General features: G+C 42.2%; 2 protein-coding genes and 2 non-coding genes across 6 annotated transcripts; all 4 read left to right on the top strand.

Annotated features, from left to right (window-relative positions):
• Positions 1-32,865: 32,865 nt before the first annotated feature.
• On the top strand, positions 32,866-41,985 carry ATG101 (autophagy related 101). Of its 3 annotated transcripts, XM_067463918.1 has the most exons (4): positions 32,866-32,901; positions 34,750-35,139; positions 39,155-39,445; positions 40,784-41,985. In XM_067463918.1, exons 3-4 carry the CDS (start codon positions 39,194-39,196, stop codon positions 41,186-41,188), a joined length of 657 nt encoding a protein of 218 aa, XP_067320019.1. In that variant the 5' UTR covers positions 32,866-32,901; positions 34,750-35,139; positions 39,155-39,193; the 3' UTR covers positions 41,189-41,985. The 3 variants fall into 3 exon arrangements, with proteins under 3 accessions (XP_067320019.1, XP_060620043.1, XP_067320020.1); XM_060764060.2 differs by lacking the exon at positions 34,750-35,139 and having other exon boundaries at positions 32,880-32,901; XM_067463919.1 differs by lacking the exons at positions 32,866-32,901; positions 34,750-35,139 and adding an exon at positions 35,148-35,172.
• A 3,151-nt stretch (positions 41,986-45,136) lies between these two features.
• ATP5F1B (ATP synthase F1 subunit beta) lies at positions 45,137-55,187 on the top strand. The gene is made up of 10 exons (XM_060764061.2): positions 45,137-45,328; positions 48,552-48,734; positions 49,309-49,483; positions 50,470-50,591; positions 50,843-51,027; positions 51,322-51,480; positions 52,453-52,575; positions 52,820-53,032; positions 53,284-53,485; positions 54,958-55,187. Exons 1-10 carry the CDS (start codon positions 45,196-45,198, stop codon positions 55,053-55,055), a joined length of 1,593 nt encoding a protein of 530 aa, XP_060620044.1. The 5' UTR covers positions 45,137-45,195; the 3' UTR covers positions 55,056-55,187.
• On the top strand, positions 48,783-48,857 carry LOC132769552 (small nucleolar RNA SNORD59). Its single transcript, XR_009630877.2, has one exon. It is a non-coding gene; the product is annotated as a small nucleolar RNA SNORD59 (small nucleolar RNA).
• LOC132769553 (small nucleolar RNA SNORD59) lies at positions 50,702-50,773 on the top strand. Its single transcript, XR_009630878.1, has one exon. It is a non-coding gene; the product is annotated as a small nucleolar RNA SNORD59 (small nucleolar RNA).
• Positions 55,188-72,089: the final 16,902 nt, after the last annotated feature.

Genomic DNA, 72,089 nt, shown 5'->3' with positions numbered 1-72,089 from the left:
ATGAAGCGGACACTGTTCTGCTCTGGAAAAAGCACTTCCATGCCTTGGAGCAGAAATTGCCATATCAGCAGTCTGCGTCATTTTCTATAGAATTGCTACAGAATTCTAGAAAAAGGAGTGTTCACATCCTTGCCTCTTCCACCACTGCGTATGGGGTAGTGGCCAAAACACAGCAGTGGGAGAGAAAGGTTGCCCTCCATTGGTTGGAAAAGCACATAGTCCTAGGGCATCTATTGAAGGAGTTAGATTCGGATATTATGAAATTCATCAGCCTTTTACATGTCGGATAGGGTCAAGGGTAGCATGTGAAGAAACAAACCATCTCTCTCATACCTAAGTCTTCTCCTGCTCCTAGCAGCCTCTGGGCACAGTACATTATAAATAGCCACCACAATTTACCTAGCACTGAAACCTAGCTTTCAGACATGTGCCAAAGGGATAGCTTTCACTTACTCAGTGCCAAAGAGGAAGAAAAATGTGACCAGGGATTGTGTCTCCTCCTCTGGGGAGAACTAGGGCAGTATTAGGGAGACCTCTGAGTCAGGTGAGAAGGCTGGCGAATGATGGCAAGGCCCTGTTACAGGATGTCACCAGAGTTTGAGCACTTCTGCCCCAGCCCTGTGAGGAAGACAGGCACCAGCCCCACTCACATGTTTCTCACTCTTTGAGTTTTTGGCACAGAGCAAGTGAAAACCCATCCCCTTGGCACATGTCTGAAATCTAGATTTCACACCCAGTCCTGCCATGGCTATTTATAGTGTGGCATGCCTCACAGGGAGTATCAGTCTAGCTTCTTCCACTTTCAGACCTCTCTTTCCATCCATCTCTGCACTCTTCCACCAATTAATCAAATACATTTTATATATGTTTTTGAGACTGTAGCAAACTATGACCTTGAGTGGAAGTTCTATTGCATGCATCTGTAGGAAGTTATTATACATTGGTCCTGGAGAATCTAGCCAATTTCTAGGGGGGGGGGGGGGGGTTATGCAATTCACTTCTGGTGTGAATTGGCCATCTGCAAGGACAGTGCCCAGGGGACGCCAGGAAGTTTTGATGTTTTAACATCCTTGTGGAAGGTTTCTCTCATGTCCCCACATGGGGAGCTGGAGCTGACAGAGGGAGCTCATCCGTGCTCTCCCCAGATTTGAACCTCCGACCTGTCGGTCTTCAGTTCTGAGGGCACAAGAGATTAATTCATTGTGCCACCGGAGGCTCCTATATTTCTAGAGATGATACCGATGGTAACTTCCAGCAGAAACTGTCCATTTCAGTAGGGTTCCATAAGATTCACTTTTACCCATGGATATTCCCCTGGGCAGCATCCTTGCAGACAGCCAATTCTCTCACATCAGAAGTGATGAGCAGTTTCTCAAGTTTCTTCTGACACAAAAACCCCCTCATGGTTTCCTGTTTCCCTGGTAAGTCAGGAATATATCCCTCACAGATATGGGGACTGTACTTTGTTCCTTCAAATATTGCAAGCATTGTTAGATCTTCTATCCATTGGATCACAGGTAGAAAAAAGTTTATTCAGTATTAAAGCAGGAATCTTATAGCAGTCAAAAAGATTTTTAAAATATACTTCTATTGGCCTTTATTTTCCAAAAAAAAAGGAAAATAATTCAAAATATGTATGGTCCTGAATATCAAGAAACTTTTTTAAACCAGATTTCTCCATGTGATTACTTTTTCCCAAAAAGTATTATCGAAGGCTTTCATGGCCAGAATCCCTGGGTTACTGTAGGTTTTTCAGGCTGTATGGCCATGTTTTAGAAGCATTGCCCTCCCCCTCCCGATGTGCGATGGGAAGTTGCTACCAATTGCAAGAGAAATAAGGTTGAACACTGTGAAAGCTACCCAGTGCATGGCTATCATCCTCCCAGTAGACTTAAATGAAGTGAAAGTTTCATGAGAACCACCACTCCCCTTAATGTTCCTCCAGCAACAGCAAGAGTATCCCTCTGGGCAGCAAAATCAGGCAGTTCCGATGGATGGCCCCTCATGAGGGTCTTCCTCCAGGTACAAACCAGGAATGGGCAATTTGGAAGTCCCTGAACAGACTCAGAAGTGGTGCTGGGAGATCAAAAGACAACCTGGCTAAATGGCACCACCGAGAAGAATCCTCCACCTTGCTCGACTGTAAAGCAGAACAAACAACTCCACATCTGTATGCTTGCTCACAATGCCCTGCCTCATGCACAGAGAAAGAACTGTTTAAAGCTGCAGACAGTGCAGTCACTGTTGCCCATTTTTGGTCTAAAATTATGTGTGTTCCCTCTATTTCATCAGTTTTATACTTGTTTATTTATGCAATGCTTTTGACACAAAATAAATCAATAAAGCCAATTTGGCATGAGTTCATGGGTCAAACTGCAATTGACGAGACATTATTTTGCCACACAGTTTGAACAGCTAAACTTGTTGGCCAAACATTTACCACTGGCATAAAATGAGAAACAAATACTGTCAATTTAAATAGAGATGCCAAAAATGAAGATTCCAAGGCTGACCTCTACTTACTTTCAGAGGATATTTCCAAAAATTAATATAAGTTAACAGATACATCTAATGCTATGTTAGAAGATTTGGAAGGACATATTTTTGCCCCCGTTTGATTGGAATTTGCAGAGTTTTCCATTAATTTTAGATGAGTTCTTAAAAAGACTCATCAATGACTTCATTTACCCACTTTCTGGTTTCCCAAGCCTCACTCTTTGTGAAGAGATCATTCCAAGCTTCCAAAGTCCATAGTGCCAAATATCCATTACTTCTAGTGCGGACAAGAACCCACACCCCTCAGAGGCAGGCACAGCAATGGACCTTTAATTTCAAACTCTACCAATACCAGTTGTTCTCTCTTCCTCACCACAAGATGATCTCCCTTGGTCTGTGATGTCAGGAAGGAGCCTCAGCCAATGAGAAGGCAGATCCTAGGAGGCGGGTCTCCTGACCAACCAGGGGAGGGAGCGGGAGGTTTGAATATCTGTCAAAATGCATGAACTGTGCTGCAGTTCTCTGTATGGGTTATGTTGGTTCTTTAAGTGTTTACACTGTTCTGACATCCTTTTGGCCAGTTGAATAAATTTCTTTTTCTTGATCCAGACTTCAAAGTAGCGGTGCACACCAGGGACTCCTCACTAAATACAGCACTTTATCTATCTACCTCACCCATGGGTTTTACAATTTTCACTCCTCGCACTTGGCCCAGCTTGTCTTTGTTTAAATTTTTGTACTGTTTTAATGCTTTGTTTTATTATGTTATTGTTATTATTTTATTGTCTTATTATGTTACTAGCTGTCCCCTGCCACGCATTGCTGTGGCCCAATCTGGTGATCTGGAAAATAAAGGAATGAGAAAGTGTTGGTTTCTAATATATGTAATTTCTTTATGCTTGTGGGTAAACAGTATTTCTTGTTGTTTCTTTGTCAGTGTTGATGTGGAGATTGTCTGGTTTGCCTACTCTGGAACATGCAACATATAATTGTCCTTCTTTAGGGGTCCCTTTCAAATCTATGATGCTATATCTCTCTCTGTGTGTGAACCATATATCTATCTATCTATATATCTGGCTGAATGGCTCTTTGTCAGGAGGGCTTTGATTATATTTTCTTGCCCTGATGAAAGGAGTTGGACTGGATGGCCTTTGGTATTTTCTGTTGGTAATGGGGGTTCTGTGTGGGAAGTTTGCCCCAATTCTGTTGTTTGTGGGGTTCAGAATGCTCTTTGGTTGTAGGTGAACTATAAATCCCAGTAACTACAACTCCCAAATGTCAAGGTCCATTTCCCCCAAACTCCATCTGTGTTCATATTTGGGTATATGGAATATTCGTGCCAAGTTTGGTTCAGATCCATCATTGCTTGAGTCCACAGTGCTCTCTGGATGTAGGTAAATTACAACTCCCAAACTCAAGGTCAATGCCCACCAAACCCTTCTAGTGTTTTCTGTTGGTCATGGGAGTCCTGCATGCCACGTTGGGTTCGATTCCATCATTGGTGGGGTTCAGAATGCTCTTTAATTGTAGGTGAACTATAAATCCTAGCAACTACAACTCCCAAATGACAAAATCAGGTTTTTTTAGCCCGAAAAAACCTACAACAACCCAGTAGTGAGGTCTGTTGGAACTAGGAAAATGGGTTTATATATCTTTGGAATGACCAGGGTGGGACAAAGAACTCTTGTCTGCTGGAGTTAGGTGTGAATGTTTCAACTGATCACCTTGATTAGCATTATTATTATTTATTATTATCCTCACCTGGCACTTGGGGCAGCTAGCCAATTTCCGCAACAGTGTCAAACCGCATTTATTTGATAATGTAAGTGCACTCTGAGAGGGAAGGATGGAGATTGCAATTTGAAGCTGTAGCCCATTAAAGATTTTTTTTCTGAGCACTGCAGCATGCATGCATCTTCACACACTTGTGCACATACCTGAAGAACCCTGAAACCGATCAATTGATACCGCTCCTTGATATCTTGGATCACAATAAACCAGTCAAGAGAAGGTTGTGTTCTTTTCAACTGCTAACAGAAAACAGGAAGAACCAACCTGAGCCATTGATGCTGTTTCATAAGCTGTCCAACTGACTCACTGCAGGGCTGGTGGCTAGTGATCTCAAATAAATGCCGCCACCCCACCTCCTGCTGCAAGCTGGCAAAGCAAAACACCACCATCCTGCATTGCAAGTCTCCCTAAAATAGGTGGACCTGGAGGATGTAATCGGATGAGAGTGATAACTTCAGAGGCAGTTCTTCCCTGCTTGGCAACAGCTGGGAACTCATGCCAGAAGCCTGAACTGCGGGCTCCCCCTGGGGGCCCATGCTGGCCACAATGACCTCCGTCTTCCCAGTCAAAAGGAGGCACACAGAGCATGAAATTGTCCCATTGTAGATGTGCGCGGCCTGAGTGACCAGATACAAAAGAGGACAAGACTCCTGTGTATTTAACACTTGTGAAGAACAGGGGATTCAAGCAAGAGCAAGCTAATCCTGTCAGAATCAGGCAAGAGAACAAAAGGCTGCCCCTGTTATCAAAATGCCTCTTTCTCTTTGCAAGCTTAACAAGCAATGGGGTAGAAATTTAATTTAGATATAAAATAAATGCTTTAATTTTTTGCAACAGCGTTCCAGATGTTGCTCCCCTTTTGAACTCCATTGATTTGTTGGCTCCTGTTAGGCAGTAGAGCCATCCAAAAGCTAGATTCATTGACCGAAATGACATTAATTTCACTTTTGGATTTGCTCTGTTATCTATTTCTTTTTTAAAGGCTCTGCCTTTCTTTTAATAAGGGACCCAAGGCACCTCACAATGTAGAAAGTTTCAATTGATTACAATTTTAAAAAAAATTGAGGGGGAGGTATTTATTTATTTATTATTTATTTATTTCAAACATTTGTACCCCACCCCTCTAAAACCCGGGGGGGGGGGGGGGACTCAGGTCAGCTTACATCTGGCACAATTCGATGCCATTATATATAAATAATACATACTGTATTATATATAAAAAACACAGTAAATTGATTTCAAAATTAGTTTTAAAATAAAAAGTGCAGTAATAAAAAGTACAATAGTACTGGCTGTCTAGCCTTATGTAAAAACAAATTCAGCAAGTACAACATTTCAAAGTAATAAATTAATCTAATAAAACCAAAAATGGGCAACTTGGAAGTCCCTGAACAGACTTGGAAGTGCAGTTGACAGATCAAAAGACAACCTGGCAAAATGGAACTAGCTAGAAGAATCCTCCACCTTGTGTGACTGTGAAGCAGAACAAATAACTCCACACCTGTATGCTTGCCCACTATGCCCTGCCTCATGCACAGAGGAAGAACAGTTTAAAGCTACAGACAATGCGGTCGCTATTGCCCATTTTCGGTCAAAAAATTTAGCCACTTGTGCTCCTTCTATTTTTATCAGTTTTATACTTATTTATGCAATGCTTTTGATATTAAATAAATAAATATAAATCTAACAAAATAGCACTAAAGGCGTTTAAAACACAAGGAGAATAAAAGTACAGCAATGCATCTTGTTGACAAAATTATAATCATAGAACACAGCAATAACATTCACAAACCTTAACAAAACATACACGTGTCAATGATAACATTTGAGAGGCCACTTTCTTTCTAAATAAGTTGTTGGAGCCACTTTTTAAAAGACCTGATATGAGACCGTTAGATTTTACAAAATCACTATCTCAAACATAATTTCACACTTGTAAATTTCATCCAAGAACACTGGAAACATGTTGATCACTTTTATCATCCGTGTCTTTTCATTTAATATTCATTGATGCTGGAGGATTGGATTGATTCATTGAGGTTCCTTCTACATTGTCATATTATCCAGATTATAGAAGCAGATAATCCACATTATCTGCTACGAACTGGATTATATGAGTCTACACTGCCATATAATCCGGTTCAAAACAGATAATCTGGATTTTATATGGCCAAATAGAATGGGCCTGTGTTTCTCTCTCTTTTTAAGGCTGAATCTAGTAAAGTAAAGTAAAGGTTTCTCCTGACATTAAGTCTAGTCATGTCCGACTCTAGGGTGATGTTCATCTCCATTTCTAAGACGAAGAGCCAGACTTGTCCATAGCAACCTCCAAGGTTGTGTGGCAGACATGACTACATGGAGTACTGTTACCTTCCTGCAGAAGCAAAATTAAAATAAAGCAGATAATGTCTTCCAATTCTCCCAATCCACAACAGCATAAAAAAAATAGGCAGGATTATTATAATGCTCAAATTTAACTGCTATGTCTATTGTTTGCAGACGGAAAGCACAAAAGGCTCTTCAAAGGTTGATGGACTTCAAAACTGGATCATTTAAAAAGGAGTGGAGTGTTTTGGGGTGCTGCCGAGTACTTTCTTTGTTTGCTTGGCACTCAGCTTTGTCAAACGAGATTTCAAAACTGCCTTGGCTTTCAATAAGCTGTGACAAAACTGGAATTCTTTAGGAGGCTTTAGATCTGTGCAAACTGGAAAGATTTAATAAGCGAAGTCACACAACAAGGAAATGGGATCCAGATAATTGCTCTCTCAGAAAAATTGGCACAGGAAGCACAAAGGTGACTTTTATGAAACGTGGCACCAGTTTACATCTCACATCAAGCCCCACACATTGGAAAACAAGGACAGGATTTCTTGGGAGGAATGATAACCACTAAAGATGGTCTTGTGAAGCCCTGGACTAGCATCAACAAGACAATAGGATATCAGTTGTAACTTGCTGATTTTCCATATTTGAAATGTTTGATTGTGTTTTTATTTTTTATGATCTAAGCATGAACCATGCTTTTCATAAAATCCATTTTAAAGAAACCCTTTAGCCAGGGGTATAGCCACGGGACACAACGAGGGCATTGAACCTCAAATAATAATTTCACCCACCAAATGAAAATTTTCCTCCAGTCTCCAAATTTCTAACATTGCAGTCATGCAAAACTGAATCTGAACCTTTAGAAATAAAGACAGTGGGAGAAAAGGGGCAGGTAAAGTTACCAAGGCAATGCCTATTCACCAAATAGAAAAGTTCTAGTTGTGAGCAGTTTTCAATAATTCACTTCCTGCAATCACAGAAATTTGGAGACTGATAGAAAATTTAATAGGGAGAAAACAGAAGTCATATTTGGGAGGAAATGTCATAATTTTGCAAACATATACCACCTCTAGGCCTCCCTGGTGATGCAGGAGGTTAAACCACTGAACTGCTGAACTTGCTGACCAAATCTGGGGAGTGGGGTCAGCTCCTGCTGTTAGGCCCAGCTTCAGCCAACCTAGCCGTTCAAAAACATGCAAATATGAGTAGATCAATAGGTACCATTTCTGTGGAAGGTAACGGCACTCCATGCAGTCATGCCAGCCACATGACCTTGGAGATGTCTACGCACAACGGCGGCTCTTTGGCTTAAAAATGGAGACGAGCACCAAGCCCCAGAGTTGGACACGACTAGACTTAATGTCAAGAGGAAACTTTTGTTTTTTATACCACATCCATAGTGATTCCTCTAGCTGAGAGTTCCCTGAAAAGCTCAAAACCATTTTGTTACAGAGTCCTAACTTTTCTCTTGCATTTCCTTCATTTCCTTAGGAAATGAATGAGCACAAAACCAATAATAGTTATAATAGTGTCTGCAGTGCTAGAAATCTGGGGACTGGAGAAAAGCGTCATGGTGGTACAGACTTCTTATTTTGGGGGCAGCAATGCTCTTGCTTTGCACACTCCAGCCCTTTCAACTACCCTGCTTTTAGCAAAACTTATCCCTCGGAAAAGCAGGCTTATAAAAACTGCAACCCTGTATACATTTTTCTGAAATGTACATCCCACTGAACATCATAGGAATAACTTATGGATAGATTTGCCCCGGACTTGCAACACATGTGAGCAATTTTGAATGACTTGGTAGTTTTAAATCAAATGAATTTTCAATATACAATCATGAACTCAAACTTCATTTAGGTAAAAGAGAAAATATTCCCCTAATCAGCAGAGTGCATCCCAAAGCAGCCTGGGTGGTAGCTAAGCAACATCCTGGTCTCCTAGGTGAGAATGGAAATCCGGCAGTGCACTGGAGGTAATTTATGTCACATTCATAGCAGATCCCTTTCTCAGGAAACACAGGGGCTCAGCAACCAATGAAGACATAACAGCTGTCACTAAGTTGCCTGTGGAGCAGCCATGCGGGAACCGGATGCCCACCGCCCTGCCATTTAGGTGCCATTTCATGGGTCTTTAGAACTAAGCCATGTAGGTGACTTAAGAAATCAAAAGAGCTGTGCTGGATCAGAGCAAATCTATCTCACCGAGCATTGTGTTTCTACCTTACTTACTTACTTAGGCGATGCCTCGTTGGCCGAGTAGGATAGTCTTCCAGGATCAGTATTCTGATGGGTCCGTAGGTGACTGTGGAGCCCTATTCTTGACCTGCATCTTCTCCCACAGTGAGGGCATTGGTTTCCAGGTGGAAGGTGGCCTTGGTCGGGGTTGGCTTGATGCGCCTTCCTCTTGGCACGTTTCTTTCACCCTCCATTCGTGCCTCTTCAAATTCTGCAGCACTGCTGGTCACAGCTGACCTCCAGCCGGAGCACTCAAGGGCCAGGGCTTCCTAGTTCTCAGTGTCTATGCCAGAGTTTTTAAGGTTGGCTTTGAGCCCATCTTTAAATCTCTTTTCCTGTCCACTAACATTCCGTTTTCCATTCTTAAGTTCAGAGTAGAGTAACTGCTTTGGGAGACAGTGGTTGGGCAACCAGGCAACGTGGCGGGTCCAGCAGAGTTGATGACAGAGGACCATCGCTTCAATGCTGGTGGTCTTTGCTTCTTCCAGCACACTGATGTTTTGTCCGCCTGTCTTCCCAAGAGATTTGCAGGGTTTTCTGGAGGGAACGCTGATGGAATCATTCCAGCAGTTGCATGTGATGTCTGTAAACAGTCCACGTTTTGCAGGCATATAGCAGGGTTGGGAGGACAACAGTTTTCTACCAGAGCCAACCAATTGCCTAAATTCACAAGGATATGTGTGTTCGTCCACTCCCACACGCTCATGTTACCCCTGGCACTTTAAGCACAGTTCTAGGACCTACAAAAACAGAACCTACAAAAACAGGATCAACAAAAAAGTGTCAGGAATTGGGAAGAAAAACAAAGTTATTTGAGACTTCTAGTTTGTAGCAGAGATCCAGAGAGACAGATAGGGGCCGTTTTTGGAACGATGTCTGTCGGTCCCTAGTGGTCCATCAGGGCACGTCAAATACAAGAGTGTCTAAGGGTCTATAGTAGCTAGCACACAAATGCCTGTGGCCTCTGAGTGTCTAATCTCTCTCTATAAAAGTCAATGGATGCACATATGTATGTATGTATGTTGGATTGTATCACAAAGGTTCCCACACATGGCTTGATGGATCTGGATTTGAAAGCAACTACAGGTATCTGTGGTGACAAAAAGACCCATATTTTGCTGATGCCATTAAAAAGTTGATATGATGCTGGGAAAAATAAATTGCAGAGGAAGATAGCTATATAGAAAAGTGATGTGATTTTTTAAAATTCTTAATAAATAAAGTTTTTAAAGATATGAAAACTTTTTAAAGACCCCTCATAATTTCCCCACTCCGTGCAGAATTTTACTCACAGTATTTAACATCTGTAATCAGCTGAAGTTAAACACTGTGAGGAAAATTCTGCCACTTCAGATTACAGAAGAAGAGCTAAATAGATGGCAACAAATGATAAATAAATATTGTAATGTTAGTAAAAGAAAACAATTAAACAAATGGTTATGGTACAGATCACAAAAAGAGGGAGGATTCGCACTCCACAAAAAAAAAAAATTATGAACCAAGCAGACTGAGATTGGTTATAGAAGGAATGATAAAAAAGGAAAGTGTAGATTGGCTAAGAAAAGATTCAGAAAAAGTAGAAGAAGAAATCTGGAATATATTTTTAAAGACCTTACGAGAAAAGAAACTAGGGAAATTAGAAACCCAATGTTGAGCAATATATTATAAGTATGAAACAAATATAGGAGACAGTTAATAGCAAATAGTTCAATAATAACCCTAATTGTAATGGAAAAGAAATTTCCATTTTTTTAAAAAAAGTAATGGATAAAAAGATAAGGGGGAAAATTTAAACAAAATAGGGGATTGGATAAAGGTTGGAATGAAGAAGGAAATGATTATGGAAGAATTTAGAAAAATGAAATTGACATGGTTCCATTGTATACAATTAGAACAACTGGGTAAAAAATGGAAGTAAGCTTAACAAATTTGAACAAATAATACAAAATGGAAGGGCTATAGAGGGGCAAAAAAATTTGAAAGGCATAACTAGTAAATTATATAAAATAATAATTGAAATAAAGGAAGGAAAAACAAAAAACAACACCCTTAAGGAGGTCTGGGAAGGAGATTTAGGGATAAAAATAAATGAAACAGAGTGGCAACAATTATGGAGACAAAGACATCTAAAAATTTATCAATATGGGTTAAAGAAAATTACTATAAGTTAATATGGAAATGGTACATAACACCAGTAAGAATAGCAAATATAAATAAAAACTACTCAAAAAATTGCTGGAGAGGATGCCAAAAATCAGGAACACATATACATATGTGGTGGCAATGTAAATAAGTAAATAATTTTGGGGGGAAAGTATTTCGAAAAATAGAAGATATAATGAATATTAAAATAGAAAGAAGTCCTAGTATAGCTTTATTATCATTATATAATAATAAACAATTGAAAAAAAGAGGATAAAGATGGAATAACAAACTTATTAACAATAGCAAGACTGCTTATAGCAAGGAATTGGAAAAGAGAAATAAATATAAAAATAGAGGAGTGGCACAAGGAATTATGGAAAATGGCAATAAATGATAAGCTGACACGTATATTAAAAGTTAAAAGAGGTATATGGAAACAAAGTGATTTTGATGATGTATGGAGAAAATTTATTGAAAAAGGATTAAAAAAGAAAGAAGGAAAGTTACTTCCACAAGAAGAATTGAAATTTTGGACAGATTATATGTAAAAGCTGTGGCTTGGGAGCGGGGAGCAGGGATGGGAGCACAGTGGTGAGGGATAGATAATATGTATAAGCAGAAAAATAATACTAGATGCCAAAAGTTAAAGTATGGTAGGTTGTATTGAATAATATGTATCTGCTGTAAAATAAACAATGTATAACAAATGTATTAAACTATGATAAAATAATAAAAAAATATTTTTTAAACTTCAGCTGACAGATGATCACCATCCACCTGCCTTCCCCCGTCACCGCTCAGAAGTACCACTGTGAGCTGCTCTACGAGGGACCCCCTGACGATGAGGCTGCCATGGGCATCAAGAACAGCTTGAAAGTATTTCACCACAATACTTGAAAGTATTTCACCACAATAGTTTTATTACTGAAGAACGCATTCGGTGAATGATAGAAACATGTAAATATGGAAGTAGTTAAATATATCCTCAGGATTGTGCAAGGCCTAAATGTTTTATGTATTGCGTGTGACTGTTGTTTAATAGTTTAATAGTTTTAATGGTTTTAATCTCTTGTCATTGTTGTTGTTTGATATGTGTTGTTTTGTACATGTAAGGCATTGAATTTTCCATTGATTATGTTGGGTTCTCCTAGGGGTGAGAAAAGCAGTATAGAAGTGAAATAAATAAATAAATAAATATCTTCTGGGTTTTTTTAGTACAGCTCTTCTTGACAACTCTTACTGGGGCTGCTAAACCCACCCCCCACCATCAGTCAAACAGTCTCCACAAGATGGTTATTAAAGGTGCAGGAGGTATTCAGAGACTCCCTTGCAACCTAGGACCCTTCCACACAGCCATATAATTCAAAATATCAAGGCAGATAATCCACTTTATCCACTTTAATTAAACTGGGTTATCTGAGTACACACTGCCATATGATCCAGTTCAATGTGGATCTAATACAGCTGTGTGGAAAGGGCCTTAGTGGAGAAACGACGCTTGAAGATTCCAAGGAAAATCAGAGGGACATGAAAAGCAGGTAAGCTCCACTTCTTCCCAACAAAAGACAGACATTCAAGGTCCACCAGAGAAACAAGTTGCCTTAAATACAAACAGCCACAGCTTGCCTTTGGGACACATTTATTCGCCTGTTTCCTGGTGCCACAAAAGTGACAAATGTTATGCTACTTTTAAACAGGCTTACATTAAACTAGCGAAGATGTGGCCACAAATATTGGGATATTAGTGAATGTGCAGGCTGAAAAAAAGAAGCCCAAGATCCCTGCCACTGGACATCCAAGAATGAGAAGTTGGCACTGGATATCCAAGGATGCAATCACAAGGGTGATGCCAGTTCATCCAAAAGTTAAACTCAGTTTAAAATGACAGCAGGAATTATACCCTGCTGAAACAAAAGCAGAACCCATTACATACTTATTGAAATGTAACACTGATTTTTTTTCTTATTTGTGGTGAAAATGTGTAGATAACTAATTATCATTATAACCCAACGGAACATGGTCCTGCAAATATTGTCATACCCTGATGCCCATCAGCCCCAGCAGGTTGGTCAGGTGTGATAGAAGTAGTTCAATATTTGCCAGGTCCCTCATGTAATGGCTGGAAGCCCTATCATACTCAATATTTGGGAGGATTTGTTTGTGGTATCTACCAAAGTATACAGGATGGGGGAGAAAGTGTAGTTTTGCTACCAATTTTTCATATTTATATGAGCATAAATATTTTCTATTACACTGATGAATTTCAAAAGAGACCAAAGGCAAGAAGGATATGGTGCCAAATGAACGCAGTTAAGAGAAGAAAGATAGTGCCAAAATCTGAATCAGTAGAACTTGAAAGAATACTATTTCTCCACCTTGCTGCATGCTGCACTTGCTTCACCATCCTAGTTTCCTATTCCCTGTCTTTGGAATAACGCTGAGTAACCATCTGTTGCAACTTGTTTATTTGCTCCTTTCTGGGATGGAGGGCAGAGCACAAATCCTGCTCCTTCTTTATAAATGGGAATATAGAGCAACTCTGAAGCCCCCTTATCGGGCACCCGTATCCCTGACCTCCCTCTGACCTTAAAATACTGTTTTGCAATCAAGGCCAATTTAGGAGCTCAAGCTGGAGCAATCCCAGGGCGGACTGCCACATGTGAGACTAGCAGTCACATCCTGCTCAGGAGACGTACACATACACCCCCCCCCCTCCCTGGCAACGGACCTATATTTATCAGTAATTACATGTTACCTGAGCTGGGGAGCCCAAGGCGATTTCTGAGCGCGTGAGACAGGGCCGTTCCTTGTGTGCTGCTCTGGCCACAAGCCCATCTGCATGGAAACATTGGAACAGACACAGCTATGCTGTCATGGTTATTGGCATGGCACCCCGGTGTCACTGAAGCCCAGCCCCTGGGGCAGGAGGGGCTGCCACTGGTCTTGCACTACCACTTCTCTACTCAGGTTGAGATACAGGACATCTAGCTTTCCCTCACAACATAACTAAGAATCATAGACTAGGGCCTTCTCCGTTGTGGCATTTCGGCTTTGGAACTTGCTACCCAGTGAGGTTAGGCAAGCCCCTACCTGGCAGCATTTAAGAAAGGCCTAAAAAACTTGGCTCTTTCGGTGTGCCTTTGATGAATGAACACATATCTTCATACCATGTCCGTCCCAGTACAGAGCTGTCCTCTTGATGCACTTTCTCTCATCCCTTAGAGCAACCACATTGCTCGCCCTTCTGAGTTCTTCCCCAGATACACATTACTCCATTTACCTACCTCACCCAGGGTTTTATCAATTTTATCCTATGCATTTCGCCCGCCCACTTTCTTCCATTATTTTATTTTGTGTTTGTTTGTTGTGTCTTTGCTATTGCTTGCATTTTACTTTGTTATTATTATTTGCCGTTGTATTTTACTTTGCTGTATTGTAATTCTTGGGACTAGCCTCATGTTATCTGCCCCAAGTCCCTTTGGGGAGATGGTGGTGGGGTATAAATAAAGATGATGATGATGATGATGATGATGATGATTATTATTATTATTATTATTATTATTATTGACTACCCAGATGATAGATGTCCAGCCACTTTCTGAAGACACCCAGAGAAAAAGGTCCTGCTACTTTAGGCAGTTAGTCCCACTATAGAGCAGCTTTTACTATCAAGAAGTTCCTTCTAATGTCGATTCAAAAACTATCCTTCTGTCACTTAAACCTACTAGTCCTGGTCCTGTCTTCTGGGGCAAGGGAGAAAAAACCTACACCCTCCTGACTGTGACAGCCCTTTAGATATTCAAGGAATGCAACCTTGAGCCTTCTCTTTCCCAAACTGAACATGACCGACTCCTTCAACTTTTCATCATATTTTGGTTCTCCCTCTTATCCTTGTTGCCTTTCTACAACTTGTCTATATTCCTCTGAAAATGAGACTCTTTGCACTACATTAATGTGTGTGTCTATGCTGCTGCTGAAGGAACAGAGTTGAGGCACTTGACAGTAATAGCTATAAGGCAGTCCAAAGGAAAGGAGGTCACTGGGTCCTGCTGGAACTTTTGGAAAAGGAAAAAAGCGGGTACCAAAGGTAATATTGAGATGGAAAAGAATGAATACTTTATTCCAACTCCAATAGGTTGTCCTGTGCAGTCCCACAAGAGGAGTGTGTGGTTGTTGAAGTAGATGGCACTGAGTAGAGCTGTGCAAATGCTTGGAGAACCTCAAACAAAGAAAGTCATGAGTACAGGTGAAATACTAACACAGCAGTTTAAAAAAAAGTATGAGATTTCAAACAAAACAATTCAACTCTAAACAGGTTCCTGTCATAAAGGGGTGCTCATTTTTTCAATGGCAGACTGTGGGGCACCTGGAAGGAGCATAAAATTATCCCCCCAGGTTTAATCCACATGAAGGCTATATCCCAGCTCCAGTATGCAGCATCCTGCCTGGGTTTGACCCTGTTAATGTCACATACACCCATTTGATCCAAACTCACATTGGTCTTGAAACCTTACCCACGGTCATATTGATACAGGGGGGAGTTTCTACCAATGTCCACTGGTCACACAATCACATGACCAGAGTGGTTGTGGGGTTTTTTCCCTTCCTAATATAAATGCAAATATAGGGATATCTGCATGTCCTTATCAATCAGTAGCCTTTCTGTATTGTCGAAGGCTTTCATGGCCGGAATCACTGGGTTGTTGTAGGTTTTTCTACAGGTTGTTGTAGGTTTTTCTAGAACAAGGCCATATAACCCGGAAAAACCTACAAGAACCCAGTAGCCTTTCTGATTTTCCTGTCAGTCTGACCACTCACTTGCATTTCCATTGAATGGTATAGATTTGGCTCCCCCACCTGCTTTCTGTCTCTTTTCCTTCTGCAATCCCACCATGACCTCTCCATCCCATGTGTATGTGTAAAAATGCATGTGTATAAATGTGTGTGTGTCCATTTGTTTGTCAGGGGAATTAAATGTCTTCTTGTGTAGTTTAGAAAATGGCGTTATAAAGTTCCCTTGTCTTTTTGCTCATTCAGGTGGGAGGCAGTTAAAAGGATGGGATGCAGGATTTGCAGAGGAAGGAGGGTAGACCCTGCCACCCTGCCAGTTTGATTTCTTCCAAGCAACCAAAACTGTGAGTATTGACTAAAGACAATCCCTAACCCCTGGAAATGCGAACTGTGCTCAATAAAATATAATAAAATAAATAAAATTGAACAAAATTAATAATATATCACACACACCCTAGCAAGCTGATCATCTTGGACCTTCGAATATTCAAATATGCAGATATCCACATACATCCACCCAACGTTAAAAAAATTGGCAACACCATGCCAATTACTCATCAACCTGTCCCTTCTCTAACCACTACATACTCCTGATTCCACCCCAAACCCAATCGAGTGCAGGACACATTGGAGAAAACTGCTGTTTTCTAGAAACTATGGAGTAAACCGTTTTTTAAAAAAAGAAATCACATTAAAGCCCTCAGTGTCAGAAATCACATTAAGGCCCTCAGATATCCTAAGGGAAACTTTAAACCAGAAGTACATTGTGTGTTCAGATAGGATTGAGGTGAGGATGAATTATTTTTCATGCCCCAGTACCACTAAAATTGCCAATCCTCATCAAAATAAATCTTCTGGTATTCAGAGACAAGTTGGTGCAGACAATAGAAACAGAATATTTTAGATTACAGCTAAAGGAAGGGCCACATCTTCACGTAACCATGGTGCAGGTTAGTCCTTTTTACCACTACTACATCATCCCAATGCTGGTGCCTAGTCCTGGAAATTCTGTAGAGTGGTTCTCTACTCCCATCTAAATAATAGCACTTATCAGCATAATCTGATAGGGGACCTCAGAGCCCCCTGGGCAACATCCTTGCAGACAGCCAATTCTCTCACCCCAGAAGCAACTTGCAGTTTCTCAAGTCACTCCTGACACACACAAAAAGCATAATCTGGTATATATTTTGGTGTAGTCCTGCCTTGATCACTGTATTTTACAGAAGGTTCACACATCTTTCTCCTCCTCCAAACACATCCTTCCTGTGTCACAAGCTGCAATCTCTTATCTTTGTTTTTATCATGGAAAATATGTGGGGAAAGCTAAAATAGCAGAATTCTGACTAGTAGTATTTGGGAATTCTTGACCCTGTGACCCAGAAGGTACATTCTCAAATTAGCACATACAGGATTGTATTCTTAGTAGCACATACTGGGATTACACAAAGGTGGCCATCCAGAGCAGACAGTATCCAGAAAAACAAAACTCAAACAGGGGAACTCCAGAGAAGAAACAATCAGGAATAGCTAATCACCTTTCAACAAAGAATTCCCCCAGGTAGTAACAGGGCACACCTAAATACTGTCAGGCCATCAAATGCTAATCAAGGTGGCCAACTGAAACTTTCACACTTAGCTCCAACAGACAAGAGTTCTTTCTCCCACCCTGAACTTTCCATAGATATATAAACCCAATTTTCCTTGTTTACAACAGACCTCACAACCTCTGGGGATGCCTGCCATAGATGAAGGTGAAACGTCAGGAGAGAATGCTTCTAGAACATGGCCATATAGCCTGAAAAACCTACAACAACCCAATATTCAGAAAAGCTTAGAACTTCCATTGTTTTCTTCTAAGTTTTCCTATACTTCTTGCAAGTTGCATCTCCAGAATACGTTTAGCTCCATCTCCTTTCTCCCTGCCACTCTTTTGTAGCATAGTTTCCCCAAAAGTATTTTCCACTGATTGAAATCCCTTAAGGTGTCCTTCTGGAGCTGAGCATAGACACATGAAGCCTTCCACCAGCAAAGCTAATAAGAAAAAGAGGAAACGCAACAGAAGCACACATTTGGAGTCATGCCATCTCAAATCAATTTACATTAAGGTTTTTTTTAAATTCTTCATCCTTAGCAGCTATCCGCACATGGGGAAGTCATCTGCTTAGAGGAAGGTCAGCTCAATGGAAAAGCCCCATCTAGAAAGAGCCTGGTGTAATGGGAAAGGCATTCAGAGAGAGAGATGACACTTCTCTGTGCTGGGGGTTTCTTGGGGAAGGACTTGGCAGACACACCAAGCCAGTGGAATAATAACTAGCTCTGCATTTAGCAGTGCCCTTGACTGTAAAAAGAACAGGCAAGTAACCCATACCATAAATGTCCAGACACAAAGTCATTTTGGACCACAGACAAGACACATGAGATGCAGTCAGCCTGCTCAAACTTAAGTGCACCACTCTCTGAACCCTGGTTAGGTTCAGACTATAATCAACCAGGAGCAGGCACGTGCCTTGGCATCATCAGGATTGGGAGCGGCAATTGGTAGCACATGACCCATCATTTCACTTGCGGGGGGGGGGGGCACAGCAAAACTTTGCCAGCTGATACCACTGAGATATCTTTAGCAGAGCAAACCTATGTCTACAAGGAAGTAAGCCCTGCTTCATTCAGTGGTATAGTTGGCTCTCCGTATTGGCAGATTCTGCATCCACAATCATCTGCAGCTTGGAAATATTCCAAAAATCATTAAAATTTAAAAAAGCAAACCTTGATTTTCCAATCTGATATAAGGGGAACTATTGTATTTTTAAACCTTTTTTATTGTATTTTTAAAAGGGTTTCCCTTGATATTAAGTCTAGTCATGTCCGACTCTGGGGGGGGGGGGGGACGGAACGCGGTACTCACCTCCATTTCTAAGCTAAAGAGCTGGCATTGTGCATAGACACCTCCAAGGTCATGTGGCCAGCATGACTGCTTGGAGCACCGTTACTTTCGCGCCGGAGCAGTACCTATTGATTTATTCACATTTGCATATTTTCAAACTGCTATGCTGGAAGAAGCTGGGCTAACAGTGGGAGCTCACCCTGCTCCCTGGATTTGAACCGCTGACCTTTCGACCAGCAAGTTCAGCAGCTCGGCTGTTTATAAGCATTCATGGATTTTGTTATTTCCAAATGTGTAATTGAACCAAATTCTAGTGGTTACTAAGAGTCTACTGTACTAATCTTCATATATATTCAAACAGGATCACAGTCTCAGAAGGTAAAGTTATTTCTGAACCTCGACAGAGTGTAATCAGCTCTCTTATGTAATGGGACAGAGCAAGAGACTCTGTGGCTTATTTTAAGGCAGAGAAATAGAGGAGGAAATTAGCCTCCTCTTACCAGAAAACATTTGCCCGGATGGAAAAAGGAGGATGAGGTAAGATGGGTTTGTAGTCCAGTAAAAGAGGACCAGAATTACAAGCCTGTATTCTTTTACTTGACAGAGAAGCATATCCATAATATCTGCTGGTCACAATGGGAGCTGTAGTTTTTGTTTTTTGAGTGGGGGCAGGAACAATGACTGTCTCCAAGATAATTCTAGATAAAGTGAAACAGTTAAAGCTGTCTAAAAAGCAGTATGCACCCATGGTGCACGAAATAGGCATAAATGTCTGAGGCTACATGCATTTTCCTTTCCCCCTTCCCTTTGAAGGGTACCCCTTTTGTTAGGCACCCCAAGGCTGGCGACAGAAGGCAAGCAGTCTCCGTAGGTGAAGCAAAAATCTCTTTATTTCAAGTGTGGCCACACAGGGAGAAACAGCCAAGACAGACCAGTGTCTTCAAAGAGAGCTGTCTCTGCCATTTGGATCTTTCAGTCTCCTTATATACATGTCTTTGCACTGTGTCATGGGCACACACCCCTCTTATCGGATCAACCATTCAATAAACATGTTTTTCTCATATTTTGCCACTTCAGTGTCTTTAACTGATAACCCTCTACAAACTACGTAAACACACACATTATTGTTACAGATAAGTATTTTGGGTGTTAACCCACCCTGGGTACTCCCCTGGGTGTACTAACCCACCCTGGATACTCCCCTGGGTGTACTAACCCACCCTGGGTTCTCCCTGGGCGTAGTTGACAACAGAGCATCTTGTGTCTTCTAGATACATTATCTCCTCTTGACTTTTGGTCTTCTGCAGGCCAGAGGAGAGGGACAAACCCCTCTTTAGGTTTGCATTTCAACATTTCAACATTTCAAAGTTCTGTTAACCCTTTCACTCCTCCATTTTCTTTTTGCAAAAGCTGATTATACAGAAGCTGAAGCAAGATCAATATCTAGTTATAACATTTTTACGATACCCTGGTATTCTTGTAATCACCACCAGTTGCCGCGAAGTGGGAACCGCACTTGTGGTGAACTTATAACACATCTTCATGATGATGGGAAAACACATCACCATTATAAAAAATACAATAATCAACAGGACAATACCCAAGAATAATCCTTTTAACCATCCGAAATCTGGTAACCATGAGGTTAGCCAACTCCACCAACTTTCACCTGCTGGGGAGTAGGTAGATCGTACTGTAGCAACAATTTTATGGAGTTTGGCAACATCTTCTTCAATCTGGCCTGACTTGTTGATATAATGACAGCACGTTGTATTGAGCCACACACAAAGACCCCCCTGCTTGGTCAACAGGTAATCTAAGGCCAGTTTATGCTGCATTAACATCCCTGCTAGGGAATCTACTTCTCTTTGGAGCATTACCAACCCGTGGATTGAAGAGTTGGCTAGGCGTTCTATTTGAGCAGATATTCTTCTGATTTGCCTGATGTTTAAAGCCACTCCTACCGATGGGAAAAATATTGCTCCAAATCTTTCTCCCTCGGTCAGGTAGGTGTTGTCAGGATCATACCCCAGTTTCTCCTGGTATTCTCTTTTCCTTCTGTTCCATGCCCATTGCTTTTCCCAGGCATGTTTTGGCTGGTGTAAGGGGTATGCTCTTATCCCAGCCGGGAGTAGGCTTCCCAATGTACAGGTGCCATTCCATACAGGAGGTAACATTTTTCCTGCCCAATTTCCACAAATCCAAAACAGTCCCGGGGGCAATCCTCCCGTACCAGTTGGACTATGTAAGGTACTTGACTCATATACCTTCCAAAGGGCTTGTTCAGCTACCAAATTATTGTATAACCGAATTACACCTGCTCCATTTACATCATTACATTGCAAAGGTGAAGAGAGATTTGCATTTTCAGTTTGATTAATGCACAAAACCTTATCGTCATAGAAAGTTACAATCTTCTCACAGGTGGGGTAATGTCCTAAATGTATGCGTCTTCGGGGTTGTGTCTTAATCTGTCCCTGCGTATATCCCCACTTACTCTTATTACTTCGATGAATGCATAGAGGGGCTATAGGAGTGGGTTTTCTTAGAGTCAGAGTGGTTTGACTTTTGTCCCTTGTCCAGTTGGAATGATAGGCCCATACCTTTGTAGAGTTCCATCCTGACCAATTCAAGAGTGGGCCAGGAACTATTGGCCATCCTTGTGAGTGAGTAGAAGGGCCATGAGAACACACCCAACAATTTGTGACATTTCCAGAGGCAAAGATAGCTTCAACCAACCGATGGAACAGGTTGGCATGCCATCCCCCTTGAACAAAGACTTGGTTTACCACCATTACCCAAAGAGCTAGGTAGCATTTGAAGTTCCACTTCATGGCTATTCTAGGGCAAAGAAAATGTCTATATTCTAAACAACAAAATTCTAATACTACTTTCAAAAATAATGTAAAAATCACTTCATGCAATCAATCATCAACTATTAAGGCTTCTTATGCTGCCTTGGGAGGAGGTCCCACCCTATTTTTCCAGGCTTCTATTTCTTCTTGATGGGTGGCTATTAGTGTGCACTGTTTACACCTGTTCAGATAGTGTTGTGCATTAGGGTGTACATATGTCCAATGAATCTCTAAAGCTGGGAATCCTAAATGTGTACTAACGGCAACTGTAGTATTTAGAGTCACAGAAGTTTCTTCTGCCATATATTTAACTCTCCCAAGGAGAGGATACTCTTGATCACGTTGTCTTTGATTTACTCTTGATCACGTTGTCTTTGATTTACTCTTGATCACGTTGTCTTTGATTCTGGATCTTTTTGAACCGCAGTCTGAGTGGATCACCGTTTACAGGGGACACCGACCAGTCTGGAGGTGCTCGCTTGATCCTGGTATAATGAATCCAGGCCCGAATACCGTCTAGTTTCACTGCAGTTGGAGTCGTCAACAGGATTGGGTATGGACCTTTCCACTTAGGACCCAATGGCTCCACCCGGTAGTCCTTCAATAACACCAAGTCACCTGGAGAAAAGGGATGTAAGGCAGTAACGGGGAAAGGCGGTCTCAGGTCTGCAGTGTATTTTGCTAGTGCATTTAAAGTTGTTCCTAACAGTTGAACTTCTTTCGCTAGGTCTTGTCTCCCTAATTCCAATGCATCTCCTTTCAAGTGTTTCATCCCTAAGGGTGGTCTTCCAAACATGAGCTCATATGGGGACAGTCCTAAAAACCTAGTCGGTGTGCAGCGTACTCTTAAAAGTGCCATTGGCAAAACTTGTACCCAAGTGAGAGTGGTCTCTTGGCACATCTTAGTTATGATTCCTTTCAAAGTTCTGTTCATTCTTTCTACCTTCCCTGATGACTGGGGCCTGTAGGCACAATGTAACTTCCATTGTGTACCTATCAGAGTGGCTAACTTCTGTATGATCTCGTGTACAAAAGAAGGTCCGTTATCTGATCCAATGTGTAATGGAATTCCATTTCTAGGAATAATGTCTCTCATTAGGGCTCTGGAAACCTCCAACGCCTTCTCAGTTCTGGTAGGGTAGGCTTCTGGCCAGCCGGTGTGGGTGCATACAAATACAAGCAGGTATTTATATTGCCCTGATTGAGGCATCTCAGTAAAATCCACAACTAACGATTCAAACGGATTTGTTCCTGTATATTGTATCCCAGGTGGCAGCAAAGGACCTGCTCGTGGATTGTTCTTGGCACAGGTATGGCATTGGGAAGCTACAGCCCGAGTCATAGAATCAAGTCCATTAACATACATCTGTCTTCCTATCAGGCTGCTTAGTCCAGTGGCTCCAATGTGAGTTTGATGGTGTAGCTGATGAATGAGTTCCCAGGCGACAGCACGTGGAACAAAAACTTTCTGGTTTGGTAGCATGAGGAATCCATTATTCCAAGTAGCCCCTTCTTCTATGGCCCATGCTTCTTCTTCTTTTGTGTAGGTAGCCGTAGCAGGAAGCATTGATTCTGTAGACAAAGTGCACACTGTTGTAATCTTCCGGCGAGCTGCTTCCTTGGCTGTCTCATCAGCCAATCTGTTCCCTCTAGCCACAGGGTCTTCTCCATACTGATATCCTTTGCAGTGCATAACAGCAACTTTCTTTGGAGTCCACACAGCATCCAACAGGTCCAGGATCTGCTGAGCATGTTTAATCTGCTGGCCAGCAGAGGTCAGTAGTCCTCTTTCTTTGTATACAGCTCCATGTGCATGTAAAGTTGTAAAGGCATATTTAGAATCAGTGTAGATATTGACAGTTCTTCCTTCAGACAGGTTCAAAGCTCTGGTCAAGGCTATGAGTTCAGCTTTTTGGGCTGAAGTCCCTGGAGGTAGCGGTTCTGCTTCTAAGATCTTTCCTTCAGAGGTCACAACTGCATAACCCGCTCTGCGCTGTCCATCTTCCACGAAGCTGCTTCCATCTGTGAAAAGGACGACGTCTGGACTCTTCCATGGCACATCTTTCAAGTCCGGTCTGCTGGAATATACTTCATCCATGGTCTCTAGACAGTCGTGTTGATTAAGAGTTGTTTCATCCACTGGAAGTAGAGAGGCAGGATTCAAAGTTGAACAAACTGACAGAGTGACCGTTGGGTTGTCAATCAATTGGCTTTCATATTTTAACATTCGGCTATTTGTGAACCAATGATGACCTTTGTGTTCCATCAAGGTAACAACTGCATGTGGTGTTTTAAGCTGAAGTGGCTGATTCAGGGTGAGCTTGGCAGCTTCCTCTGCCATCATTGCTGCTGCTGCTACAGCTCGTAGACAGGCTGGCCATCCTTTGGCAACTGTGTCCAGTTGTTTAGACAAATAAGCAACAGGCCTAGGCCAAGTTCCTAGAAGCTGAGTAAGGACTCCTACAGCCACTCCCTGTCGTTCTCCCACATACAGAGTGAAAGGCTTGGTAAGGTCAGGAAGGCCTAGGGCAGGTGCTTCTAGCAATGCTTTCTTAATTTTCCGGAAAGCCTGTTCGCACTCATCTGTCCATTTAAAAGGTTCTGTATTACTCCCTCTTGTTGCTTGATGGAGAGGCTTTGCTAACACAGCAAAACTTGGAATCCAAAGACGACAAAAACTCGCTGACCCCAAAAATTCTCTCACCTGTCGGCGAGAGGTAGGGGTAGGAATAGCACACACCGCTGTCTTTCGTTCAATCTCCAAATGTCTCTGCCCTTGAGAAATCCGGAACCCTAGGTACTTCACATTCTCCTTGCTGAGTTGGGCTTTTTTCTTGGATACTTTGTAGCCTCTTTCATACAGAACCTGTAGCAACTGCAGTGTTCCTTCTTGGCAAGTAGCTTCATTTGCTGCCGCAATCAAGATATCATCAACATACTGTAACACTGTCCATTTTGAAGATGTAGTAGTAATAAAATCATGCAGGTCATGTGAAAGGGCATCTCCAAACAACGTTGGAGAATTATGGTACCCCTGAGGAAGTCTTGTCCAACAAAGCTGTGTAAGGATTCTGGTTCCTGGCCTCTCCCACTCAAACGCAAAGATGGGCTGGCTTTGTGGTGCTAGGCGCAGGCAGAAAAAAGCATCTTTCAGGTCAATGACTGAAAACCATGCTGCTGTTGGTGGGATAAGGCTGAGCAGGGAATATGGATTAGGTACCACTGGGTGTATGGCAACTGTTGCTTTGTTGACAGCACGAAGATCCTGAACCAAACGATAATCGTTCGAGTCAGGTTTACGGACAGGTAACAAAGGTGAGTTCCAAGGTGAATGGCACTCCCTTAGAATTCCATGATGAAGCAATCTTGCTAGATGTTTCTTGATTCCTTCCACCGCTTCCCTGGCTACAGGATACTGGGATATGCGAACTGGTCCTACTCCTGGTTTGACTTGCACTACTATAGGTGGGATATTTCGAGCCAACCCAGGAGGGTTATCTTCTGCCCATATCCCAGGTACATTGTACTTCCTCCAGTCTTCAGATTCCATTTGAGCTACCATGAAGATTCTCCATTCTTCCTGTAGAGGGCAGATGAGTCGCACTTGCCTCGGTCTGGTCCACATTTGCATGGTCTCATCATCATCAAATGCCAAAACAGCTCTCAATTTACACAGTAAGTCTCTTCCTAGCAGTGGAATAGGGCAGTCAGGCATGTACAAGAAACGATGAGTCACAAGGTGCTTAGCCAGGTTACATTCTCTTGCTTGCAGCAGAGGGTGGCTTTTCCGATGACCTGAAGCTGTTACAACTTTCACACACTGGTTGGTAGTTGGGGCTATAGGGGTACGAACAACTGAGCGATCTGCTCCGGTATCTACTAGGAAAGGTATTTGTTGACCCCCTACATCCATTAAGACCCTTGGTTCCCCAGATGTAACAATAGTAGGGGTCTCAACTGCGGGTGGGGAACCTGGTCTGTCCTAGTCCCAGTCTTGCATACATGCCATCCCATAATAGGCATCCATATCTTCTTCTGTATTTGGCTGGTATTGACAGGCTGGTCCTCCTGATGCTGAAGTTTCCACTCTCACTCTTCCTGGTCCCCCTCTTCCTCTGGCTCTTCCTCTTGTGGCTCCTCTCCATGGCCCTCGGTTCTCTCTATCATTTTGATTTCCGTTCTCTTTTGCATACGGACATGCTGATTTCCAGTGTCCAGTTTCCCCACAGAGAGCACATTGAAATCTTCCCAACCTTCCTTTTCCTTTACTGTACCCTCGGCCTCTTCCTCTTCCTCTCTGGCCTGTTCGGGTTTCTGCCATCGCTGTCAGAAATATCTTTGCCTTTCTCTTTTGCTTCTCTTCATCTTTTCTCTCTTCTTGCTCTTCCCTATTCACATAGGCCTGGGTTGCTATCTCCATTAGCCTATTCAGGGACAATTCAGCAAAACCAGGGGACTTTTGGATTTTCCTACGAATATCAGGTGCTACTTGTGCAATAAAAGATTGCTTGAGAGCCAGCTTGCCTGCGCTCTTTTCGCTCTCCTCATCCATATCATAGGGGCTCCATCTACGATATGCATCAATCAGCCGTTCAAGAAATGCACTTGGGGACTCAATTTTATTTTGCTCCACTGTGTACAACTTCTTCAAATTTATTACCTTTGGTGGTCCTTTCTTAATAGCCTGGACCAAAATGTTTTGAAATTTCTTAAGCTGTGCATACTGAATTTCATTATTTGGATTCCATTCAGGGTCCTTAGTTATCGGGAATTGTTGCTGGGCATGCAAGATAGGATCTACAGCTCCATGCCCCTGCTGTGCTATGACCATAGCATCAGTCAAAATTCTTCTTCTTTCCTCAGCAGTGAATAAAGAGTTTAACAATTGCTTACAATCCCCCCATGTGGGGTCATGTGATTGCATCAACCCTTCTACAAAAGCTGCCATCTCCTGAGGTTTTTCATTATAGGGCCCCATGTGTTGTTTCCAATTTAATAAGTCTGAGGATGTGAATGGGACATGTTGATAGGCAGTGCGTGCTATAATTTCATTAGGTTCTTCATTGGCATTTTCAGTGTAGCCTCTCGGAGCATATTGAACAATCTGTCTTAAAGGGAATGCATTTGCCTCTTTTGCTGCTTTCTCTTTAGCCATATTTCGAGTCACCCTTGGGGATGAAGCATCAGGCTGGCTCCTTACTGGGCCAACAACAGTTTCATCAAGGTCAATTAGGTCTATCAAAGTCCCTTCTGACACTGACACAGTTGAAGGGGAAGGCTTTTCTATAGTTACAGTAGAAGAGGAAGGTCTCTCAGTCAGACTGCTAGAGCTTGTAGTGGCAGAGCTGCCTCCTGGACTTATTATTGGAGAAACTGCTGGTGTTGGGTTTAGAGCTGGGTAGACTGGAGCATAAGGAGGTGGTTGAAAATAGGGCTCTGGTTGCCCTTCACTAGAATCAGGAAGTACTAACTTCTTATTGCTTGAGCGATGTGGATTTTCTATCACTGGCATGCAGGGGGCAGCTTTTGCACAACATTTTGCTAACCACTTGGGCTGGGTCTCAATTGCAATAGCCCAGCAATCAATATAGGGATATTGATCCGGATATAGAGTTGCAACATGCTCAAGACACTGATGCACTATTTTGATATCGTAAGTTCCCTCTTCGGGCCACTTCGGATCTAAGGGGAATTTTGGCCACTGTATTTGACATAGAAATCTTAACCTGTTAGCACTGTCACAACCTGGTGTTTGAGATAGGAGCCTGAACTTGGAAAAATGTAGAAGCATACATTCTAATGGGTCAACACATTTGCTCCCTTTTTGTCCCATTTTCTCTCGAGGGTGGTTTCTATTTAGTTGTTCACACTTCTAAACAGACAATTTCTTCTCCCACCCTTCTGACGCGTCTCTCTCTCTCTAGTCTAGACTTCTTTCACTCTCCCCCAAAACTAGGAACCCAAAACTATACTCGCCTGGTTCCTGTTGTCAGCACTTCAAGCCCGATCCTCCTTGGGGGGTAGATTTTTAGACTTCCCTTTTTCGGAGCGTTCCCGTAGACGAAGCCTGCAGAGGTCTTGGATGAGCAAAGGAGGTGGTCAGTTGAGTCGGGTACCCTCTCACCTCCCTTTGGTCTGCCCCGACCTGGGCAGCGATCGTCTCTCTTGGAACGGACTGGCAACAGTCTCTGGTTGCCCTCTGATTTGTCGCCACCAGGGGGCGCTGGATCCCGGACGAGGTCCCCAAACTGAAGGGTACCCCTTTTGTTAGGCACCCCAAGGCTGGCGACAGAAGGCAAGCAGTCTCCGTAGGTGAAGCAAAAATCTCTTTATTTCAAGTGTGGCCACACAGGGAGAAACAGCCAAGACAGACCAGTGTCTTCAAAGAGAGCTGTCTCTGCCATTTGGATCTTTCAGTCTCCTTATATACATGTCTTTGCACTGTGTCATGGGCACACACCCCTCTTATCGGATCAACCATTCAATAAACATGTTTTTCTCATATTTTGCCACTTCAGTGTCTTTAACTGATAACCCTCTACAAACTACGTAAACACACACATTATTGTTACAGATAAGTATTTTGGGTGTTAACCCACCCTGGGTACTCCCCTGGGTGTACTAACCCACCCTGGATACTCCCCTGGGTGTACTAACCCACCCTGGGTTCTCCCTGGGCGTAGTTGACAACAGAGCATCTTGTGTCTTCTAGATACATTATCTCCTCTTGACTTTTGGTCTTCTGCAGGCCAGAGGAGAGGGACAAACCCCTCTTTAGGTTTGCATTTCAACATTTCAACATTTCAAAGTTCTGTTAACCCTTTCACCTTTATCATTGTGTTTTATGATTCATTTGGATTGTAAACCTGAGGGCAGGGATTATCAAATTACCATTTTGCAACTCACTCTAGAAGCTTTCTTGGCTAAAGAATATGGCATAAAGTCCTTAAATAGAAATTGATACACTCTCCTTGACAGCAAAACAGACAGAGAGATTTGGCCTTTTACATTGTGCTCAGTTTTGTTTACCTGAGTCAAGTCAATCATACAGTTAAGGCAAATGGAAAGCATGCCAGGCATCTTACCCCTCAAAACATATAACACATTTCCACATAAGAGTATAATTTGCGTTAAATGGCTAAAACAATTCATGCCTTTGGTACCATAATCTATGCATATGTATTCAAAAGCGAGTATATCAGTCCATATTTTCCAGCAAGAATAAATCCTGCCAAAGACATGACAACTACTACATCAAACTCTAATTTCAAGTCACTTTTGGTAGCCCTAAGCCTAGGGATAGTTTGCTTTTGTAAAAATAATTAAAAAGAACATCTGCTTCTCATATGATATTCTAAATTGGAGTGGAGATGTGTCAGGGACTTCTGCATGTGCTGGTGCTGCAGATCTCATAATCCATTACCATTAGCTGTACTAGGTAAGACTAATGGGTGCTATGGCCCAACCATACTCCAAGTGACAATAACAATCTTTCAATTTTAAAACACTGCAATGCAACTACAGAATCCACCAGGATTCTGGTACAGTAAAGTCTGCTTATCCAACATAAACGGGCTGGCAAAATGTTGGATAAGATAAAATGTTGGATAATAAGGAGGGTTTAAGAAAAAGCCTATTAAATGTCAAATTACATTATGATTTTACAAATTAAGCACCAAAACATCATGTTTTACAAAAAAGCAGTTAAATAAATGGTACCATTGTGTAGTAATTACTGTATTTACAAATTTAGCACCAAAACATCACAACGTTTTGAAAACATTGACTGTCTGGAGAAACAGCTGTGGATCCAGAGGGGAGGCGGGAGGTTGGATAAGCAAGACTCTACTGTATTCTCTTAATCTTTGGGACTTTGTATCTTGGCCGTATGGTACATTATTCCATCAGCTGAGGAAAGACCCTGAGAGAGAGCTAGCATTTACCAGTCTTAATTCACTCCTCCACTGCAACCCCTTTCTTTGTGTTTCATGCTTTTCTAGATTGTAAACGATTGTTCTCTGAAAGCACAGAACCACCAAATTACAAATTTTACAACCAAATATTTATTTATTTGCAATATTTATATACCGCCCTTCTCAACCACGAAGGGGACTCAGGGCGGTTCACAGTGTTGGCAACAATTCAATGCCATCGATAAAAACAGTATAAAACATTTAAATTGACCCACCCCGGATAAAACATTAAACATTATTAAATAACATCACCTATCACACAGAGACATAGCCGTTGTCTGTAAGCAGAGCTGGGTCTTCGCACTTTCAACTGTCACTTTAACTTTAAATATTTCTATGATGGGCTGAACACTATAAATATATAAATAAAAGCTCATTGCTTCAGTTAGCTTTTCTGAGCCCCTTTGCCTCCAAGGGAGTTCTACACATCCTTCCAATTTCTGAGCTCTTGTTTATAGCCATAAATAGTTCCAAACTGGAACATCCACTGTAGTTTGCTCCGTTTATCACCACAGTAAATCATGCTGGTTTAGAAAGAAGTGTTCTGTTCTGCCTGCATTTCTCTAGCTGCTGCTAATCCTTCCGTTGAGTTCAGGGAAAGGGGCAGATTAGCCACACTGTGTGTACTGCACTATTATGTAAAGACTATTCCTAACAGAGCCTTTGGAAAATAACAATATATCCATTGTGCCTTGGGTTGGGCTCTATGGCTGGGCTGGACTTTTGGGGTAGATCTTAGGAGGCAGCTCTGCTTAGATGACTTCAAAAGCATGTACAACTGTTTATAGACATGTACAACTGCTGCCATACTGTTGAAGATGTAAAAAAAGCAGTCAATGACGGCAAAAACAATAAATCTACCCTAATCAAAGCCACGAAACAAATGCCTTATCTTTAATAACATATCATCTACATGTGCCCTTGTTATAGAGACTGTTGTCTTTTCAGCTCTGCTGAACCACAGGTACAGGTCCCCGGCGTTTGAGCTCCAATTTGAAATGAGACACGGCAGAGTGAAGGCAAGAGGTTTATCACTTCGGCCAAAAGTGGATATCACAGAAAAAGTACTCTCAGATCAGAAAAAATCCATAGATACATACAGAGACATTAATAGACACTTGACATCTATTTAAATAATGAATTTTTGCCACTCTGGGTGCTGATTGGTTCAAGTTGCAATCTGCGTGCTGATTGCTGGAAGCACACTGCTGCAGCTGATCAGTTTCCTTGCCTGGTGGGAAATTTTAAAAAAACTAATTGCTCAGTTTGAAACTTGTAGCTGTTTCTGTGCCCCCTCTTTGGGTGCATGTAGGAAGGAATGTGGGCAAGATCCAGGGCTGATAGGCTTTGATGGATTTGATCCTGTCACCTGGGATTTCACAGTGGGTCCTGGCTGAGGAAACAATGGGTGCCAAAACACCTTGATGGGTTCCCAAGGAGAAACAAAGGCAGGGAACTGGGTGACTTGGTGACTTTTTAGGCTGACCAGGTATTATTTTAGCTTTATCAATAGCCCCACTTAATTCATCCAACATGATTGTAATTCTAAATTCATTTCCTTTGAGAACTTTGTAAATTTCATATCCTCCAGATACTGATCTATCTTTTTAGAATTGGTCTAGGAATTTTGGTATAAATTATTGTAATAATCTTTTAAAATCTTATGAATACTCAATGTATTTATTTGTTTGTTTGTTTGTTTACTTTATTTGTATACCGCTCTTCTCAGCCATTAGGCGACTCAGAGCGATTAACAACAAGTAGCGGCAAAAAATCAATGCAAACATCGTACAGCCATTTAAAAGACAATTAACACAATAATACAATAAGCAATTAACATCAATAACCATCAGTAAACATCAATAAACAACTCACTAGCGTCTCATAACTAAAATCATAATCCAAGTTCGTTTCTCCTGTATTTCTTATTTTAACAATTAATTTTTGCTTTATAGTTTTCTTCAATTGCCACGCTAACAGTTCCCCTGGTTTATTTGCATTTTCAAAAAAAATTGTCTATTGCACATAATTTTCCTTTCCTTTCAACTTAATTTGCAATTAACAATTAATATTGTTGCAAATTAGCCAATTCTTGATGTAATTTCCCCCTATTTAATTGGTTACTCTCCAATTCTTTTTCTTTGGATCTGATCTTAGCAAGAATCTCCTTAAGGGCCCCTTTATTACCTCCCTGCTAAAAGCGGTACTTATGAATCAATAAAAATATCAGTATCCAATGCTCAGAAAAGGAATATATGTATATCTATTGATTATTTTGAAATGAATATGGAAGCCGTTCAGAAGAATGGTTAGGCTTGAATGTTTTGTATTTAGTATACTAAGTACTCTTTGTTACTAAATGCCTACAAACTTTCCTCACAATTTTGGAGTAGCCCGAGTTCTTTGATTACAGTGAACTCTTGGTTATCGGAGCAGGCGGCAAGTTTTTATGAAGAGGGTATTTTAAAATTGGTTCAGAGGTATGATAAGTGTTTGAACAAACTTGGCAACTATGTCAAAAAATAGAGTGAAGTGTGTACTTTCTGAAAATAAATTTACTTTTTTGAAATAAACTTTTGTTGTGTACTTATGTTCAAATGGACCTTACTTAAAAAATTCCCCTCGTATATGGTTGGTGTATTATCTTTTTGAAATAAAATTTTAATTTTTTTAAAAAAAAGATTGTTGTGTTGTTGTAGGTTTCTTGGATTGTATGGCCATGTTCTAGAAGCATTCTCTCCTGACGTTTCACCTGCATATGTGGAAGGTATCCTCAGAGAGTGTAAGGACCCCACAACCTCTGAGGATGCCTGCCACAGATGCAGGTGAAACGTCAGGAGAGAATGCTTCTAGCACATGACCATACAGCCTGAAAAACCTAAAACCTACAACAATCCAGTGATTCCGGCCATGAAAGATCGTTTGCAATTCATTTGTCCTGCATTCCTCTGTAACATTAATAGATTGCTCACATTCACACATTACAGACTGTACACGCTTCTACTTTCATGGAAGGCCCATATCCAGAATTACAATTTGGGGCCTTTTGGTTCAATCCATATGGGAAAGAAAATCTTCCCAAACTTCAAATCAAGCACATCCCTTATAAGAAGGGCTGCTGCCTTCCTGCTTTTAATGCGTGGCAAGCTTTCTGACCTCAAGAAAGGAGATAAATGTGATTAAATGTGGGAAAGGGCCTTCTTTCACGTAGAGGTCAATGGCACCATTGCAACAACTGCCTCAGCACTTCTTCGACTGGCTTTCCTCGCCTCTTCCGGGATGACAAGGCCTCTCTTTCGCGCTCAGCAGTGACGCAAGCGACGTTTTCAGCGGGAGGGGGAGCATCGCGCATGCGCACACGTAGTTGTGAGGGACGTCCTTGCTTCCCTGGAAGCCACGGAAGAAACGTGAGGCCGGCTTGTGAATGGGAGGGAAATGTGATCTTGGTGACAAGGGCGCTTGGGGTTGCACAAAAGGAGTAGCAATCGCCGTGGATGAATCTGCACTGCAGAATTAAAGCAGTGTGAGACCAAGGCTATGGTTCAATAATCCTGGGAGATGTAGTTTTTCATGGTCTGCCAAAGAGGGCTGGTGCCATACCAAACTACAACTCCCAGGATTTCATAGCATTCAGCCATGGCAGTGAAAGGGCGTTAAACTTCATTCATTCTGCAGTGAGCTCTAGGCGGGCTGTGGTCTCTTTGCCCCATTGAGCCCCTTCAAACTCTTTTGGAGCAGAACTAGAGTGATCTACACCATAGAATTAACACGGTTTGACACTATTCTACCATGATTCAGTGCTGTGGAATCTGGGGAACTGCAGTTTTACAAGGTTTTTAGCACATTGTCAAAGGCTTTCATGGCCGAAATCACTGGGTTGTTGTAGGTTTTTTCGGGCTATATGGCCATGGTCTAGAGGCATTCTCTCCTGACGTTTCGCCTGCATCTGTGGCAAGCATCCTCACTACCTCTGAGGATGCTTGCCATAGATGCAGGTGAAACGTCAGGAGAGAATGCCTCTAGACCATGCCCATATAGCCCGAAAAAACCTACATCAACCCAAGGTTTTTAGCCTTTGCCAAAGAGTACTGGGGTCTTCAAACTGCAACTCCCAGAATGTCATAACACAGCCACAGCAGTTTAAGTGGTGTCAAACTGCATTCATCCTACAGTGTAGTAGTTGCACCCTAAACCAAGGACGAGTGACCACATGGACACTCTCTCGCAGAACAGACACAATCACTTTGCACACAGATATTCCTGACCAAGATCCCTTCTATACTGCCATATAAGGTCCAAATTATCTGCTTTGAACTGGATTATCTGGCAGTGTAGACTCATATAATCCAGTTCAAATCAGATAATGTGAATTATCTGCTTTGGCAATCTGGATTATATGGCAGTGTAGAAAGGGCCTAATGGGGCCATATCTTTGAATCCTATCAATCTGGGAACTGTAGTCCAAAACATCTGGAGGCTGTATCCCCTTGATTCCTCATAATAATAATAATAATCATGGGTTGCTGTGAGTTTTCCAGGCTGTATAGCCATGTTCCAAAAGCATTCTCTCCTGACATTTCGTGCACATGCATGGCAGGAATCCTCAGAAGTTTTGAGGTCTATTGGAAACACAATAAATAATTGTATTTCTTACCCACCTCTCTGCATGGCTCAAGGCGGGTTACAGAATAATTAAAACACATAAACATTGCAAAAACACCAAAAATACACATATTGAAATGTATTTCTATAAAAGATACATATTCAAACATATACAAAAATACACATATTGAATTGTATTTCTATAAAAGATACATATTCAAACACATTTCTATAAAATATATATTAAAATACACAAAACCAAGGTTAAACAAAGGGCATGAGTTTAAAATTTAAAATCACCTACTATAGCAGAGCTTTCCAAACCCTGTTGCAACACGTTTGTGTGTCAGATGCAGTGTGTAGATGTGTTGTATGAAATAATGGAAAAACTGTGAGTCTGCGTCAAGCAATAAATAATATATTTAAATATATATATAAAAGAAATGTTTTTATGAGATACATTGTTTCCCCATACCTCAAGTGATTACAGTTTACTTATGTGTTCTTAGTGCTTATAAGAGCTTGGTGTACTCTTGTGTTTGTTAGTAAAAATGAATTATTGTGTCGTGAAATGATGCATGTCTAAAATCTGTGTCACCAAAATGTTTGGAAAGCTCTGCATTGAAACAATCGTGTGGGTTTTTTTTTAGTAGAAAAAACCCTAGAAACTAGCAACTCCACCTTCAACCGAGAGGGGTCAGCAGAGAGCTTCTGGATTTCATAGAACCCGGAAGCTGCTGCCTTGTGACGTTTCCTCCCACTTCAGTCGCTGCGGTTTGTTTTCTTGGAACGTACCAAAAGCAAAAGGGGGGAGGACAGAAAAGAAGCAAAAGGAAAGAGGTGAAAAGCGGGGCCTGTTCATAAACAGAATAGGAGAGCGTCACACTATAATACCGACATATATATTTAAGAGGACGCAGCGGAAAGAATAGCGTCGTATTCTTCCGAAAATATAAATGGAGGTTTGGGGTCTGTCCCCTCCCGTCCTGCTTCCGTTGGCCTGGTCCAAAGGTTAAGTTGTTCGCCCGGAGACGCAGCAAAAGGTAGGTGAGCCTAATTCTCGTCTAAGGAGGGGGGTGAGTGCCTTACCTTTTGATGCCCCCCCGCATGAAGTAATGCGCCCTCCCTCTTCTCCGTTGCCTTGGTTACTAGTGGGCCTTCTTTTCCCCCTTCATTGGCCTGGATGGAAACAGAGCAGGTCTTCCAGGAATTGGGTCCCAATGCTGTATGGAGTTATCTTTGCTGTTTCCATACTTGAATTGGGCTGACAGGTAGTAACTGACCCAGGATTTGAATCTCCCAAATCCTAACCTTACTGCTTTCATTAAGATGTGTTTTTATACATGTATGTAGGTTTTCCATTAGAATATCTAGTGAGCCTCTATGGAAAAATGGGATCTTTATGGTGCATCTGCACTGTAGAATGAATGCAGTTTGACACCGCTTTAACTGCCATGGCTCAATGCTGCAGGATTCTGGTACTGTCATTTTGTAAAGCTTCCTCTGCTGTAAAGTGCTGGGGCTTCACTAAACTACAACTCCCATGATTCCATAGCACAGAGCCATAGCCATTAAACTGCCAAACTGCATTAATTCTACAGTGAAGATCCACACTTCGTTATTTCTCAGATTATGAAGAGATGAAACCAATAAAGGTAGCCAAAAAAGAGGTGGAAACAAATAATTCTCAAAATAACCAAGGTATTTAATATGGGCTGACCTGTTTTGGCCTCTATTCTTTAGGGGTCTTTACAACACTATAAAGAATATGGGACACATCAAAAACAGAAAACAATTTATGCTCCAGTTTCTTACAACACAGCTTGCTTTGGATGTATTTTCCATATTTAGCGAGCCGCAATGGCGCAATGGGTTAAACACTTATGCGGGCTGAACTGCTGACATGAAAGTCGGTGGTTCGAATCCGTGAGATGGGGTGAGTACCTGTCTGTCAGCCTCTGCTTTCCATGCAGGGACATGAGAGAAGCCTTCCACGGGATAGTAACACATCCAGGAGTCCCCTGGGCAATGTCTTTGTAGACAACTAATTCAGAACCAGAGCGGCCTGCAGTATGTTCTCAAGTTGCTTCTGACATGATAAAAAAGTGAGCATGCTATTCAAGTTTCCATCATAGATATCCATTGCTACCACCACAACTTTGAGAAATATAAAAAGCACAACCCTTTACCTGTGGATGCAGTACCCATGTGTTTTGCATACCGACACTCCAAGGAAACATTCCACTAGATCTTCCATAGTCTTGCATAATTAGTGCAATAAGAATTCTTGTTTTAATTGTACTACTATGCAGGCATGTAGCCAGGGGGGGGGGGCTCGGGGGGCTTCAGCCCGCCCCGAAATTCTCATGGTGGTTCGCGAAAAGGCCTTACTGGTGCGTTATTTAAACTGTTATGTTTATTAATATCATGATTTGATCACCATTCTCAATATATCCCATATGTATGGGGGTATTGGGGCAATGATACAAAAGGTTTGCTAGGCTAGACTCTCTTTCACTCAGACTCAGCCCCCCCCCCCCCGAAACTCAGCCCCCCCCCCCGAAACTCCCCCTGAAAAATTTTTAGCCCCCCCCCCCCCCCCCGAAACGAAATCCTGGCTACGGGCCTGCTACTATGTAAATTTTCTGGATTTTTTAAAAAGTGCATCATAATATGTGGGATATGACTTGTTTTGTTTCACAAGAGCCTTAAGCAGCGCTGCATCTCGTTTAGGTAAATAACAAAGTGAGCAAGAGCCAAAACTGTACCTCAATATCAAAGCAAATAAAAAGGTTCAGGGTCATATGGAACCTGTTTCTGTGCATCATTTCCCCAAAATCTGTGATTGAACTCAGTGGGACTAAACATGAATGATGCATAAGATGAAAGTCTCAGTGGGTTTTCTAAACAAGATTGAAAATAGTAGTTAATCTGTGAGAAGCGCTGTATTAATGTAACCAACATAATTTTGCCTTTGTCCATGACTGAAAAGCATTTCTTAACCTCTAACAGGGAATTAGAAAACCCCTTCTGTTTTACCTGTGTTTTTTTCTGCATAATCATAATGACCAGGACCCAACGGGGTCATTTGATAGGAGAATTCGGACTTACCTCTTCTGCTGCAGTCTTCTGTTGTATAAGAGACAGTTCCATAGGAGCCCCCTAAGCCTGTAAGGCTGTATTTTAGATAGTGTGGGATAGAGATTTCTGGAAGGAAGTTGCCAAAATCTATCTGAAATATACCACTGGATTCTGCCAAGTGTGATTAATTTCTGCATGGCCCAATCACAGCACTCCAGTACTCCTCTAGCAGATGTTAATTGGCCACTGAATAATCTATGCAAATAAATGAATAAATGTGCAGGGTATTCAAATTTTCCAAACTGAAACTACATTGGAAACCACTAGGGGGCAGCCTGTGTTGTGGTTTATGTGGAATATAGTGCATCAAAGACACAGTAGATTCACACAGGTGAAAGAGGAAACATAAATTTACTCTTATTCAGCAGAATCAAAAACATAAGACTTGTGGCATTGCATCAAAAATAAATCCTAGAGTAACAAAACTTACATAGCTCTTTTATGCATCACATAAACGCAGAGAACATGGCTTCTCAAGGGAGAGAGCACCATGTATCCCAAAATACACCCAGTTATACTTCACCAGGTGTGGCCCAAACTTACTGGTCTTAATGAACTCCAACCTTGGTGTTGATGCTTGCAAAACCACTCCATTTTCTGTATACCTTAACAATTTGGACACTTGTTTGAAACCGATTGCAGCCAGTCTTCCATAGTCACAGATTCCTCATTCATGGATTCAACCAACCATGGTTTTGTTTTTGGTTGTTTTTTAAAGAAATCAAAAAGAAATATTTGATTTTGCCATTTGATATAAGGGATGTCATATTACTATCCACTGTTTATAATAGGACTTGAGCATCCTGCAGACTTTGGTATCCATGTGGAGGCAGGTTCTGAAACCAAACCCCAGCAGATACCAGGGGTCCACTATATTTAATCAGTCTTCATAAAATAAGGCAGAATCTCGTTCTATCAGACTGTGTTTTAGTTGTGGCAAAAGGCATGCCCATAGAAAATTCATCCTGGCTGCATGTCTACCACCAATGCCATTATTATTTTTCTTTAATTATTCATGGAGAATAGCTTATTGTTTGTGTTTCTGAACCCATACTGCAGTTGTTTTCCTGTTTATTCTAGTTCTTCCAAAAAGCTGCTTCTGTGTATGATGATTAGATGCAAAACTTGGCAGTGTTCCTCAGCTATTAATAGTTGCATAAAAGAGGGAAGTTTCATCTGGCTGTCCTGCCTTTCTGCCCCACAATGAAAAATGAACTGAATCTTCTAAACCAGCACTACTAAAAATGGAGGCTCATGGCTTTTGTTGGTTGAATGTCATCAACTACCAATCCCCAAAAAGCAAGGCTCCAGGAATGAAAGAAATAATTGCGGCCAATGGACCTAAGTAGAGTACTAGTCCATGACACATTTAGAGAGGGGGAAATGATCCCTTATATGAGATAGACTCTACAGTTGTGCTTCTCAGGCAAACAGCTTTATTAAAATGTATGTTTTTATAGACTGCAATCTACATTATCACATGCAGAAAGTGTTATCCAGTAACATACAGGTGTTCATGCATGCACACATCCATACATATGCACACACGTATTGGAGAGAGTATAGATTGTTATAATTATCTTGTCAAAATTGGCTGTTCTCTCAACAGATGCTGATAATACAAACATTGCTTTAGTTAGCTAAGAAAAATATTGTATGATTTCAAAAAAATTGAATACTTTCCCCCATTTAAGCCATTTGTTGATTTTATTGCATTAATTGAATGGTATATGAAAAAGTGGCTGTGCAATGTTGAGTATCTAGTTTCCTCTTTTCCCCTAATTACAAAACTAAAAACAGCTTTTCCTTGATTACAAGATTTCATTTTGCTTTAATAAAAATATAATATTTAGTCTTGGACCTTCCCATCCTTCATAGAAAATGCATTGATCTGTTTTGCTTGTACTCTTGTTTTAGTAGAGAGAAGGCTAGCTGTTTACCTTTGCAAAAGTCAAGATGAACTGTCGCTCAGAGGTGCTGGAGATATCAGTTGAGGGCCGCCAAATTGAGGAGGCCATGCTGGCTGTTTTGCACACCATTTTGCTCCATCGCAGCACAGGGAAGTTCCATTACAAGAAGGAAGGGACCTATTCTATTGGGACAGTTGGCACACAAGACGTTGACTGTGACTTCATTGACTTCACCTATGTCAGGGTCTCTTCAGAGGAACTTGACCGGGCATTGAGAAAAGCTGTTGGGGAATTTAAGGTAAAGGTTTTTGTTCTATGATTATTTTATAAACATTTCTAATCGCTATGTGGTCCAGGAAGATGAACTTCTCTTTATTCACAATGTCAAGCAGGCCCCAAAGGGTCTCCTGCAGCAAGTAGACTGTCTGCTCTGCTTACCAAGTTGTGTCCAGACTCAAGGGGATGATTTTAAGCTAGAAAGCCAAGAAAACTTAGGAGTGGGAGATTTCTGGAATCTGCTTCTCCTGCATAAATCTGTCTAAGAATTCCATTCGTCTTCTGTGTGTTTTAACTGATTTACTTACAAAGTAGATGTGGAAGATAATTTTGTAGTTGTGGCATACAGATTTTGGAATAGCCTCTGCAGGGGAGGGGGGTATATTTGGCCATAACACTGCCTACATTGTAGAGAGCTGTGGGAATGAGATGTATTTTTGGTTTATTTTTATTAATTGTTCTTTTAAGATTCTTTTAAAATGATGTCAATTACTGGTGGTTTGCTACTTGTTAATTCTGTTTCTGATTTTATTATTTTAATTGATTGAATTTTATTGAGTGCATTTGTTTTACGACAGGATATAATCAATACATTGCAATCATAAGTGAAATGCCTCTGTATTGAAATGGCACAGCAAGAATTTGATGTATGTCAGCATCCTAAGACTTTTCCACCTGTGCAGAGGATTGTGTGTTAAAATGCGAATCCCCATACAATCATTTACATGTCTGCTCTTAAATATAACACATTGCTTTAAATGATGTTTATGACCAGAGAAGGCTTTGCAGACTCACTGCTAGGAGTAATTTGGGCCATACAGTTGTTGGACAGGATCCCAACTTCTTTTCCTCTAGGTCACTGTTACATGGAAACACTATCCGTGGCAATCACCATGTGTACAACACCAAATGTTTTGGTCCAGCATCACATCATTCATGTGGCTTTCCATTCCAAGGATATGTTTGTCTTGGCTTCTGGCTATAGTTACACAGGAAATTTTGATAAAGAATTATGATTCTTAGTACATGGGATATTTATTTATTATTAATTTGCCATATTATACCCCACCCTGCTCACCCCGAAGGGGACTCAGAGCATCTCACATATAAGGTAGAATTCAATGCCACACAACATGCATCTGACAAAATAAACATATATATTAAAACCAACTGCTAAAAACATATCAAACATTAAAACCACTTATTAAAATCACGTAATCCAACACTATTGTCCGAGGCCATTGCAATTGTCATTGTACCATTCTGCTTTCACTTATTGCACTGGGGATAGTGATTTCTTCTCTGTGTCATTATGGAAACTTGGGAAACCAAGGCCTATTGCTCTCTTTTCTTTTCCTAGGATGCACTGCGGAATTCAGGCAACGATGGGATGGGCCAGATCTCCCTAGAGTTTTACCAGAAGAAAAAATCACGATGGCCCTTTTCAGATGAGTGCATCCCTTGGGAAGTTTGGACAATCAAAGTGAATGTGGTGAGCCTAGCTAACGAACAGGAGCGACAGATCTGTCGGGAGAAGGTGGGTGAGAAACTCTGTGAAAAAATCATCAACATTGTGGAAGTGATGAACCGGCACGAATACCTGCCCAAGATGCCTACGCAGTCTGAGGTGGACAATGTTTTTGATACAGGGCTGCGGGATGTCCAGCCCTACTTGTACAAGATTTCTTACCAGATCACTGACTCACTGGGAACCTCTGTCACTACCACCATGCGGCGCCTCATCAAAGACACCCTGGCACTTTGACATCAATGGGATGCTGGAGCTGACATTTTAGGGAAGCAACATAAACAGCTGGCTTTTTGCTCTCACCAAGTCCCTAAACCAAACCAGCACTCCTCCTAGAAAATCCAGGAGTGTCCTATTCTGTTTCATGAGCGCCACAACCACAAGACTGGAACTAGCTTTGTGCACTACACCTTGACATCCCAGGCTCCCTCCCTCATAATAGGGAATGAAAACTAGGATTCCTCCTTCAGTCTTCTTTTTCAGTTGTTTTTGCTCCATTAAATGAACTCCACTGCATATCTTTATAGGCAAAAATGGAATGAATATGTTGTGACTATTTTCCTAATGTATTCTGTGTGATAGTTCCAAGGTTGGTGCTCATCGTGAGCCCTAAAACTGAAGTTAGATCAAATGCCTTGATTTCTTGATTGTGGGATCTTTTGCAAACAGAAATCTACCAAGTTGGTATTACCTTCCATGGAAAAATGGGTGCCTTTCTTGCTGACAACTTACCCTTCTGTTCCTTGACCAGCTTCTGGCTTTAGGATAATTTATCTGATGAAACACCACTGTCCCTTGTGTATAAGAGTTCCAGGGCAGTCAGGTATAAAGGCCTTGGGATCCACACTATTCTTATGGATCTTGGCTTCAGGAAAGAAATATTTCAGCATGTCTCAAACCCATGGTTCCTATTCCTTAGGGGCAACTTGCATTTTTAGAGGAGCTGAAGATCCTCTATGTCTTCTATATGTTTTTTCGTTGTAAGATTGTGTATTAAAATAATATGAGAATTAAAAACAAAGCCTAAAAACATAGCACTGTCTATTCTCTCATAATTTTATTCAGCTCAAAAGCAGCTTTCAGAAAGCATATTATAAAAAAGACGTCCTAAATTATTTCATGTCGCTCAATTTCTATCTGACTGCTTCATGTGTATTTAAAAGAGTCTGGTTGACACTTGCCTAGTTTCAGCTGCTCTAAAATGTAGAACTTAAGAAGAATTATGATGGATCAGTCCAAAGGCCTACCTAGTCCTCTTTGTTGTTGTTGTTCATTCGTTCAGTTGTCTCCGACTCTTCGTGACCTCATGGACCAGCCCACGCCAGAGCTCCCTGTCGGCCGTCACCACCCCCAGCTCCTTCAAGGTCAGTCCAGTCACTTCAAGGATGCCATCCATCCATCTTGCCCTTGGTCGGCCCCTCTTCCTTTTGCCTTCCACTTTCCGCAGCATAATTGTCTTCTCTAGGCTTTGCTGTCTCCTCATGATGTGGCCAAAGTACTTCAACTTTGTCTCTATCCTTCCTTCCAGTGAGCAGCCTCTTAGTCCTCTTAGAAAGAAAAAAATGAAATGCAAAGATACAGAATGGGCGATGCTTGGCTCAACAACAGAGATACACGTGAAAAAGATTTTGGAGTCCTCGTTGACAAGTTAAACATGCTGCATAACAACGTTATGCAGCAGCTAAAAAATCCAATGAGATTTTGGCCTGCATCAATAGGAGTATAGTGTCTAGATCCAGGGATGCCCTGCTACCTCTCTATTCTGCCTTGGTCAGACCACACCTGGAATACTGCGTCCAATTCTCGGTATCGCAATTGATGGGAAATGTTGACAAGCTGGAATGTGTCCAGAAGAGGGCGGAGAACAAGCCCTATGAGAAGCGGCATAAAGAGCTGTTTCGCATGCAGAAGAGAAGGCCGAGAGGAGACATGATAGCCATGTGAAGGGAAGTCATAGGAAGGAAGGAGCAGGCTTGTTTCCTGCTGCCCTGGAGACCAGGACTGGAACAATGACTTCAAACTACAGGAAAGGAGATTACATCTGAACATTAGGAAGAACTTCCTGACTGTGAGAGCCGTTCAGCAGTGGAACTCTCTGCCCCGGAGTGTGGTGGAGGCTCCTTCTTTGGAAGCTTTTAAGCAGAGGCTGGATGGCCATTTGTCAGGGGTGATTTGAATGCAATATTCCTGCTTCTTGGCAGGGGGTTGGACTGGATGGCCCATGAGGTCTCTTCCAACTCTTTGATTCTATGATTCTATGAACTGTGAGAGCAGTGGAACTCTCTGCTTTAGAGTGTGGTTGAGGCTCCTTCTTTGGAGGCTTTTAAACAGAGGCTGGATGGCCATTTGTTGAGGGTGCTTTGAATGCAATTTTCCTGTTTCTTGGCAGAATGAGGTTTGACTGGGTGGCCCACGAGGTCTCTTCCAACTCTATCATTCTAGTCCAACATTTATTGACAGAGGGGTCCATCAGAGATGCTTATAGGAAGCTTAAACCAAGGCATGAGGGCGCACCACTTTCCCGTCTGTGCTGTCTGGTAACTGATAATGGGAGGCATCCTGATTCTGTTACTGCAGAATGAATATATGCCATGATGAGTAGTCATGTCCTCTGTAAATTTGTCCTACTTTTAAATACAGTATACCCAGGTCAATAAAAATATGTTATGTGCCTTATGTTAAATCTGGGTACCTATCCCCAGTTAATACAGTGGTTGCACAACAATAACAACAGTATTACAATCATAATTTGATCGTATGAAACAAGGCTTTGATCTAATGCAGCTCATGCATTAGTGGTGTTACTCCCACGTAGTTGTAATCCTATGTATTTATTTAGTAGTGGATTTATGCCCCACTCTTCAGCCAAAACATCTCCAAGAGCAGTTTACAGACGGTTATAGAATTTTTAATTTGATCCTTTCTTTTCTTCAGGTTTACTGTGCCCAAAACCAGAAAGTAAAAGGGCATCACAGTGGGGAGGATTGCGTCCAGGAAATGATGGCTCTAACGATGCGTCGATATTGTAGAATGCAGATTGACACCATGGCTCAATACAGAGTCCTAGGAACTATAGTTTTATAAGGAATTCAACTTTCACTGCTAATTACTGAGGAAGCCTTGCCAAACTACAACTCCCATGGATCCATAGTACTCAGGCCAGCAGTTAAAGTGGGGTCAAACTCCATTATTTCCAGTGTGGATGAACCCTGGTTATGGTTACAGAGGAAATAAAGTTGCATTCAGGCCGAGCTTAGATTTGGCAGTGAACATTTGAAGTGGCCTTCCCTTGACAGACTCCCAATTCTCTTTCATGGGTGGTCTCTCGCACTTCCTGTGGCCTAAGGAAGTACGGAAGTATTCCTAAGGAAGTATTCCCTGTAGTAACCTACGGATGTGAGAGCTGGACCTTAGGGAAGGCTGAGCGAAGGAAGATAGATGCTTTTGAGCTGTGGTGTTGGAGGAAAGTTCTGAGAGTGCCTTGGACTGCGAGAAGATCCAACCAGTCCATCCTCCAGGAAATAAAGCCCGACTGCTCACTGGAGGGAAAGATACTAGAGACAAAGTTGAAGTACTTTGGCCACATCATGAGGAGACAGGAAAGCCTAGAGAAGACAATTATGCTGGGGAAAGTGGAGGGCAAAAGGAAGAGGGGCCGACCAAGGGCAAGATGGATGGATGGCATCCTTGAAGTGACTGGACTGACCTTGAGGGAGCTGGGGGTGGTAACGGCCGACAGGGAGCTCTGGCGTGGGCTGGTCCATGAGGTCACGAAGAGTCGGAGACGACTGAACGAATGAACAACAAGGAAGTACGGAGAACTTCTCATTTGGTTAGCAAGGGCAAATCGAGGACACGTGCTCCATTCCGCACAGACGCTCAGTGACTTTAGAGGGAATGCCCGCCTATTTCCTATGCATTGGCCAGTCATATTCGTAAGGGGGTGGGAATTCAATTCTGCCCAATAGCCGAGCAGGATTTCATTGAAAGACGTTGATTTTGCCCAGTGGCAGAAAGGCTAGAGACTGAAAAGCACCAAATAGGACAAGGCTGTAGCGAGGTAGGAGCAAAACCCTTCCCAACCAGTGAGTGCGTTCCCAGACGAGTGACAAGGACGTTCAGCCAATAGGCGCGAGGAACGGGACCCACCCAACCAATAAGAGAACCGGGACCCGCCTTCTTTCCCCTGGAGCTGGACGAGGCTGGCACTGCGGCTCCGCTCTCTCAGTCCGCCGGTGGCCGCCATGTTGAGCTTTGCTGGTCGCCGCTGCGCCGCCTCGGCCGCCTCCCTCCTGCGCGGGGCGAGGAGCGGGACGAGGCCGCTCCAGGACCTGCTCCAGCTTCGCAGCGGGGCCGTCGCCTCCGCCACCGAGGCCCGTGAGTCGGGGGAGGAAGGAGGAGGCCACGCGAGGGCGGGGTCACCTTGGGGCCTAGTGGCGGGAACGGAGGCCCAAGGCCTTCTCCCGACTGAGAGCGCTCTCTGTTTATTGCTTTGCACAGTAGCAGGAGAGGCCCTCCTTCCTTCGGAGCTTGGAATGCTACTTTAATGGGAGGAGTGTTGTAGCTGTGAGGCCTTCTGATTCAGGGCAAACTTGGGCCCTCCAGGTGTTTTGGACTTCAACTCCCACAATTCCTAGCAGCCTCAGGCCCTCAGCTTATGCGGCTGAGGGGGAAAAGGAAGGGGCCTGAGGCTGCTAGGAATTGTGTGAGTTGAAGTCCAAAACACCTGGAGGGCCCAAGTTTGCCCATACCTATTATAGACCCAGCTAGGTGATACCCATTGGATCCCATGGCAAGTGGTGCCCGATTCAGCGAGGTTGCAGCAGCTGTGACATTGAGCCTGGCAACCTCGGCCTCCATTTTGTAGGGCTGTCTTGCAAAGGTGCATCTAAACCGCAGAATGGATACACTTTGATCCCACTTTAACTGCCATGGCATCCTGGGAGTTATAGTTTTGCAACGTCTTTAGCCTTCGCTGCCAAAGAGTGCTGGTGCCTCACCAAACTACAAATCCCAGGATTCCACAGCACTGAGCCATGGCAGTTGTAGTGGTGCCAAACTGCATTTATTCTGCAGCGGTTCTCAACCTGTGGATCCCCCAGATGTTTAGGCCTTCCAGAAATCCTAACAGCTAGTAAACTGGCTGGGATTTCTGGGAGTTGTAGGCCAAAACACCTGGGGACCCACAGGTTGAGAACCACTGTATCTACAACAGGGGTACTCAAACTGAGGCCCAGGGACTGGATATGGCCCTCCAAGGTCATTTACCCAGCCCTCGTTCAGAGTCAACCTAAGTTTGAAACTACTTGAAAGCACACAACCAGAACAACAGTCTTATCAGCCAAAAGCAGGCCCATACTTCCCATTGAAATACTAATAAATTTATATTTGTTAAAATTGTTCATCATTTTTATTATTGTATTGTTTTAAGTGTGTTTTGAACTACAAATAAGATACGGAATTCATTCATGATTTTTTCAAATTATAATCCGGCCCGCCAACAGTTTGAGGGACTGTGACCTGGCCCTATGTTTAAAAAGTTTGAGGACCCCTGAGCTACAGTGTTGATCTATTTAAAAAAAAGTCTACCACTGGAATGATATATATTTTTTCTGCATTGTGGAGTATAACAAGGTCCTAGGATGCACCCAAGGACAGGAGAGAGGCCGCCTTCTCTCTGGGACAGACCTCCTCCAACTACGGCCCTCCAGCTGTTTGGGCTTCCAATTCCCAGGATTCCTGACCATTGAACAAGCTGGTGAGGGCTTCTGGGAGTTGAGGCCCACAATTTGTGAAGAGGCCTACTCTACGCACAAATGAGGCGTCTGTAATTGTGCAAAAGTGAAGACAAGGTATAGATGCCAGTGGCTGGAATCCTTCAAGTAACTTATGCTAACAGACACTTTTAAGGAAGGCCTGGAAGAAGAGAACCTGTACACTGATGGGCCATGACTTTTACCGAAAAGCAGCCAGAGGTAAAGGTTGTGCAGAAGGCCAAATATGTGGTTGTGAATTACTGGATCATGGCTGTATGGAATGGTGAAAGAGTTATTATTATTATTATTATTATTATTATGTTGATAATTATGCCTAAACAGCAGCTTTGAAGTATGCCAATGTTCTTCAAAACTTGATTTTTGAGTTAAAGACCCTATGCAAGGAAGGAGTATAAAAGACAGCATAGGGCTAACTCTAAAGAAGAGCAGTCGTTTCCAACTTGACATCTTCCTGGGTTGTTTTTTTTTATTACAGCTTCCACCATTGTTAATGATTGATCACGCCTGCTGGGTCTAATGCAGTGTTTCTCAACCTTCCTAATGCCACGACCCTTTAATACGGTTCCTCATGTTGTAGTGACCCCCAGTCATAAAATTATTTTCATTACTATTGCATACCTGTAACTTTGCTACTGTTATGAATCGTAATGTAAATATTCATTATGCAAGATGTATTTTCATTCACTGGACCAAAAATTTGGCACAAATACCTGATATGCCCAAATCTGAATACTGGTGCAGTTCAGAGGGGATTGATTTTTTCATTTGGGAGTTGTAGTTGCTGGGATTTATAGTTCACCTACAATCATTTTGAACATCACCATGATGGAATTGATCCAGTCTTGGCAAACAGGACTCCCATGACTAACAGAAAATACTGGAAGGGTTTGGTGGGCCTTGATCTTGAGTTTTGGAGTTGTAGTTCACCAACATCCAGAGAGCACTGTGGACTCAAACAACGATGGATATGGACCAAACTTGGCACAAATGCTCAATATGCCCAAATGTGGTGGAGTTTGGGTAAAATAAACCTTAGCATTTGGGAGTTGTCGTTCCTGGGATTTATAGTTCACCTACAATCAAAGAGCATGCTGAATCCCACCAGTGATAGAATTGGGTCAAACTTCCCACACAGGACCACCATGACCAGCAGAAAATACTGTGTTTTCTGATGGTCTTTGGTGATCCCTCTGACACCCCCTCACGACCTCCAGGTTGAGAAACACTGGTCTAAAGGTAGTTAAATGTTTAAAACATCTGATGGAGGTTAGTTGTCATGATAGCTGAGGATTGTCTTTTAAATTTAGGTCTGTACACTGTTGGATCTAAGGCTCATGCTGGTGCCAGATTTCATATCCAGCTTTACAGATTTTTTAAATCAATTGTAAAGTGGGCAGTTAGGGCTCTTTTAAACCTTGAAAGTCGTGTGTGTGTGTGTGTGTGAATTACCAACAGTGTACATGAATTATTAACACAGAAATTGAGGGTTAAAAAGTTGGGAAACCTGACAGATTAAAGCAGTAATAAGGTTATTTCTCCACCTCCATTCTGGGTATACTGAAGGAATGACACTTGGAAGCAATGGATTCTCTGCTCGCTGCACCATAAGGGTTTTGCCTATGTAGTTCCCTAGATCAGCGACCTCAAGATGTTGGGAATAAACAATACAATCAAATCTTTATTCTGGTGTTGTCTACATCATAAGAGAGGAAATTGCAAGTGTGACTCCCTGGAGAGACTTCCTTTCTTTGATCGCTGTTAGAAGTATGAAAGAAAAAAGGTGTTTCATATTTTGACTTAAGTTGTTTGTTGTAATTTTGTAGGCCGAAACTATGCTGCACAAACAGCACCTGCAGCTAAAGCTGGAATGGCTACAGGGCGCATTGTTGCTGTCATTGGTGCTGTGGTGGATGTCCAGTTTGACGAAGCCCTGCCACCCATCCTCAATGCTCTGGAAGTACAAGGCAGAGACACACGGCTGGTCCTGGAGGTAGCACAGCACTTAGGTAAGCATCTAATGTACTTGCTCTCTTTGCAGTCATGCTTAACTCTTTCCTTCCCTGATGATCTGTAAAATATGACTTTCGTTCTTCTGAGCTTGCTGAAGCCATGTTTATGATCTGAGAAGGAAATGAGTCCATACATGACAGCTGGGAAGAAAACCATGTAGGCTGGCATCTTTGATCAGTATGGTAGCGTATTGGTCTATGGTGTGTTATATTCAAAGCTCAGGTGAATGCTACTGGCAATGGCAGTTTGAGGTGATGGATGGTAGCTTTTTGGTTTCTGTTATCTTTGAAGAGGGAAACTATTTTTTGTTTCAAAAAGTTCTTATATCATTTTATTAGAAGTTCTTTTTTTCAGTACATCTATAGGGGTTTTCCAGATATGAGACTAAACTGTATCAGCCTCAATCAGCAGTAGTGATGAATGTTTGTTAAATGCATTCAGTATCCCTACTTTAATAGCTTTACCGTTCAAGTTAAGCACAGAGAGGAGAACTTACTTCTTTGAGTATTGGGATGTAGTTCCACTGTTCAGTTACTAACGTAGTAAAACGGCCATCTTCTTTTGTTGCAGGTGAGAATACTGTTCGTACCATTGCTATGGATGGTACTGAAGGCTTGGTGAGAGGCCAAAAAGTTTTGGATTTAGGTGCCCCCATTAGAATCCCTGTAGGACCTGAGACCCTGGGAAGAATCATGAACGTGATTGGAGAACCAATTGATGAGAGAGGCCCCATAACAACGAAACAGTAAGTGGGGATCTGAAAAATTAATCATAAGGCAATAATTGTTAATAGTGCAGTAATAAAAGCAGTTTTATAGATTCATCTAAATTTTTAGAGAATCTCTTTCACAATTTTAGTCTATGGCTACTATGATTAGATAACAAAGTCTTCCCACAGTTCACAGGAATCTGAAGAGTATGTCACTTTGAGGATCTCCGCTGTTCCGCAGATACTTTCATAGGGTTGTATCAGTTTGTTGATGGAAAGCTTATCAGGTCCATAGTACATAGATCTTAACAATTTTCCATTCCTATGTCACCTCCCACAGTGGTTTAAAAAGTATGACATCCCTCTGAAGACAAATCTAAAAGTGTACAAGGGATTGCAGTGTGTCAGAACATCACCAATAGAAGCCTTTGTTGATCAGAGCATCCGGGCACTTTCTGTCAGTAGCAGGAGATAGCAAGTGGATAAAACCACTTATCATCCTTTGAATGTACACCTCTTTTGTCTTTCTGAGGAAACGTCTGATATATAAGCAAAACAATTCTAATGTCAAATAGGACCATGATAAATACATAGCTATAGAGTGATTCTTCTATATTGGATATACTATAGAAGTTCTGTTCAGAGGTGTGCATATAAATATGTAGATTAGCTTTTCTTTTTTAAAAAAGGAAATGAACGTTATTTAATGTATGGTTCGGTATTCCGTTTTGGCTCATAGATACTATTGTATAGAATCAGAGTTTGTCTTTCCTGTTCTGTGTCTTTCATGGAGTAATTTTGGAATCTCCAATACATGCTTAATGACATAATATAATGTTAAACTAAACTGATAGTGACCAGAAAGAATAGCAAAGGCCATAAAGGGTGCTGTAGTTTGCATAGCCTGGAAGGCTTGTAGGTTTACACTGAACAGTACAGTTCCATTTTGTCTATAAATAACCTTATGAACATTCAAGCAAGACACAAGTTTTTTAAGATGAGGTGTGTGCTGTCTCCTCCAGGTTTGCTGCTATTCATGCTGAAGCACCAGCCTTTGTTGAGATGAGTGTCGAACAGGAAATCCTTGTCACCGGCATTAAAGTTGTGGATCTCCTTGCACCTTATGCCAAAGGTGGTAAAATTGGTAAGTTGTTCTAACAGGTTCATGTGAGGAATGTCCTGGAAGGGTCCTTCACTAACAACCAGGCATCAGTTAAATCCCGATGTACTGCTGGCTGGATTTTAGCTTTGTTTCCTTCACTGATGAGTAAACCCAAGACTTTCGTTCTCCTGAAACTGCTGAAGCAACTCTCTTTTCTGAGAAGGAAAACAAGAGTGATGTGGGATAGTGTGGGAAATATAATAAAAACTGCTAAACAGTACTTTCTTTCCCAGGCCTGTTTGGTGGTGCTGGTGTAGGCAAGACAGTATTGATCATGGAGCTGATCAACAATGTTGCTAAAGCACATGGTGGCTACTCCGTGTTTGCTGGTGTTGGAGAGAGAACTCGTGAAGGAAATGACTTGTACCATGAAATGATTGAATCTGGAGTCATCAACCTGAAGGACACTACATCCAAGGTGATTCAGCTAGACAGGTGATCCAGTTGGGAAAAGATCGATTATGGTCCAAAATTATTTCTGGTGGGAGCAAACCCATTGAAATGTTGGAACTTCTTGGCCAAGCCCTCTGAATTTAATAGGTCTTCTCTGAAAGTGAATTGTGGGAGTTAGAGTCCAAAACACCTGGAGGGCCAGTAGCTACATTGCTTCTGGCTATTTCCATTGCATTTTTATTATAATGATGCTGGGAACCTGCAGTCAAATAATGATGTGCCTGGAGTAAACTAACTCTATTCTCCTTTTACTCCTCAGGTCGCTCTTGTTTATGGACAGATGAATGAGCCACCTGGTGCTCGTGCTAGAGTTGCTCTAACTGGGTTGACTGTGGCTGAATATTTCAGAGACCAAGAGGGCCAGGATGTATTACTTTTCATTGATAATATCTTCCGATTCACACAGGCTGGATCCGAGGTAAGCTTGAGTAGACTGGCCTTGATCATCTAAATTACCCACCTTAATGTACTTGACTACAGTGACCAGAATTAGGAAAACATGAGGCCTCAGTTTCTGTTTAGAATCAGAAAGGGGTTTCTGGTCTATCAAGGCTGTTTTCTGAAGTTTTAGGATAAAAAGCTAAGGAGGAATTTAAATTTATTGTTCTAGATGAGCGGTTTCCAACCTGTGGTCTGTGGACCATCAGTAGTCTGCAAGAACTAAAATATGGTCTGTGGCCTCACCATTACTACACCGTTGCAATGAGAGTGAAACCCTCTTATAGTGCCGAGGCTTATTAAATATGGTTTTCTGTGAGCAAGCAGATGGCAACTGCTGGCTGGCATATGATCTGTATCAGAAATTAGAGCTGATGTGATCTATCCAATGCAGTTTTCTGAATCAGCACCCCAAATAACCATACCAAATTGAAAGTTGACCAAAAACTGATTCATAATGTTGGAGAGTGGCCCCCATTAAAAAAAAAAAGGTTGGGAACCACTATTCTAGATACAGGGAATGAATCCTGAGGTTCTTGCATCGGCCACAGAAGATTTTGGCTTTGCAGACAAATATAGGCTCCTGTAATTGTCAGTATAATTTCAAATAAGAAAATGTAAAGGTTTCCCCTGACTTTAAATCTAGTCGTCTCTGGCTCTGGTGATTGATGTTCATCTTAATTTCAAAACTGAAGAGCTGGCATTGTCTGTAGAAACCTCTAAGGTCATGTGTCCAGCATGACTGCATGGAGCGCCATTACCTTCCTGCTGGAGCAGTACCTATTGATCTACTCAGCTGTGGCTAACAGCAGGAGCTCACCCTGCTCTCTGAATTTGAACCGCGAATCCTTTCAGTCAGCAAGTTCAGCAGCTCAGCGGTTTAACATACTGCGCTACTGGGGGCTCCATTTCAAATAAAGGGCTACAAAATGACTTGTTCCTTTTCTTTCAGGTGTCAGCTTTGCTGGGCAGAATTCCCTCAGCTGTGGGATACCAGCCTACTCTGGCAACTGATATGGGTACCATGCAGGAGAGGATCACAACAACTCAGAAGGGCTCTATCACCTCAGTACAGGTAGCAACTCTTGCAAGACTGCTGCTCTACTTTGAATTAAAAGTTCCAAAAGGCTGTGCATATGACTTTATTAATAGCTGATTTCTGGAACAGGGGAAAGTGTTTGTCATCTCTCTTTATGCCACTTTAGTCCAAACCAGCTACTTCTAAAGGACTATACAAAGCTCTCAGGCAACATAGTTACAGTGGATGTCTTCCTTAGTAATAATCTGTACTAAGTCTATTCTCCTTCCGCACTCCCCAGGCCATCTATGTACCAGCTGATGACTTGACTGATCCAGCCCCTGCGACCACATTTGCCCACTTGGATGCCACCACTGTGCTGTCACGTGCCATCGCTGAACTGGGCATTTATCCAGCGGTAGACCCTCTAGACTCCACCTCCCGTATCATGGATCCCAATATTGTGGGACAGGAACATTATGATGTGGCTCGTGGAGTGCAAAAAATCTTGCAGGTGAGGTGCAAGAGCAGAATATAGATATAAAATAATTCTACACCTGGGAGGAAAGGAGGGCAGATTAACATTAGGGAAGTGGGTTAGGAGGAAGAGACAGGTTTTGAAGCAGGAAATTTTAACCATCAAGGATTACTACTTACGGAACTAATAGCAGTATAAAAGCCAGAGTGGAAAAGAAATGCTACATCACTTAGGCCGTTCCAGCATGCCTGTGTTGACTCCATCCATTTCTCTTTTTGATCTTCTAGGACTATAAGTCTCTCCAGGACATCATTGCTATTTTGGGTATGGATGAGTTATCTGAAGAGGATAAATTGACTGTGGCCCGTGCGCGTAAGATACAGAAATTTTTGTCCCAGCCCTTCCAGGTAGCTGAGGTCTTCACTGGCTATGCAGGGAAACTGGTACCGCTGAAGGAAACTATTAAAGGATTCCAGCAGATCCTGACAGGTAGGAAAATATTTTGATTGCTTGAAAAACAAGAATGAGCAACTCCGGTACATTTGTGCATGAATTTTCTGTCCTTGGGAGTCCCTGAGCTGTGAGAAATGGCAGAAGTTGGTATTTTTATGTGAAACTGAGGTGGAAGATTGCAAATTATTTAAAAAGTGCACCAGTGCTCCAAGAAGCTTCCAAGAGAAGCATAAAAAGGAAGAACAGAGGATTAAGTAAAACAGAACACACCCTAAAGTAGGGGTGGGCAAAGTATGGCCTGTAGTCCACATATGGCACTTGGACCCCTAAAGACTCCAGGTGCCTTCTCTTTTTGAAACAGTTTATTGTTTTCTATTGAAGGCTTTCATGGCCGAAATCACTGGGTTACTGTGAGTTTTCCAGGTTGTATGGCGATGTTCCAGAGCGTTCTCTCCTGACATTTCGCCCACATCTATGGCAGGCATCCTCAGAGGTTGAAGGGTCAGACCCTTCAGGGTCAATGTCCACCAATCCCTCCCAGTATTCTTTGTTGTTATGAGAGTTCTGTGTGCCATGTTAGGTTCAATTCCATCGTTGGTGGAGTTCAGAATGTTCTTTGATTGTAGGTGAACTATAAATCCTAGCAACTGCAACTCCCCAAAAACAAAATCAATCTCCCTCCCCCCAACCCCACCAGTATTCAAATTTGGGCATATCGGGTAAAATTTGGTCCAATGAATGAAAATACATCCTGCATACCAGATATTATACCATAACATTATACTTTATAACAGTAGCAACATTAGTTTTGAAGTAGCAATGAAAATAATGTTATGGTTGGGGGTCACCACAACATGAGGAACTGTATTAAGGGGCCGGGGCATTAGGAAGGTTGAGAAACACTGTCCTAGCAGATTCCTATCCACACAGGATATTCATGGAATGATGGTAGTGGTAGCAGGTTTTTCAGGTGCCTACAGGAAGAACTTCTGCCCTCTCTACCATTGTCACAAATAGTCAAGACGCAGGTCACACCCAGTTTTACTTAGACAAAGTATAGGTAGTCCCCAAGTTACAGGCATTCAACTTGCATTTGACATAGTTAAGAGCAAGAATGAGATAATCTGCCCCTCAGAAGGGAAATTCACTCCTGGAAGAGTTATGGGTAAAGGGTGTCTCCACTGAATCGTTATCACCAATCCTTGTTTTCACAACAAGCCACATTTTTCAAAATCCAAATATCGCAGGCACAGACAACAAAAGAAATGTTACAGGAGTGTTAACCCTTTCCTTCCCTGTGATATGCAAAAGTGAAAAAAAGTCCAAACAAATTGGCTGGATCTTTGAAAAGAACCTGTTCTGACTTACATACATATTCAACTTAAGAACAAACCTACAGAAGCTGTCTTGTCATAAGGATTGCCTGTATACTGAGCCACTGCTTTTCCTGCTCCATCCTAGCTGATTCTGTGGTCTGACGATGCATGCCTTCCTTTCTCCTTTTGCAGGAGAGTATGACCATCTCCCCGAACAGGCTTTCTACATGGTTGGACCCATTGAGGAGGCAGTGGCAAAGGCTGATAAGCTGGCTGAAGAGCACTCATGAGTCTCTTGCTAAGTCAAAAACCTGCTCTACAATCTTCATTGGTTCATGTTGTTGAGGTTCCTCCTTAGGAAGTCGTGTAACACGTCTGCAGAATATTTAAATGTTTCCAATAAAATATCTGGTGAGAACAGAGTGACTTGTTTTGTTGTAAGTGGTAAAGTTGGGGGGGGGGGGGGGGCAAGCAGCACACCCAAAGTGGCCTACTGACTCCCTTGATTGATTGGCTGTTTGGCAGTCAGAGAATAAGGATTTTTTGTTGGACGGTATTAGAAATCAGAACTGTGCTGTTAATTCCACTGTGCTGGTGGTTCGCCACTATACAGGAAATGGCTATTTCACTGGATTGGTAACAGTAGGAAGGGAATATGCAAATATTGCGTTCTTCTGCTTCTGTTTCTTACTCTTCAAATATAATATGACAGCACTATTTATATACAAGGGCAATTTATAATGCATACAACCAGATGTTTGTCTGCTCAAGTTCCTCTTGCGTATAGCCTCCCGCCTCTCCTTCTAAGGCCGTCTTACATTCAGAAGCAGCCTTTTGTATGGTAGTTGAAGCATTTGCATTAAAATTAGTTATCAATTATGTTCTGCATTGAGCATGTTCAAAACTGCAGCGTATTAAGAAAAAACCATAGTAGTGAGAGTATGCAATAAAAATGCATTGAGTTCAATCTGTGTCTTCTGTGTGGGAGCTAAAAAGAGCACTTTCTATACATACATAATTTAGAGTACTGCCTCTTAAACATTGGGTCCTGACACCAAGTGGGGTCCCCTTTGCTGTCATGAAAACAGTAAAAGGTTCCTGAACACCACCCATTTATGCAAATCTGTTAGTAACAACATGCAGGGTTTACAGTGGATTTCGCAAAAATGCTTTATTAATTATTTATTTGTGTACCATATTTATATACCGCTTTTCTCAGCCCAAAGGTGACTCAAGGCGGTTTACATTTGGCACAATTTGATGCCCACCAACAATTTAAAACATTAACATATAAAACATGAATTCATAAAAAGTCAATAACAGCACAAATCCTTAGCTGTACTCCACAAAAAGGAACATCAGCCTGTTTAGCAAGCCTAGGAAATGCTGATATATTTTCAGTAATCATTGATTTTATTTCTACTTTAAGATACCTGGGGTCACAAACACATTTCTTGGGCAGAAAGGGGTCACTTGCAGAAAAAGTTTAAGAGTCCTGGACTATAGAAGTGATTCCCAAACTGGTCATTCAAAATATTTGGAATTAAGGTCCCAGACAGTGACCCAAAAAGGCTGAGACAACTGGTCGAAGTCCAAAACACCTGGAGAACGTAGAGTTTCAGAATCATTGCCCTGGTTGGACACATCTCACTTTGGAACTTCCGCCACACGGTCTTTGGAAATTGAGCAGTGCTGGGTTGCCATATAAATTCTGGGAGCTTCCTAGTAATTGTATGATGAGCCCGGAAATCAATCTTAATTCTGAGTGGCTAGATAGAGCAGTCTTCAGGTAGCACTAGAAAGGTGGATTAAAGCAATCGTTAATTAATGTATTCCATGGCTAATTCTTTTGGGCCAGCACCAGTTCTTTTTAAGTTCTTGGAGTCATTTTCTCAACATCTTAGTAACTTAACCATAATTGTGTGTATGCCTTCAAGATGCCTTTTGACTTAATGGCAATTGCAAGAATTTCACAGGATTTTCTTAGGCAAGGAATTTTGCCTAAGAGTTTATTTTGCCAGTTCCTTCCTCTGAAATATTGCCTATAGCACCTGGTATTTGTTGGCGGTCTCCCACCCAAGTACTACCCAGGGCTGACCCTACTTATCTTCCAAGATCCAGGATCTGATACCTTTTGAGTATTTACCCCTGAAAACCTAGCAACTTCACATACTTAGCTGTTGATTTCTATTTCCTAGTTTTGTTGCTCTTTCTGCCAGACCCTCCACTTTCTAAGAGCTATTTCCCAGATATAGGTGAAGTGATCATACTCTTAGGATGAGGATTGGTGATAAGATACCTGCGCATTTTAAAGAGGCCGAAATTTATTAATAATCCTTGTTGCATTGTAAAATGGAGGAATCGATACTGGTTCCTATGGTAGCTGTGAATTACAATGGATGTGCATTTAATTTAGCTGAAGCCTTGCAAAGATCAATAACTGCAGCGTTGATTTCTCAAGTTTCTTGTTTCATTTTGGCCAAGGGAAGGAGGCTTCCAGTTTCACATTCTCTTGACACCACTTCTTAAGCACAACATGAGGAATTTGACTGAAGATCCCCTTTTCAATAACTAGTGCATGTGCAAATAGGATTTCTTGTTTGAATTTGTTTCAAGGTGTCCTTTGTGACTAAAAGGAGCCATCACTACCATAAACGGTGCATGCTCCTGCTTTTGCAAGGGCATTGGTAACCTAACTAGAGCTTTTTCAGCACAACTTTGTATTATCCCAGCATAGATTTTCTTACACGTTTTACAGCAGAAGTGGAGAAAATTTCACCTTCCAGATATTTTGGAGTACCAGAATCCGTTATCACTATCTGTGTTGACTGGGATTTCTTGGAATTGTAGAACAAAATATTTGGAAGGACATATATTCTCTATTTAGGATCAATAAGTATCATATTTACTCATATATAATGCTATAACATAATTTTTGGCTAAATTATGTTGGCAAAATTAGCATACACATTACACTCACATAATAGTTAAAGCAAAATGGGAAACCACTTCAAGAGCACCCAGCTGGCAGGAGGCAAAAAGAAAGCCCAAGTGGCAAGTGGAGAGAGAGAGAGAGAAGCCTGGAGATTGTTTGGGAAGGGGAAGAAGGCGAGGAGGCGCCAGTGAGTGAGAGAATGAAGCCTGGGGATGGTTTGGAAAGGGAGAGGAAGCTATGGCATTGACTTTTTGCAAGAGCTGTGGGATCCTGGGATTTGTAGTTTGATAAGGCAGCAGCACCCTTTAGCTGAAAAGAATCAAGACCTTTTAAAGTCCCCAGGATTCCATAGCATTGAGCCAGGGCAGTGAAAGTGGTATCAGGCTGCATTCATTCTACAACGTAGACAGATTCACCCCCAAGGAAGCTGAAGTGGGACAGACAGGAGAGGCTCCTGGAGAGAAGGGTTATCTGTTTCCCTGGCTTTACTTTCCATTGCTGGAAGCTTTGGTGTTCTAACTTTGTTTTTAAAGCAGTAATCCTAAGCACAGAGCAACTAGAATGCGCACTCTTTTGTAACAAATTGGAAAGACTGCACATTACATTAGGCAGGAAATACTTCTTTTGGTTCCAAGGTTTTGAAAATGGAGGAATGCAGTTTCATCCAATGGCACACTAGATTTGAGATTTAAGGCAAAAGTTCCAGAAAGTTTCCAAAAGTTCTTGAAAGTTGATAAAAGTTGTAAAATCCACGGGAGTTGGAAAAGGTGTCCCAGAGCCCACAGAGTTCTTATGAGCCAACTGCCAGCGCTGGAGATCAAGATCCACAGAGAGAACTACAGATCCCTCCTCACCAAGAACCAAGGCGGCCCACCAACATCTTGGGGATCCTATGGGGCGACCGCAACAGATTCCCAGGATCGACAGGCTCCCTGGGCATCTACAAAATGGTGGCAGTGAGGCAGTATCTTCAGGAAAACAGCTGGGCTCCAGGTTGAGGTTTTGGAGGCAAAAATTGTTATTCCTGGGGCGGAGGGGTCAGCGGAGCGAAACTGAGATAGCCATTAGTCTTAGAATACTCCCAGGGGAAGAAAGGCACCGATTTAGAAGCGATCTCTTGACTCATGGATATGGGGGCCCAATGGGTTTCCATATCTGCGGATTCAGAGGAGTGCCATTTGGCCTCCCCAGAATGTGAAAATCGCATCCCGGGCAGGCCGGCAGCCATCTGTGGCCAGGGAGAGGAAAGATTCATGCAGAGAAGAGTTTGGAGGCAGTAAAGGACACAAAGAAACAGTATTGAGAGGAAAAGGTTACAATTAATTGATACTTTATTGGGGGATCAGTTACAATGTTAGGAAGGGGAAGAAAGTGAAGTAATAAGAAGGCTTCTGGGTTACAGCTGCTGCTGTGGCTACATTCATGTAGGTTGGCCCAAGCGGGGCAATAGAGAATTGAGGAACTCCCTCCTACAGGTCAGATCAGCTTGAAAGCAGGGAGTTCTGGGTTCAACCTCAATGTCGAATATGAATTTGGGTGACCCTGCCAAGGCAGAGACTGGCCAGACCCGAAAAAGAGGTTCTGGACACCTGGTGAGACAAAAAAACACCCAGAAAGATTTTTCCCTCTTTTTCCCAATAAATCTCACCAAGTTGAAGGAAAGCCACCGAGATGTTTATTTCATTCCAGCTGGAATGGATGTCAACCGCAATCATTTGTTCGACATCAGCGGTAAAATGGGAAACTCAATTTGCACTGAACTACATTTTCTTATTTTAAAAAAACACACTGGAAGGTTCATGTCTCTCTGGAGGAAAAAACGCCTCATTTCTGCATGGGATGCTTGCTTGGGAAGCCACTAATCACGGGGATAACGGGGCCTGCTTTGCATCCCCAGCCTTACTGCTTCCCTGGGAATGCCTGCTCCTTTGCTGCAGATGCAGCCTGGCCACATGTCCTCCTTGCATTTGCTCCACTCCCCTTTCATTAACAAGACAGTGAGGCCTGCTTTAGGCCAATCAATGGGGAGAGGTCAGAGGGCTCCGTCTCCAGCACAGCCGCACAGAGAAAGGCAGCGCCTGGGCTTTTCCTTTTGCAGTTCCAGCTTCCGAAGTCTCCTCTGCTGAGGGCAAGGAGGCGGAGAAAAGAGAGATGCTGGCAGCTCTGCGCCAATTACTCTCTGCCCACCCACACCTTTCAGATGGGAGACAGCTGGAGGAAAGGGGAGGGAGGCTTCTTGGCAGTGTGTTCGGGCAGCCAGGCACGGCTCCAGCTAATCTCTGTGCTCAAGGTGAAAAACAATGCATTTTCACCCTTTTCACAGGAGGTGGAAGACTCCTGTGTGTCCCCCCAAAAGCTCCCCCTATGAGTCTATTTGTCTGTGCTGTGCAATACAGTAGAGGGAAAGGGAAAGATTGCAGTTAGGGTGGATAAGAGCTTCACGCATAAAGAGAAAAAGGACTTTTGGGCCACACTACAAAATGTGAGCAGCGTGAGCTCCCACTGTCAGCCCCAGCTTCTGCTAACCTAGCAGTTTGAAAACGTGCAAATGTGAGTAGATCAATAGGTACCACGCTAGTGTGAAGGTAGCAGCGCTCCATGCAGTCATGCTGGCCACATGACCTTGGAGGTGCCTATGGACAACGCCAGCTCTTCAGTTTAGAAAAGGAGACGAGCGCCAACCCCCAGAGTTGGACACAACTGGACTTAATGTCAGGGGAAGGTCTTTACCTTTGCTTAAACCATGAGATCATTCATTAAAATGTTCTAGTACCAGAAACTGCCATTTTCTGTATTTTGCTATTTGGCTTCCGACATCCTGGTGCAAGTTATAGCCCTTGATGAGGATCTAATGTGAACTTTGGGAGCCCCAATTACATAACACAAATCCTGATAACCACCTCTTAGTGATCCTCAGTAGGTTTCAGCGGGGGAGGGGGGGCACTCTTCAAACAGCAAACTCCCCCCTCAAAAAAGATTATCAGGAATGATGCAACCTTGCTCTCTGCCAGAATGGCACCATGGCAACACAGTGCAGCTCCTCACTGCAGTCCAAAACAGCATCGCACTGTCCACTGAGACCCAGAGTATGTCAAGTCCTGCTGTAATGAGAAGCTTACAGCAAGGGAAGATGTCCACTTTATAGGCCTTTGAAACCTCCAGATCACCTCCTTTTCCCTTCTTGATCTCTCCGTGCTACAGCGGTGAGAAGGTAAAGGCCCCATCTGCACTGCCATATAAATTCCAGATCATCTGCTTTGAACTGGATTGTATGGCAATGTAGACCCATATATTCCAGTTCAAAACAGATTATCTTGATTATCTGCTTTGAACTGGGTTATACGGCAGTGTGGACTCATATAATCCAGTTCAAATCAGATAATCTGGATTATTTGCTTTGATCATTTGGATTACATGGCAGTATGGATCCAGCTAAAGATCCCTACCGTTAGTGGCAAGATAAGAATGGGGATTCCTCTGAATTTTTGGTCGCAAGCCTCCCAAGTCAGAGACAAAACTATGGGTGATGCCAACAACTCTCATTTAGTACCTGCAAGTGCTGCATTAGAGTGTTTTGCTTCTCTTTAGCATTCGATGATTCACCACACTATGGGCCCAGAAGCTACCAGCTCAGGACTTTCCTCAACTGTGGTGTTGAGCCCTCTTAGGAATGAGTACCTTGCTTATTCTTTATAAGAATACCATGCAGCTGTGGACAAGTCTACATAGGGACCACCAAATGCAGCATTGCCCAAACATGAATCAAGGAACATAAAAGGCACTGCAGACTAATTCAACCAGAGAAGTCAGCCATAACAGAGCACCTAAACCTGAACCAACCTGGACACAGCAAATTACTTGAGAACACAGAAAACCTAGACCACTCTAACAACTACCATGCCAGCCTATGCAGAGAAGCCATTGAAATCCACAAACATGTGGACAATTTCAACAGAAAGGAAGAAACCATGAAAATGAACAAAATCTGGCTACCAGTATTAAAAAAAAAAACCTTAAAATTATAACAGTAAGTAAAGAACAAAACTCAAATACAGGGGAACTCCAGACAAGAAACAATCAGGAACAGCTAATCACCTTATAACAAAGGATTCCCCCAGGCAGTAACAAGCCACACCTAAAACTGCCAGGCCATCAAATGCTAATAAAGGTGGCCAATTGAAACATTCACACCTAGCCCCAACAGACAAGAGTTCTTTCTCCTACTCTGAATTTTCCATAGATGTATAAACCTAATTTTCTTAGTTTCCAGTGGACCTCACAATCTCTGGGGATGCCTGCCATAGATGCAGGCAAAACATTAGGAGAGAATACTTGTAGAACATGGCCATACAACCCAAAAACCCTATAACAACCCAGTGATTCCAACCATGAAAGCCTTTGACAATACATAGAGCTCTCAACCTTTGAAGATGCCTGCCAGATATGTGGGTGAAACATCAAGAGAGAATGCATCTGGAACATGGCCATACAGCCCAGAAATCTCACAGCAACCCAGTGATTACGGCCATGAAGGCCTTTGAGAATTTATATATATATTTAACAATGTAAATTCAGTACAGCTACCTTTTGAATTGAGAAGTATCTGTATTTTTAAATTGTAATATAGAGCAATATAGAATAGGAAAAAATCCCATTCAATTATCTCACATTAAAAAGTACTTGTACTTCCTTGAGAACTAATACAGAGGTTTGCTTCAAGTTAAAGAAAATGGGAGGGGAGAGGAGATGGAGTGAAATTGCATCCAGTGGCCCTATACCTAGGAGCTTCAAATTCAATACATATCATGGAAAAGTTATTTATCTGGATCACTGATTCCACATTGGTCAAACTGGCTCTGGTTCAAATGGTTCACATTACAGAAATAATATTGGGTGCAGCCCAGCTTATGAATAATTACAATACCAGGATGACATCTTTAAAAACAACACTTTAATTTCCATAGCATTTGCAGCAGGCCGGGGATACATTTACCAGGGCAATAGTGTTGATTCTTGGGCCAGGGCCAGTCCCTCAGCCATTGACTGCCTGTCACTGTCAAGCTTCCAGGAAAGAAATCACAATTGTACCCAATGGGCACAAATTTAGTGACAGTCTCTGGCACATTGGAAAACAATATTTGCTACCCTCTGGCAGCCTGAAAAGCACTATGCTAGGTTATTATTGGAGAGGGACACTTGGAACATACTGCTTCTATATCAATTACATTGTCCCTCGATTGGTTTCCAAGCACAATTCAAATCAATGTTTAATGGTGTGGATCCAGCATACTCTCAGCACCACATCTTTTATATTAGGCTGGCAACAGCCTTTCTTGGAGTTTCCATGCTATTTACCCCCTCTGTGAGATGTATGATGATGTATTGCTTAGATCAGGGCTTTTTTCGGCTCTAGTGTTGGGCCTACTTGGGGCTGAGTGCCTTGCTTGTTCCTTGTAAGTACATTTGCCAGTAAAGGAAACATCACTTTCGGAAGTCTTTTGTGAGAGTGGATGACTGGCAGACATACTTCTTCACCCTTTTGGGAGCTTGTCAAAAGGGATGCTGGGAGCTGAAGTTGCACATTTAGAGGTCTCCACAATGGCCTTTCCTGTTATAACTTGCCTGTCGAAAGCCAGCTGACAGGCTGTACATTTGGCTGTATGTCCATGTTTCAGAAGCATTCTCTCCTGACATTTTGCCTAAATTTATGTTGTGCATCCTCAGAGGTTGTGAGGTCTGTTGGAAACTAGGAAAATTGGGTTTATATATCTGTGGAATAATGTCCAGGGTGGGAGAAAGAACTCTTGTCTGTTTGAGGTAGGTGTGAATATAGCAATTGGCCACCTTGATGTCGAACACGAATTTAAGGAGCCCTGCCAAGGCAGAGACCAGGCAGACTTGAGAAGAAAGGATCCGAACATTTGGTGAGAGAGAAAGCATCTAGAAAGAATTTTCCTAAATTTCCCAATAAATCTCACCAAGTTGAAGAATAAGCCACTGAGTTGTTTATTTCATTCCAGCTGGAATGGATGTCAACCGCAATCATTTGCCCAGGAGCCGACATAACCCACAGGGCAAAATAACACAGTTTTTATAGGAAACACAGAGCTGTCCCCCCTAGCCGGCTTTGCGCTGATTGGTTGGAGTTATCAGCTGGCTGGGAGGCACGGCCGGCTTAGCTGCACCTTGCCCAATCAGAGTGCTAGAGCCACTTTGGCCTCTCAACCAATAAGAAGGGAGGAGGTGGCCCAGGCAGGAAACAATAAATTGAGAGAAAAAATTATAGGACTAAAATGACTAATGTTTGTCTGATTGGTCAGCTATAGCTTAAGCCCTCAAGCTGGCCAAGATTATTGTTGAAGTCCTTTGAAAATAACACTTTCACCTAGTTCAGGGGCTAGGTTCTTTGTTGTCCTTTCGTCCTGGGTATGGGATCCATTGATGAGATTTGAGGCTGGTATTAGCCAGCTGAGTTGGCACAATGAAAAAGAAGCTGTGGTGAATCTTAATTCCTCGCAGACAGGAAGGCACCCTTTGTGTTGGGTGATTTAGATGTTCATAGGCCTTATCTTTCCAGATGGACTAGCCCTTTGCCCTCCGAGATCTGGTTGGATAAGAGCCATTTATTTATTGTTCATGCAATAAGTTTCTGGTTAAGTCCTTTGTTTAGGGATTTACTGGCTCGGGAAATTGAGAAATGCTTCCTGGAGTCATGAGGTGCTGGATTCATGAAGAAGGTGGCTTTTCCTTCATTTTTCAAAATATAGACATACACACATATAATGGTATGTGGAAAGGGACATACAATGAATTCATAAGGGATAAATCATGTAAGGTCAAGGGGAAACCATGTCAGCCTTCCCTCCCTCCAAAGTTCATAAAAGTTCAAAAAGGGTAGTGAAGGCCATAAATATTCACAGTTTCATAAATATCAGAAATGGCCTGCCAGGAGTCCGGGGGTCCCAAGGAGTGACCCCAGACCGTTCCCCTGAGTCAACAAGCTTCTGATCATGCACAAAATTGAGACATGAACATCACTGCAGGATGGAGCTATGGCTTGAAGTCAGCTGGTTCCCACATGAGGCTTTTGAGAGAAAATGAATTTTCCCAGGGTGCAGGAGTCCACAATGCAAAAGTAATATAGCAGTTAGTCTTTAAATTAGTATAGGAAAAAGATGGCACTGGTTTGGAGTCAATCCATTGACCCGTGGATATGGAGGCCCAATGGTTTTCCGTATCTGCGGTTCAGAGGAACGCAATTTCGGCCTCTCTAGGATGCTGTAAGAGCATCCCGGGTGAGCCAGCAGTGATCTGCAGCTTGGGAAAAGGAAAGTTCGTGTTAGAGAGTGTTAGAGGCCGTAAAAGGACACAATGTATTACTATGAAGAGGAAAAGTTGCAATTAAAGGATACTTTTATTGGGGTATTGTTACAATATTAGGGTAAGGGAGAGAAAAGGAAACAGGAATAAGTGATTTTTAGCTGAAGCTGCTGCTGTAGCCACAGTCCCCTGGATGTTGGCCCAGCCAGCTGTTCTGGAACTGAGGAACCCCCTGCTGCGGTTCAAATCAGTCTGAAGGCAGGGGCCTGTGAGTTTGTCAACCTCAGAATGAATATGGTTGGCTGATCCTCGCACACTCTTTGCCCTCTTACCCCAAAAATGACATTTCTGCTGCAGTTACAACACTAATTCCCTCCGAAGACTTGCCAAACTATGATTATCTTTCAAATGTGCACCAGAACTTTCTTGAATGATGATCATGAAGATGAAGATGGTAGAGCTGCAAAGGGGAATGAATTTGTTATATGATTTCACCTCCCTTAAAACCATGGGTTCAAAGTGTCAATCTTCCAGAAGGCCAGATGAGACACAGGTGGGTTGAGGGCAAAATCTAAGGCATTTGTTCTCCTTGGCCAAAGAGGATGTCAGTGGGGTCTGTGCTCCAAAGAACTGACATTCCTCAGTTGTGAGCACACATATTTATTTCTAGTACATTGACAGTGAAAGCAATAAGACTTTGCTACATAGGTCATTCCTTCATCCTGGTGGGTGCTGGCTAGGATCTGAGTCTTGATGTCCCAGTGTTGGGCTTCAACAATGGGTGCCATTCGGATGGACAAAGAGTACTTCCGGGTTGGCCAATACAATGAGGATCTCACAGAGCGGGCCTGATACAACACTATAGATGAGGAAATGCTCCCAGGATAAAATCAGATATATTTAGAAATCCCTTGTGGCTCAGCCAAGAAACCCATTGTGTGTTCCATGTGACTTTCCAGGGTATTGTAAATGGATTATGCTAAATGTGTGGCTATTCCCTGAGGCCTGGGGTGTGTGGAAGGGTAAGGCAACATTCCAGGGAAAAATTAATTGAAGGTTATCGTAGAATTAAGGGAGCAGTCAGTGTGTGCGCACAGTCTGTCCCAATGGGTCTGTGGACTCTGGGATTCATATTTTGGGGTCCAATTTTTGATAACAATTTCCAGGTCACATTATCTTGAAAAATAACTGGGCAGGGGACAGATCTGTTCTTTTCCAATGAGGCAAAATTAAGACAGCTTTCCTTGGTCATAAAATATAACTGGCTTGGGTGCAAGATAATACATCCAAGTGCTTTTACAACCTGCCCTATAGCAATCTGGAGGATGACATTTTAACAATGGCCCCTACTCACCAATCTTGCTTCCTCTGGGATTGCAGATTTCATACCATTTCTGCTGAAACTGGCAGTTTCAATCATTATTAGCATATCATATTACATGCTCACCAAACATCTAATTGCCTAGCCCTGGGGAGCTGTACATCACCCCAAGAGGAGCTGCCAACACAGATTTATTGAACTCAAAAGGAGGGAGACTGGAGGTAGAGAAGCCAGCAGATTTGCTCAGTTTTGGTTTATGATTAACTATGGTTTAATTTTCACACATACTGTGCAAGAGTACAGCACAAATTGAAATAACTACATGAAGAAAGAGTGCATCTGAGCACATACAAGCTCACAAATGTTTTTTTCACCACTGAGTATTTCCAGCCTGCCTCCATACACAGGAACTGAGAAGCAGGCTTAGCTGTTAGCAGAAGGTTTGAGCTTTGGCAACTCTCTTTCAAGAAACTGCACCGATCAAGCTGACCAACTGGCCAGTGTTTTTACTGTGATTCTTAATTGGTCTTTAGGTAAAGGTAAAGATTGTCCCCTGACATTAAGTCCAGTTGTGTCCGACTCTGAGGGTTGGTACTCATTTCCATTTCTAAGCTGAAGAGCCGGCGTTGTCTGTAGACACCTCCAAGGTCATGTGGCCAGCATGACTGCATAGAGCGCCCTTACCTTCCCACCGGAGTGGTACCTATTGATCTACTCACACTTGCATGTTTTTGAACTGCTAGGTTTGCAGAAGCTGGGCTTAAAAGCGGGCGCTCATGCTGCTCCCTGGATTTGAACCTGCGACCTTTCGGTCAACAAGCTCAGCAGGTCAGCGGTTTAACCCAGTGGGGGCTCCAATTGGTCTTTATCTAAGTCAGTGGTTCTCAACCTGGGGTCCCCAGATGTTTTTGGCCTTCAACTCCCAGAAATCCTAACAGCTGGTAAACTGGCTGGGATTTCTGGGAGTTGTAGGCCAAAAACATCTGGGGACCCCAGGTTGAGAACCACTGATCTAAGTACATATATTGCTCCATTTTATTTGAAGGCCTCCATCATTGTTCCAGTACCAAGGAAGTTCCCTACTGGTCATTTTCAGGATTACAGTCCAGTGACACTCACTTCCATCATCGTGAACTACCTTGAAAAACTGGTCTGTGGGCATATAATTTCTTACATTGGATAAACATCAGTTTGTATATAGAGTCAACAGATCAACCGAAGACGCCATAGCCATTACGCTCCACACTGCTCTGACCCACCTGGAATGATGGAGGAACTATGTGAGGCTGCTTTTTGCAGACTTTAGTTCCTCATTTAACACAATCTTCCCACACAGACTGATGTCTAAACTTATGGATCTTGGATTGTCATATTCACCCTGTTCCTGGATTATGGACTTCTTGTCTGGATGTTCCCAGAGTGTTAGATTAGGGAATCATAACTTGTCAGCTCCCACTCTCAACAGGGCTGTGCGCTGAGTCCTCTACTTTGCACTTTATACACATATGACTGCACCTCCATCCATTGGAGCAATATAATTACCAAATCTTCAGATGATACAACAGCGGTGGGGCTTATCTCAGAAGGCAATGAGTCTGCCTATCAGGATGAGGTGGATCAACTGCTCTCGTGGTGCAGGGACAATAATCTGGTTCTTAATAATTAATAAGATCAAAGAGTCCTTGGTCATAAATGGGGACCAAGTGGAGTGGGTATCCAGTTTTAAGTTCCTGAGTGTCACTGGGAAGGAGGATCTGACCTGGGGCACCCATACGGAAGTGCTGCTTAAGAGGGCCCAGCAGAGACTGTACTACCTGCCAATTCTAAGGAAGCAACAACTGAATGAAAAACTACGTGTGACTTTCTACCACTGTGCTATAGAGAATGTCCTAACCAATGCATCTGTGCATGGTTTGGTAGCTGCACAGTGGCAGATAGGAAAGTGCTCCAAAGGGTGACCGCTTTTACCCAGAGAATCATTGGCCTCTCCCCTCTTTGGAATAACTTTATAGGTCCCACAGCCTTAAGAAAGCTCAGAGCATTCTTGGGGATCCATCTCACCTAGCAATTTTATTATTATTATTATTATTATTATTATTATTATCATTATCATTATTATTATTATTATTATTATTATTATTATTATTACCCTCTGGCAGACAGTACAGGGTGACAAAGGCAAGGATAAACAGACAGAGAGACAACTTTTATCCTGGAGCTGTAACTATATTGTCATGACCGCATTTCTGTGTATGAACCCACATGATCTCTTCGATCATCGATCATCCAGAGAGGTCCTGCTCATGCTCCCACCTCTTTTGCAGGTGCGATTGGTGGGGACAAGGGAGAGGGCCTTCTCGGTGGTGGCCCCCCGATTCTGGAACTCACTTCCCAGGGACATTAGACATTCCCCAACATTGGCAGGCTTTAGGAGGAGCCTGAAAATGTGGTTGTTCCAGTGTTCCCAGAATAAGAACTCTCAGCAATATGTCCTCACAATGCACTTTAATGCTGACTTAGGATGGACTGTGCTCCCTCATTTCTCTCCGAAAAATCCTATCCTAGTTATATTTTACCTTGTTCACGTCAGCATATTTTCAATTTTAATCTATTACATTTGGCCTGGCCATTTTTAAAATTGTTTATGTCACTATTGATTGTTTTTTGTTTATGTGATTTATATGATTTGTATTTTATTGATTGTTTATTGATGTTGTGTTTATTGATGTTTTGTTTGATGTACTTTGGGCTTGGCCTCATGTAAGCCGCACCGAGTCCCTTGGGGAGATGGTAGCGGGGTACAAATAAAGATTATTATTATTATTATTATTATTATTATTATTATTATTATATTGAACTCCATGGCTTCACATTGATATAGCATTGGGGGCTGTGTGGAGGGGAAGGATGGGTGTGTTGTTTGTGATGTGTGCTGGAGAAAGCATTTAATTTTGTTGTGCAGTGTACAAGGATAATAAACTTGATCTACTATGGTTTATTCTTTTACAAGGAAATCACATATTGTGGCAAACTGCAGTTGTCATCCATAAAATGCAGCATCCTCTGGAGTGGGACAAAAAAATTATGAAAGCGCACAAATAGCATTGATATACAGTTGCTTTTTAGTTTCATACTTATTTAAAAGGAACATTGACTCTATTGTTCTGAATAATTATTGAATCCCATTTTGCAACTGAAGCTAGAAGTTATGCCCCAATACTGGCCAGTGAACTTAGAGATGGAAATTCATAACAAAGCTAGGAATGTTACATCCAGGGGCCCCTTCCACACTGCCCCTATATCCCAGGATCCGATCCCAGATTATATTCTTATCCCAGATTTTCTGGCAGTGTAGACTCATATAGTCCAGTATAAAGAAGATAATATGGGATCAGATCCTGGGATAAAAGGCAGTGTAGAAGGGGGCTAGGACGATGGCCCCAAAAATGCTTCAGGCAACATGACCATTGGCCAATCAGACATATTGGGTAGAGGATTTTGGGAGTTGTAGTCCTCAAAAGGGAGCCCCTGGTGGCGGAGGAAGTTAAACCTCTGAGCTGCTGAACTTGCTGACTGAAAGATTGGCGGTTCAAATCCAGGGAGAGTGTGTTAGGCCCAGCTTCTGTCAACCTAGCAGTTTGAAAACATGCAAAATATGAATAGGTAATAGGTACTGATTCATCAGGAAGGTAACAGCACTCCATGCAGTCATTCCAGCCACATGACCTTGGAGGTGTCTGCGGACAATGCCGGCTCTTTGGCATAGAAATGGAGATGAGTACCACCCGCCAGAGTAGGATACGACTAGACTTAATGTCAAGGGGAAACCTTTACCTTTACCTATAGTTCTCCAAAGTAACTTTTTCAATCTCTGTTTCACAGTCATATACAATACTCATCTACCCTTTGTTTCTCACCTGTAAGTCCCATTGTCCAGCTTCAAAATGCTAAGGTTCAAAGTTCTCTTCTACATCAAAACAGAAGGAGTGGGAGGGATTCACATTGGCCAGCCATATCCACAGATTCTGTAGCCACAGATTCACCCATCCTCTGCTTCAAAATAATTTAAAATATCCTAAAGCAAACTTTGCCATTTTATATAACGGATACCATTTTACTGCACTATTGTTTATAACGCATCCACAGATTTTGGTATCCACAGGGATCCTTGGAAGCAAATGCCTGCGGATACAAAAGACCCACTATATAAACAGATCAGAACCCACTTCAGAGTTAAGCAATGCTGCACTAAATCCACTGACTTCAATGCAGTTGATTCTGCCCTGTATGTTGTCTCAGATGCAAAAATATTGGTTTGGACTTTACTCCTTTTCAAGATCCATATTTTGTAATTAACATGTATTACTTAGCAATCATTACTTGTGATTATTGGACTTCAAGTCATTCATAGTCAATTTAGATTGCCATTAATTGATAATCAACATGTTACATTCTTGATTATATCTAACCATTAATTTATCATGCTTTAGTGTTTGCAGACTGTATTACTTCTTCTAATGACATTACATTTTCTTTAATAAGCCAAATTGAATAGTTAAAGATGTAGCAAATTTCAAATATGAATTCAGTTAGTTTATTCACTTAAGCTATATTAGCATTTGATCATTAAGAAAAGATAGAGCATCCAAATATATTGCAAAGTGTGTTTAAAGACAGATGTGCTCCAAAAACCAGCACATCAAGTAGCATTAAAAGCGGGATGGGGTAGGAATTCATCTTAAAAGGAACCTGCCATAAAATGTAATAATTGGTCAAAATACATACTAGACAACAAGTATTGACATAGCACATCATGTGAGGACTAGTTGAGAAGCTCTTGTCTCCAGCAAAGCTTATTGACAAGTGTGTACAAAGAATGGCAGATTTAGTAAGCATTTGATATAAAAATGGTATCACCCTACAAATAACTTCTAAGCCTTTGTAAACAGATCAAAGTTGTCCTTGTTCCTTGATACCATCCTCACATAAGTGTTGTTCTGCAAAGCTGGAGTGATCACAGAGCTGGCATTCACAAAGTTTTTGCTTGCCTAAAGCGTTTGATCCAGAAAAGGATGAATGGAGAATGTATGATTGAAAAATGTCTTTGCTCTACATGGTAATTAGGATGGAGCATGCATGAAAGTGTTTTATGAATTAGGCCTATTATTTCCTTTTCTTGTGTACTGTACACCTAACTTCTTATTATAGTGGTGGGTAATGTATGGACTTCCAATATCGTTGGACTGCAGTTTTTCTGACCATTAACTTATGCCTACGAAAGCTTAGGCTGATGACAGATATAGTTCAACAATGGGTAAAAACTGCATGTTCCCAATTCCAGTCACACTTAAAGTTTATTTCATTTGATTGGGAATGTTTCACTTTGTAGGGAAAAGATACTGCATTTGTGTTATTGAAAAATCAGAACACCTCCTTCCCAGGGGTCGCCAAAGACCATCAGAATAAGCATATTTCTGATTATTCCCCTTTGGCAGAGAAGGCTGAAAATCTTTCCGCCTGTCCTTCTCTTCCCTTTTGGTGTTGGTGAACTACAACTCCTAGAATTGAGAACACAGACCCCTCCTCAACCCCACCAGAATTCAATGTTGGCCATGTAGGTAGTGTGCCAAGTTTGGCACAGATCCATTGTGGCTGGGTTCAGAGTGCTCTTTGATTGTAGGTTAACTATAAATCCCAGCAATTACAACTTCCAAATGTCAAGGTCTATTTTCCCCAAACTCCACCAGT

This window comes from Anolis sagrei, chromosome 2, assembly GCF_037176765.1.
Source record: "Anolis sagrei isolate rAnoSag1 chromosome 2, rAnoSag1.mat, whole genome shotgun sequence".
NCBI classification, from domain to species: domain Eukaryota; kingdom Metazoa; phylum Chordata; class Lepidosauria; order Squamata; family Dactyloidae; genus Anolis; species Anolis sagrei.
The sequence above is the reverse complement of the archived record's forward strand: the minus strand, read 5'-3'. Positions and strand labels throughout refer to the sequence as shown.

Coding starts and splice junctions, on each gene's coding strand:
- ATG101 (XM_067463918.1), top strand. CDS start 39,194: ATGAACTGTCGCTCAGAGGTGCTGGAGATATCAGTTGAGGGCCGCCAA. Junction 39,446..40,783: donor AAGCTGTTGGGGAATTTAAG/GTAAAGGTTTTT, acceptor TTCTTTTCCTAG/GATGCACTGCGGAATTCAGG.
- ATP5F1B (XM_060764061.2), top strand. CDS start 45,196: ATGTTGAGCTTTGCTGGTCGCCGCTGCGCCGCCTCGGCCGCCTCCCTC. Junction 49,484..50,469: donor GGCCCCATAACAACGAAACA/GTAAGTGGGGAT, acceptor TGTCTCCTCCAG/GTTTGCTGCTATTCATGCTG. Junction 52,576..52,819: donor GCTCTATCACCTCAGTACAG/GTAGCAACTCTT, acceptor CGCACTCCCCAG/GCCATCTATGTACCAGCTGA.